The sequence below is a fragment of the Uloborus diversus genome, chromosome 10 (genome assembly GCF_026930045.1).
Source record: "Uloborus diversus isolate 005 chromosome 10, Udiv.v.3.1, whole genome shotgun sequence".
In the NCBI taxonomy this organism is placed as follows: domain Eukaryota; kingdom Metazoa; phylum Arthropoda; class Arachnida; order Araneae; family Uloboridae; genus Uloborus; species Uloborus diversus.
In genome coordinates this window covers 18,672,421-18,744,509 of record NC_072740.1, presented here as the reverse complement: position 1 = coordinate 18,744,509, position 72,089 = coordinate 18,672,421, and the positions used below count along the sequence as shown (strand labels likewise).

General features: G+C 33.0%; 1 protein-coding gene across 1 annotated transcript; it reads right to left on the bottom strand.

The window, feature by feature from the left end:
• Positions 1–19,918: 19,918 nt before the first annotated feature.
• Positions 19,919–55,460, bottom strand: LOC129231773 (U-scoloptoxin(11)-Ssd2a-like). The gene is made up of 5 exons (XM_054866138.1): positions 55,437–55,460; positions 25,732–25,824; positions 24,981–25,139; positions 21,896–22,114; positions 19,919–20,386 (listed from the first exon to the last, which is right to left on the bottom strand). Exons 2-5 carry the CDS (start codon positions 25,822–25,824, stop codon positions 20,204–20,206), a joined length of 654 nt encoding a protein of 217 aa, XP_054722113.1. The 5' UTR covers positions 55,437–55,460; the 3' UTR covers positions 19,919–20,203.
• Positions 55,461–72,089: the final 16,629 nt, after the last annotated feature.

Here is a 72,089-nt window from a genome sequence, read left to right as displayed (position 1 = left end):
TAAATTTCTAGCTACCTCCTTTTTGCCCCTCAATTGACAAAAGTGAGAGAAACTTTCTTTAACGTAATTAAAGCTCGGTTTCAATAGGTATGTTAAAGAAAAATTGTTGCATGGTGGATAGAAAGAGTTAATTTAACAAGAGATAGATACTAGAAAAACACGTTTGAAAAGTATTCCAAAAGGGCGAACTCAACAAAAACCTATTTAGGGTATTCTCGTTGTGGAATGTCTGATTTTTGGTTTATTACTTTATATTTTAAATAATGAACGTATGTGATTATGAATTTGTTTGAAATTCTCCAGAAAAACGAGGATTTAATTGATAATTTGCAATGCATTAATAAAGTCTGTATTGTGCAAACATACATAAATAAATTTTAAAACGATTTTGATAAAGAGTTGTTTCAAAGACTTATATCCAGTCATTATATTCAGGTTGGTTATCCTTTTTTTCCTCGTTGGGTTTAGAGCAGTAGAGTGACCGAGGGAGAACGTGAAAGATAGCGTGTCCCACTTTTTTTTTTTTTTAAACTCAAGCACCCCCACTATTTAACGCTAATTTTCATAAGCATTATGTTAGGATCGGTAAGAGTTTTCTCTTCTTTTTTCGCAAAACCACTCCATTGGTATTGGCGAAGTAGATGATTGATTGATCATTATTTTCCACCTTAGGTTGTAACCTTTGTTGACCAAGTTAATGAAATGTACGGAAAGACATATTTAATATCTGCATGAAAATCATAAAAACGCATTGGCGTAATTTTTGCCAGATTTTTGGGTCATAAAAACTTATTTTCCTTTTTGAGTTTTCACTGTAAATTTGACCCCTAAATTATAATTTGTGTGGATGCAGCTGTTTGTATTCTTTGTTGAATTCAAAAATAGCCCCATTCTTAAATTTGGCATCTAAGAACTGATATTTTGAAGAAAGAAGTAGGGTAATGGCACAAGTAACAGACATGCTTAAGACATCGCTCTCAGATTAACTCAATTTTCTGAGCCTTTTAATGCATTTAGTCTTTTTAAACTATTTTTCTCTCATGCAACTACATTTCATGTAACGTTTTGCTGCTTCTGGATCCTCTGAATTAGTTAATTCTAGTCTTATTTACTCAATTTCGAGAGAAGATCCGACCCCCGGAAACAGTAGGCATATAGGATGAGGAAAGGATGAGTAATGAACAACACTCCCTTTTTCTCTTCAAAATGTGCAAAAGTTCTTTATTTTTAGAACTAAAGCCTTATCAAACTCAAATAAAAGTTAAACAACATCTGACCTCATGGTAGCTGTTCATAACCTTCCACCACTGCCTTATAAATACTAACTGGCTCATAAAATTCACTCCGATAACACTAGAGGGTTGCACCATATTCATGGGCCACAGCAACACCAGTTTTACCCGCCTAAACGGCTTATTATTTAAATCCAAACTTATGAATATCTGTTACTGGTGCCGTTACTCTAGTTTGAAGCAAAATTTTGTGACTTGTACAATCTTGAATGGATTTTTCAGTTGACATTTTGAAATGAAGTCCTCATAATACCGCTTAAAATACACGCTAGTATGACAAACCTTTTTCTCCGTGTGCCCGAAATCCCAATTGCATGTAAGACCTACTACAGTGGTGGTAAAAAAAAATTCATCACACGCGCCGCAAATGAGAGGAATATCATCCCGACTGCATTCAACACACAGTCAAGCATCCCATCCCGTATCCCAGATGATTTGGGGATGTATTTCTGATCAAGGAGTTGGTGGGCTTCACTTAGTGCAAGGAACAGTAAATGCTCAGGTGTATATTGGCATTTTGGAGGAGAAATTGTTTTCTACTATCCGGGGTCACTTTACGTCAGTTCCAAACGTCATTTTCCAGGATGATTCTGCTCCGTGCCATAGGGAAAAACTGGTAAGTAACAATTTAAAAACCTTTACTCTGCCATTACACTTAAATTGACATGGGGTTAAGTAATTTTCTTTCTCTAAACTCGCACGCAGGTTCAGAAATGAAATGAGCATGGGGTCAGCAGTTTGCCTTGCCCCGGAAACAGCCCCGATCTACGTAAACAGTTATCGGATTCCTGCTGTTAAATGTTTATTTCATAAGTTTTGCAGAATTTCACACATTCATCGTTAATCGGTCGACCAAAACTTCTCACATAATTTCATTGTTGTGAAAATGCGAGGGTGATGCAATTTTTTTCTTCAAAAACGATAGATAAAGTCATTCACAGCCGTAACTCAACTATAAATTTAACCAGGCCCAGTTTCTTCACTATCACATACATTATGCATTGATGACAGCATATTTGAATAACGATATAAATCTTTCATTCGTAACTTTGGATACTTTTCTGAAAAAAATATGAACGAAGCATGGTTACACTGGATTTTACGTTTTGTTTTTGCGCCAACTTCAAAAATTATGTTTAAAAGCATTATCGATGGTGTTTAAAGAATAAAATTATTTTTCACTTTTTAGAGCAATTTTGAAGTCGGTTCTATTTTTTTTCAAAATTTTTTTATCTTAAAATCAGATTGACCGAAATATTTGTAATTGCAAATAAAATGTTTAATTAATTGTCTAGTTATATGAATTTCTAATAGATGGCGGGGTAAGTTAACTCTTCGAGAAGGCGCAGGCCGACAGAGTCAATAGCTACGCTATTGTTGGACTGTTGTGATCAGCGAACAGATTTTTGAATGCGGTTTTTTTTTTTCGATGTTTCAGGTACATAATTTGATTTTGTAGGATTTTTCTATTGTGTTTTGTTTTCCTCATTTCTTCAACGTTTGTTTTTGTTCTTATAATTGAAGATAGTTACTTATCTAAGTAAATAATTTCATTTGTCGTAATATTCCATTGTGATTGTTCTTTATAGCGTTTTTATTATAGGAGGTTTTTTACTAGGCAAAACATTTCAAATTCCAGAAAAAAAAAAAAAAACACTTCACTCTCTAAAGGGGAGGGTTACGGTAGCGTGGTTGCTTGGCGCGTTAAGCGATGAACTATACAGTTGAAGTATTATTTTGAGTTTCAAAGCTAATGTTAATCTTTTTACGTGTTTTGGCGAATATTTTCAAATTCCAAAGAGAATCTAATAGGTTTTTGAAAATGTGTGTATGCTTGAAGAAAAATGATCAGTTCATATGAACATTGAAGTTGAAGAAAAATGATCAGTTCACATCACAAGGGATGGAATGGATCGTGGATTTTTTTTTTTTTTTTTAATTCAACGGACTTCCTTTAAATTCTTAGCACGGGCATCACTGTGCGGGTACTGCTAGTTTACTATATTATAGTTAACTTTAAGCTGCAACTCACTGAATTATTGAATGAAAACGTATACATTATAAGATTAATACTTAGAGTTAGATTTTTGATTTTTCATTAAGATTTTCACATTCATCCTGTGTTGGCGTTTAGCAGTTTCTTATTTCTTAATCAACAAAAATATTCTATTGTTAGAAAATAGTTATCTTACGAAGCGTGTACTTTACCTTGAACTTTATTTTTTATAGTGTTTTTTACCTTTGTCTTTGCAAAAGTTTTATTCTGTTTTTCACAACTACAAGCAAAAGTGATAAAGATCTCCACATCGTGGTGCTTCACTGAAATATTTTCGCTCCAAAAAATAAGTTTAAAATATCATTACTCCATAAAATGAAGAATAGTAATGACGTAACCAGTATGTAAATGCGATTTTTCATGGAGTCAAGAAATATGTTACAAGACTGTTTTCTTGAAAAAAGCACGAAATCGTGGTTGAATTTCGAATTTATTGCTTGAAATGAGTACAGCTTTGCCGTTCTATTGTAATCATATGTTGTAACTCATAACAATCCAGTCGTAACTTTTTATTAGTACAACTCGCTTTTTATAAAAAAAATAACTAGATTCAACTATCATACAAATGTTAGCTTGGGAGAATATGAAATAAGTACAACTACCGTGCCAGAAAATTACAAACATTCTGTAATCTTTTATGGTTGTATTTCTTTTATACAAATAGAGAATTTCTACATGGAAACTTTTTGAGCTCGAATCGATTGCAATCCAATATTTGTACGTATCAGAAATATTTTCCTTTTTATTTCTCAGGGATTCAATCCAATATTGATATACTTTATGTTGCTTAACTTTTTTTAGCCTGGCAAAAGATCTTATACTCAACAACATATGAGGCAGTGAGAAGCAAAGGGATGTAAGTGGACATTTTCAAATTTTGAGCAAAACGCGTTTAAGGATAACGTCAGGCTTTCATTGATTATTTTTCTAAATCATGCTGTACAGCAGCACCTACCAGGCCTACTAGTACTATCTCTTGCTCCTAGGCAGAGGAGAGGTTCTCCTACTATTTGTACTGGTTATTTCCAAATTTTTAATTTTGCCACTTATATCCTTTTGCTTTTCACTGCCTAATATGCAGTCAGAAGATAGCTTGAAATATAGGATCTGGTTAAATGAGCTTTTAGGAATCTGTTCCGTGCAAATTTTGGAGAAATTCGTGTTTTAACAACAAACAACAGTTGTTTGAGCCTTGAATTCTTATAAATATGAAGAGTGTAATAATGAAAAAAGTAGAAAGGGTTCAGAGCCATTGTCAGACGCATTTTTGCGGCATTTCGAACCATTCACTGTGTGATACTAAAAAACCTGTGGAACGAACTGGATTACAGTTTTGATGTTTGTCATGTAACTGGAAAAAAAAAAGAAAGGAAATGAAAAAAAATCAATAAACACGATTATTTTTTCTTTACTTTCATACACAAATTATTTTATTATCTCTAATAGTTTTTAAACTATATTTCAGAAATCTTGTCATCATTTTGTGCTAGTCCCGTTTTTTAATGTCACCTAACCACGTGGATCATATCTTTCTGACCTCATGGTTTTGCGTGGGTGTGGTAAGGGGGGAGGGGGGATGCGACTAAATTTTTAGAAACTCTCGTTCCTTTTTATGTATGAGCATTTAATTTTTTTTTGCTTCTGCCGTGGTTTAACAGAATATTTTCTTGAAATTATTTTTAGTAGTAATACTGATTTCGCAATGTTTCCTTTTTGTTACTCGATTCTTGATTTTCAGCTTTATATCTGCTTCTCTCCTCAATATAACACTATTATATAGTTTCCTTTATGTTACTAAATTCTTGATTTTCACCTCCTTCTCCCCCCCCCCTGGCTAAAGTGAGGAAACTTAAAAGCAATGACCACAGCTATTTTAAAAACACTATTGAAATAAATCACTGTGATTTAATGATTTTGTTTTTCGAAAATCCTTTCAGTAAATGTTCTGATTGAAAGTTTTTACCCAAATAAATTTGAAAATGATCGGAATGTATTTTAGCAGAAAAGGAAAAAAAGAAAAAGAACGAAAAAAAGAAACACATAAATAATGCAATTTGAAACATTAAAATGGTTGTCAAGGAAAAAGCTATGAATATAATACCGAAATAAATACACACATTCAACAAAGTTCATTTACAACTAACACTAATTCGCACCAAATTAAGAATCTTACATTTTTCTTACCTGTAACTTTGATCACTATTTGAGCGTGAATAGCTTTTCTCAATTGCAACGCAGAATCAAAAGGATCTTTGGTTGTGAAGTATAGAGATGAAATATCTTCCCGTATTTTCAATTACGGGTTTCCCCGTAGTAGTCCTATTGTTGCTTAATTCACTTTCTCTGACCTTCATACCTTGCGCAAATTTTATCACGCCCAGACGTTCACTAACCACAAAAAGTTTAGCTCTGAAAATTATCTGGATGCATTTTGTTGCAATTAAATTCTTCTTGTTTCGTGAAATAACTGAATTTAAAATTCTAGTACCATAATTGTATTTCATAGCAGCACTAACATGGAATCTAATGTAGATAATATTTTCATTTCAACACTTATGGACCGTTCCACGAATTTAGTCCCGCACGTGACAAGCTAATCTTTATCTTTACTAATAATAAAGCTCAAAGTATCTCTGTCTGGAGGATGTCTGTAGGGTGTCTGGATCTCTGTGACGCGCATAGCTCCTAGACCGTTCGGCCGATTTTCATGAAATTTAGCACAAAGTTAGCTTGTAGCATGGGGTGTGCACCTCGAAGCGATTTTTCGAAAGTTCGATTTTGTTCTATTTCAATTTTAAGAACATTTTCCAGAGCAAAATTATCATAAGATGGACGAGTAAATTACAAAATTATCATGACGTGAAATGGGAGAGCGAATGAACATAGCCAATTGGCGAGAAATTAGTCATCCATTATTTGTAAATATACAGGCAAACCGAATGACCTTTTAATCTGGCAAAGCCGTGCGGGTACCACTAGTACAGAATAATTTTGAAAGATAAAACAAAAAAGTTATGCTTAATAAATCACACATATGTTTGTCATTTCTTAAGCAACAATTTTTAGTCATTATCTTTTTAACTTATTAGTTTTAATTAAATATGTTAGCTGTCACTACGGAAAAGATGGCCGTTTTTCCGTGCAATGGCGTTTATGTGTCTAATAAATCTAGCTAGCTCAAGTTTTTTGTATCGATTTCATTTCGTTTTAGCTTAGTAAAACTTAAAAATGATTTAATGCCTCTTTTTTGGTGCTTCGCTGTTAATTTGCTATCTCGATACATGCGAACGATCATAGAAGAGAGTTTTTGATAATGTTGAGACGTATGTAAGCTACCTTCTTCCCCCAGAATCTGCCTCACTTATCACATCTGCTGTCACTGAAAATGTAATTATTTCGTAGAGTTGAAGAAATTCTTATTCCAGAACATTTAAACTTTTTCCTTTTCCCAATATGTTAAAAATTACAGAAATATTCCGCATAAGGAATAATATTTTCAAATTACTCATAATTATTTGAAATGAAGCCTCTAAATTAAGCCTTCTCCTTAAAGATAGCAAACAGCATGATGAAATAACTGACAATATGGGTTTAAAAACTGCAGAACAATACTTCTAGTCTTCATAGGACTGATCTCGAATTTGTATCGAAATAGATGAAATTCTCTGAAATCAGGACACAAAATTTCCAGTTACTATCGAAATCACTAAGATCAGAGCAATAGGATTATTTCTTCACATCTTATTGATTATTTAAGGAAGTACGGGAATGGTAAAGAAAATTATGGCTAATTTTATTTTACCCTTCTTTATAAGCCAATTAATTTTTTTCTTCTTTTAAATTCCTTTTTAATTTTTAAATGTAGATTCAAGAAGAAAATTTAAGGTTTTCTATGCATACAATTTTGCAATGTTCTGTTTCACTGAGTATTCAGTCTCTTTTCTTTTTTTTTATGTTCTATGATTGCACGTTTAGAGCGATTTATTTACAACTTTTATACCGAGGCATTATTTTGATTGTTTATTAGACAAAGATTATGATTAGAAGGAAAACGTACTCTACAGAAATATTGTAGTATATTTTATCAAACAACTTAAATCGCAATTTTTATGTTTGAAAACTAATATTAAACTAAAATAAATAAAAAACTGTACTTGGGCAAACTCAAATATATGAATGAATGAATGATATTTTTAAAGGAAAAAAAGATAGACCAAAAGAAAAGGGAATTGAATTTTTATTCAAATTCTAAATATTCACTATCAACATATGAAAATCAATATCAGATACACGCAGCTTTGTAAGGAAGCATGATTAAAATCGGCTCTTTGTTGAGCATTGCATATACTATATAATATATTTTATTCCATTTTATGTTCAAAATAAGAGAAACATGTAACATACTACATGTAATAAAACTTGAAGTGATTAGTCAATAAGTTGCCCCCCTACGAATTATATAGTTGTAATTCATTACTACAAAATTGTATTTAAATCAAGAGCTTTTTAAATAATACGTCTACATATCTTTCCTGCAAAATGACACCAGTGTAGGGAAATAATCTACGTGTTGGGGGGAATTTATTTATTGTTGATTGGACTGAAATTTTCGTTACTTTTGCAAAATTCTGAAACACTGCTACTTCACTGTCAGTTATGAACGTGCAACAGAAAGGAAACTTATGTCGGACATTTTAACAGCAGGCTCAACTACTCAGAATGTAGATGTTATGTATGACCATTTAAAAACATTATCTTGTATTTTTCCGAAAATTTTTGGATCTTAAAAAATAACATATTTAAATTACATTTATTCTTTAACAGGAACTCCAACTGATGAGTTCTAGAATATTGAGGCCCTCTCTTTCGAAGCACTAAGAAAACATTCTGTGAGGCTAGAAAACACTCTAAATTTTAAAAACATTTAATGGAAGTTGAGAAATTCACGAGATACTTTAATCTTTTCGGCTTTTTATTAAAGCATTGAGAAAATGGCAGTGAACCAATCATTGTTGACAGAAGATGTCGTGATGATACTCAAGTTTTACCTCGATTGACAAACTAATTAATTGTCATCCAGATTTACAAGAACAAAAGCGAAAACTAATTGTGAATTCAAGTGGTTTTCAGCGAGAAAATCATATTTTAAACAGCTTTCAAGCATGTTGGAATATTTTTATTAATTTCTCTATTTTTACAAGGTTCTATTCTACTGGTTAATAGTAGGTAAACATTATATTATAATTAAGTTGACCATTTATTTTTTCTTCAAAACGAGACATCTACCAATTTTAGGTCTCTTCCCGAGTTATTTTTTCAGTGTTCCCCCTTCCCTTTTTATGCAGTTTTAGACAGACAGAACGATAAATGAACACTTAAAGTAGAAGAATTGATGAAATTTTTTAATGTGTAAAAAGTACGCTGCTTGAGTACATTTGCTGCTGACTTTAAATAAGAGTGAATTTTTTTGAAAGTTTCATAAAATTTACTTTTAAAATCAACATTGCTTTAAGAACTGCGATTTGCACAGTACTTGTTTGCTAGTCCACAAAATTAGTCATTAGAGAAAATGCCTTTTCGATGAGTGCTTTAGGCCAAGGAAAACATAAAATGCGTTAAATAATCATGCATAATTTAATTTATTGATCTGAAAATGTTTAAACAGCTCCACCCTGTGACTTAAGGTGGAAGCATTTAGTGTTCCGTTATGTCTCTTCAGAAAACGGGAAATTTCTGTATGTGTAGAATAACGGGACCTGAAAACTGGACTGTCCCGTTCAAAACGGGGCGCTTGGTCACCTTACTTATAATGCTTATTTGATTCTTTTTCTTATTCAGGTCTTGAATGGCTCAACTCTTCATCTAACGGTAACGCACTTGACTCGAACCAGAAGGTTCTATCAATAGGAAATACTTTCTAAAAACCAATGAAGAAGTAAAGAAAATAGGATTTTTCAATCCTAAAAGACACGCAACAAACTCTCTAAATAAAAAAATATTAAATAAAAACAAAAAACCCGACTGCGTAAAAACCAAAAAAACTAAAAAGAAAACTGTATAAGCCCAGTAGTTTAGAATGTTATTAAGTACTACTGAATAACTACACCGTTAAAATAGTTTTACAACCGTACACAGATAAGACATCATAAATTCAAAAGCAGAATAGAAGGATCAACAGTCGGGGCTCATTCAAATTTCACGGGGTTCCTTGAATCAGAAAGGAAAATTTTACGGGGTTCCTTGAATCAGAAAGGAAGGGGCCCCGACTGTTGATCCATCTATTCTGCTTTTGAATTTATGATTTGTCTTATCTGTGTACGGTTATAAAACTGTTTCAACGGTGTAGTTATTCAGTAGTACTTAATAACATTCTAAACTACTGGGCTTATCCATTTTTCTTTTTAGTTCTTTTGGTTTTTACGCAATCTGTTTTTTTTTGTTTTTATTTAATAATTTTTTATTTTACACTTTTTAGTTAATTTTTATTGACTTAGTTATTATGATTATGATACGGTACATTTCGCAATCTTGTCATTTCATTGAGAGAGTTTGTTTGTATTGTGAGGTCTATTAAGTAACTTGCGGTGGTCTAAACTACTAATAATTAGTCCCTCTAGGGACCTAACTCCGCTTAAAGCTACACGTGCTTCACCTTCGACAAAAATGCGCGAACTTAAGTCAACCACAGCACAGCTATATAAACAGCCTGTATAACTCATGATGACGCGAAATCGGAAACGTCGTCTACCAAATCTTTCTCACAAAACTAAAAAAGCCTGTCGAGAAAGTACACTTCGTGAACGCGAAACTCAGTTCCTTGAATCAAAGCAAAAACAAATACAACATATTAGAGATGAAAATCGAATTAGTAGACTTTCTTTCTTTTGGTGCTTATTGCACGGTTTTATTTTGATGAGGACTACAATCGAAGTGTCTTGCCTTCTTTACGCATAATATACTTTTAATTACAGTACAGAATACAAATAAAGAACACATGAAAGAATTTACATCAGAAAGAGGGGAAAGTACATAGGGAGCGAGGGTGTCTTGATCCACCGCCTCAAGTGGGAAAAGCAATCGCTTAGACCACTCAGCCACTGAGATCCCAATTAGTAGACTTAGTCAACAAAAAAATTCAGGCAGCGAAAACTACCTGCATTTGTCGCCGATCCCGAACTGATAAAATATGGCAACTGGTTGTTGATATGGTGAATTTTGATTACTGTCATGTGTTTAGTGACACTCCCAAGGTTAAGACAAATCGATTGACGTAAGAATTACCAAAATTGAACAAGGCGTTTAGCCCCTAGAACGCCTCATAGGAACAGACATACATACATACACTGACAAACACATTACCCTCCTTTACGTCGCGCACGCGCAGTCGAGTAAATACAAACCCAAAGGCAAATCTTGAGAGAAAAATAAGAAAATCACTCAACCATTAACTATTATTAACAATAATTGGGTGCAGTCTTCAAAATGAGGAAAGCTTCCCAAAAATTCAAAGGTAATGAGCATTTCTGCATAACTTTGCATGAACAAAATTTAGATTCGTATTCGGAACTCTAGTAATACTGCAATAATGGTCAAACAACGTTATAATTGTCAGTATGTAATACCGTGTCTAATCAGTTTGAAGCAATGGTGTTTTTGAAGTGCAAAGTATTCCGAGGGTACTCACCTATAATACGTATTTGATAAAGTCACATTCTCAAAAATACTAGTATGAAATTCGTGTTTACATATTTATTTAATTATTCTTAATAAAGTGATGAAAATATACCGATATTAGATCAATCTAATTTAGGAAACTAGAGTCAAGTTTTACTAGCAATTAAAAATAATTCAAGAGATTAATAATAGACAAGAAATAATTCAAATAATTCATTGATTATGCATATTTTAACTAGTTAAGTTTTAAGAGTTAATGTGATTTTTAAAAAAAAATCTCTTATCTACGAGCAGTTATGTTTCTAAAAACAAGTTTGCTTGTGTGGGTTTAAGTAAAGCGATATATCCTTGACATTGACTGAAAACAATGGAATCAAGAAAAACGATTCCAAGGATATTAAAGCTGGTTGAGCAACGAATTGTCATCCACCAACGTGAGTTTCGTCCTTTGAATTTTACCACAAACAATGGCGGAATGTGTACCCGTGATAATTATCAAGCATATATTTTGACTCTTATGAAATCCCTTGTGTTTGTATCATCAAAAGATTAAAAAACAGCAGACGTTTAAAAAATAGTCTGCCTTTACGATTTAATGCTTTTTTTTTTTAAATCCCTTTGTATGTGTGAGTGTGTTTATTCCAGACAAAATCATGCACACATTTTGGAAACATGTCATTCATTTTTTATACAAATCAAGTTTTTGTTAATATTTTCATGATATTATTAATGTTAACTTATACTTGTTTTAGAAAAATTGTAAAATTTGTTCAAAACGATATGGCACCAAACAATTTCACCCATATTATAAAACTGATACAGTAAAAGATGTAAAGTCGACCACCCATGTAAGTTGACCACTTGGCTAAGCTGACCGCTATTTTCAGGCACATAATTAGATCTACATCATATAATTCAACCTCTGTAAGTTGTCTACCTGTTTAAGTTGACCACGAAAGTAGGGCACCGCAAGTGGTCAACTTACACAGGTTTCACTGTATCTATGCAGATTTTTTTTTTTTTTTTTTTTTTGAGTACTTTTAGCACTAAATTCTCTTCAAATAGCTACCGGATTTAGAATGGAAAAGTACTAATAAGATATCATAAAAGTTTATAAATAAAGAAAAATGTAGCAGTAATGAGGATACGTACCAATAAAGAACATTCATGAGAAATAAAAAAGTTCTTGCTTTTAAGTACATGCAGGACGCAGCAGTCCCCCCCCCCTGAACTCTCAGAAGTTAACAGATTAATTAATTTTGTGTACATGACGAAGTTCATATTGTTACATAACTATATTAAGTAAAATGCAAACATAGAGGCACATTTTTACAGCTGGGACATACTTGAAATAAAACCTTTGCTCCAAAATTTTCAAGACTAAATTTAATAGTCAACATTCAAATTTTCATGCAAAGGTTGAAACAGACCAAATGCTTTAGTTTTCAGTCGATTTTAACAGTGGTAATGGAGTACCACTGTTTTATAAATTTGTTGCATAATCTGCTTGCGTTTATTCAGACAAATTATTTGTAGTGAAAGTAAACGTTTGGCGCTTGAGATTTTCAAAATCACCAAATTTTGGGCAATCATCCTTTTATTCTGGCCAAATCGTCAAGGCCTAAAATATTCAGTGCACAGAATGTATTGCTATTATTAGCATACTTCATACTATATTCAACCTGCACCTGCTGGAATCTGTTGATGTAGTTAGTATGGGGGGAACTGATGAACAGGAGCGGTGTGTAAGGTTGTAGCATTGGTGCAAGTGGAATTAGTTGATTTTTTTTCTGTACTAACGGTAAGCATATTTTTACAGTATTATAATTACATATAATGCATTGATTGCGGTGAATGAAACTGGTTGCAGTTTCCGGGGACTGGTGACCGAGCAGAGGGCGGTGGCTCCCTGTACATGAGGTAAACTTAAACATGCAGTACACAGATCCAAATCATAGCATTACGACGCTACCAGGATAGGTTTGCCGAACCATAGTTTATAATTAAAATCCTAATAAGCCATAAAAATGCAACTCGTATGAAAAATCAACACACTTAAACTCGGTTAACAGTGTTTTGTTCACTAACTTCACAAGTTAATTTTTATTAGTAAACTTGTTGCAGAAACTTAGTGATAACATTTTCATTCCTAGTTGAATTTCAAGTAGGATTTTACTTTCGTAATTCAAAATATGAATGTAAGAAATAAAACCAGACAAGAGCTCTGAAAATTATACAGAACAATGAATAAAATTTAAAGGAGAAAAAGCGTAAAAATATATTAGGAAAAAAAAAATAGATTTATTTACCTGGTGTCAAATCATTTTTTTTAGTGTCGGGGGGGGGGGGGTTCCACGGAGGTCTGAAGTGTGGGAATCACTGGCTTATGGGATATGAATGAAAACAACTGGAATAATAGTTGAAACCCTTTCCTTAAAATACATAGACTAGAGAAATATTTTAGTTACACGATGTTACTTCAGTATTGATAATTATTTCTATAAATTAGTGTTAGCAGTGTTTTTTTTTTTTTTTTTTTTTTTGGCTGTTCTAACACATTTCCTTTAGAGGTAAGTCTTACTTTGAGATGCTATTTTGTTAAAAATATGTACGATTTTTTTTAATTGTAACGTACTTTATATTTCATTAAAACGATCATATTCTGAGTGATTAAAAATAATAATATGATTGCACTAGTATTTAAATGATGGCTCATTTTAGTTGTATTGCTCAATTGATCTATTAATGGCCAATTACTAGAACATGAACTAATTTTTTGTTCAACGTTTTGCTACTTATTTCATGGTCTGCCTAAACTTTTGCGCCTTTTACTTCGAATGTTTTATCTAATTATAGGAACCAGTAATGAAAAACTGACCCATCATTGATACATTTGTGGTACATTTCTGATCTGCTGTACGAAGTTAAAGCACAGTATCTATAGAAATGAGTTTTTGAGATAGTCAAAGAAACACGTTTTAGATTCCTTACTAACAATAGGGAAATGTCGGAATTTGACGTTTTTTTCCGTGGTTTTTTTCAGCGGACCCCAATGAAGCAAACTTGTATAATAAAGTTAAAAGTACAACAGATGACAAGAATGAAAAAAAAATATAAATAAAAACTTGCAGATACTGTGCTTTACCTCCCCACGGCAGAGCTACACTTAGGGTTTATTACTAATTTTTAAAAAATGTTGATCACGTAAAAAAAGCGCTCAAACCTTTTTTAGATGAATATAATTGATTATTTAAATACAACAAGAAATTAAGCAGTTCTTTGGAATAAGCATGCATATTTAAGTATCCAAATTTAGGGGTCGATTCCTGACACGTCAATACCCGTTATTGGAGCATACAAAGAAGTTAAATGAATGAATTACCAACGTTTTAGTGCACAAAAGTTGCAAACTAATTTGCAATTTTCGTGCTTTAAAACGTTGGTAAGCACAAAGGTATTTATTCGTAACATAGAAAGAAGGTTTCGAGTTTTTATTCCTGTTAACTTAAGGTATACTTTTGACGATCTCATGTAAAAATAATGATACAAGAAGGTTTGAACTGCGACAAAATTCTTGAAAACTTCTGTTGTAATTTATTTAACCACCCAGAACTCGTGTCAAAATGAGTGACATGAGATCTCGTGAGTGAGAATTTCTCCCGCACTATAGATTTAATTCAAAAATAAATAAATAAATAAATGATAAATAAATAAATAAACTGTTAGAAATGTTTTTTGCTCAAAATATTTTATTTACTATTCGTTCTAAGCTCTAAGGTAAATAGTATTTGATGAAACTAATGAAATATTTGATGAAACAAAAAAAAAAACAAAAAAGTTTCATTTCTTTTTGTGAGCATTTTACTTTCGGCGAGAGTTCTGAACAGTTTACAGAAAGCTTTAAAATGTCAATATTTCCAGAACATCATTTACATGGTTGAACAAAAAACATTATTTTAAAAATTAATTTAAATTATATTTTTTTACTAAGGGTTTAAATTTAAACAGCAAAAGTTCTCTTAGTGCCTATATATACTAAAGTAGCCTATTTTTTTACAACGTTTCGCTATTTCAAATACTCTCGCTGCTTAAGAAATGATCACATTAAAAATATCAATTCATTTTTTTAACGTTTGCATTTTTAAAACTAAAGCTGAAAGCACTCCTTTCAGGTGAAAAACGGTTCTATTCTGTCAGAATATTGCTGCTCTCTTTTAAATATTTCCAATTAAAAAAGGAGTTTGGTACTTCGATACAATTCACGTGCAGAAGATTATCTCCAAAGTCTTTAAAGTCGGAAGTTAATAGCAAATGTGCATTGACTAATTAAATTAAAAGAAGATATTTTGCAAAGTTTTTTGTCGGCAAAAAGTCTAATTTACAGTCAAATTCAAAAATCTGTAGAAAGTATTGAAACTAATGACTGAAATTCCCCCCCCCCCCCCAAAAAATAAAGTTTCTATTCACTTTAATTCATATTTGCTTCCACGCAATAAAAACGGTAATGGCATGCATTGTTTTTCAGCTGCCAAAACTGAAACAAAAATTGTTTGAACTTTCATGCTCATATATGTCTCTACTACATGCTTTATAATTAAACATGATTACAGTTTTCTTTCTAATTTTTCGCATCTACAGTTTTTGTTGAAAATTCCATGTCCAAAAATGAAGTAGCGAAATATTTACGAGACGACCTGCCTTTCATGCAAAAATTACAAATTTCAATGAAGATACTTTTGGGATGAAATCGAAATAACTTTGTTAGAACCTATGTAGCACTAGATTTTTTTTTTCCAAAGTATTTCAGTTGTTTTATATCCCCGTATATTCGAGTGTCACCCATGACTGCCATCGATATTCTTTGCAAAACCTGACTGATAAAATTTCCAAAATCAAGGAAGAAAACCCAAGATCATGTAAATGAGAGTTCTTAATCACCTTTTTTTGTAAATGCTACTATTGTAGACTAACTACAATTTGTAGTTAGTCTATTATGAATCCTAAAACTGATAATAAATACTAATTGATCTCTCAAAAATTATTTCTTTGGAAAAATTGCTTAATAAACGATGTAAACACCGTCTACTGTAAAAAAAGGAAAAGAGGAAAGGAAAATGTTAATGTCTTGTCCCGGTGCAATTCTAATGATAGTACAAGACAGGCAGGAAAGTTGCGCAGCATAAGGAGAGAAATAACATCCTGAGCTAGATCTTTTTATTTATTTATTTATTTATTTTTTTTTTTTTTTGGTACCCTCGCAACTTTTTAAAAAGTTTTAAACGTGTTCATTCTAGATTGCTTCACGAACAAACTATATTTTAGTGAATACATTACGTTTTATCGGTAAAATATTTAATACATGTATATTTTCCATAAGTATACCCAAAACCCAAGAATTTTAATCAAAATCAAAATAACCCAAGGTATCTATTGAAAACTCAAGCCCTGGTTGAGACAAGCTTAAAATCGAAACAACATTTTGCATCTCCATGCATTGATGAAGGAGTTTCTTGTAATATCGGAACATATGTACGCAATTATTTTTCTTGATTTGGGTGTTGATAACGTTGTTTTCAGCATTTATTTTGTGGCTTTTTTTTTTTTTTTTGAATGTTTAAATTTTTTATATAATCAATTTCATATGCAAAAATACTTTCTCTGAGTGTTTCTGAGTTAATTCAACAGATTTCTTCTTTCTTCAAAACGTAAATTTCTTAAAATAAATCAGTTACCAATGTCTTTATTATTTTTTTTCTCGTTGAACTTCAAACTTTCTTTGAAAAAATCTTAATGTTTTTCTGTGCAATCGTAAAAAATAAATAAATAAATAAAATAAACAAATAAAATCAAAATGCGATACTCTTTACAAAAATTGCAAGTCTCTTTAAGCATACACTATAATATTACAAGCATTACTTTCTACTTTATCAGACACTAATTTGAGATATCTCTTAAATATTTAAGTAATTTTCATTACATTGGGAAATGCTAAATAGTAAATGCAGATAAGGAGTGATGTTTTGACCATCAACAGGTCTTTAACCGAGATTTTAAACTTCATTTTTCCCCCCTCCCAAAACATTTCTTTTACTTCAAGACGTAAACAATAAAAAAATCCTTTGTAAATCAAAACATATCAATTTGTTTTGTACGAAAAGCTGTGTATTAAAACCTCCACAAACCTGTCACTGAAACGATGAAATATTGCAAGAAATATCAGACAAAAAAATGACGCGACACTGACATTTTAAAAGTTACGTAAAGCATTTCTCTTTTATGGGCTCTTAGGAAAGAAAGAAGTTCTTTATTGCTTTTCGTGTTATAAATTAATGTTAAAAATTCTGAAAAAACGTGCAATACTGCACGAGTGAAGTAACAATTTTGCTGCAAAAAATTCCAATGCTGAAACAATACTGAAAAAGTCGCACTTTACTTCTGCATATAAAAATTAATGAGTTCTAGATTGAAAAAGATGTCGCATGCTATTAAACAGTTTATTTTAGAAACCAGTCAAGCGCCAAACTCTAAAACTTTTTAAAATCTTTTTAGCATCGTATTAAAAATATTCTAAACGGTATAGAATCTTTTACATATTTAGATACATATTTATAAGTGCATTTCTTTTAGTTACAAAACTTTTTAGTCTCAGTTGAACAGCTTAATATGACGATACCCTGTTCTGCATTGAAAATGCAACACCAAGAAAGCGTGGACAGAAATGTATGCTAATTTCAGGGTAGACGCATGTCACTGAGTTATGCAAATGATGTGAAATGCGCAACTCCCCAACGCACGCGAAGTAAGATATAAACGAAGGAACTTGTAGAAAGGGCAATATTCGTGTCGTTATTTTTGCCTGACGAATCATGGAAGAAATTTTATTTTTCTCTCGGAGGATACGTGTAATAGGAGAAAATGTCCGGCTGCCATTAACAGAGGTACTTCCAGCTCACAGACGATTTTACGAAGGGTATAGTGATCGGACTGAGAAGGGCAGGTTGGTCCTTACGTCAAATCACAGCGTCCACGGTGCATCAATTGTGACGAAGATGTTTGGAGCAAAGAAATATGGTAAGTTTGAGGGGTGCAGGTGCAGCCAGAGTGACGTCAGCACGCGTGGATCAAAGCATCCACCGACAAGCGGTGTCAGCCCCGCAAGCCACGAGTACCTCCATTCCGGGTGCAAGACACCCTGGATGTTCCCATATCAACCAGAACCATTTTGACCGTTTCCCATCGATTGGTTGCATGTGGCCTGCACTCACGGCGTCCGTTAAGAAGACTGCCATTGACCCCACAGCATAGACGTCAACGCTTGGAATGGTGCCGTACTAGAGCGACTTGGATGACGGAATGGCGGAACGACGTGTTCCCAGATGAGTCATGCTTCTGTTTTTCCAGTGATAGTCGCCGCATGCGAGTGTGGCGTCGACTTGGAAACAGGTCTAACCCGGCAGCAAATGTGGAGCGGCCCACCGCTTGACAACGTGGCATTATTTGGGGCGCAATTGCATATAATACCAAGTCACCTCTAGTTCGTATTCGGGGCGCTATGACGGCGGAACGGTGCGTGCAGAATGTGCTGCGGCCGGTGGCAATCCCTAACCTTCAGGGGTGCCCAATGCAATTTTTCAACGGGACAATGCCTAACCACACAGTACCCGCATCTCTCAACATGCTCTACAAGGTGTACAGGTAACCGTACTTTCCTGATCTGTCATCAATCGGACACGTGTGTAATGCCTCGTTCAGAAAATGAACTTTGGCAAATGGTTGACAGGGAATTGGAGGTGAGACGGGCTCAGCCCGGGCTCGGGTTCTAGAACCGAAAATAGGTTTCGGGCTCAGGCGGGCCCGGGTTCTCAAAAACGAGCCCGAATACATCGTTCGCGGGAGTCCTACATCCTACTGAGTCGACGCCGTCCTCGTTCTGTAATCTGAATATCGGTTCGAAATAAAGATCACTTATATTTCCTTGCTGTCTCTATCTGTTTGCCAAATTTCATCCTTTCCAGATCACTCCTTCTTGGTGTTGCATTTTCAATGTCGAGCAGAGTATAAACGTTTTCTTGAACATAAATATTTTAGAGTTTGGCTGGTTTCATAAACAAACGATTCCATTGTGAAACGATGTTCAATGGGAGCATAACATCATTACAAAAACTGCTTTCTTATTTTGTGACTTGGCAGAAGGGAAGGTTGAGTTTATTTTGTGTAATAATTGCTATCTTTTGAGCTTATGCGCAATGAAAAATTACTTCCTTTGAATGTTCAATTGCATGTATACACCAATTATGTACCAAAAGCTCATCATGACCCTAATGATGGAAAAAGCAACGTGATCAAAAATGCATCAAAAGTGTATCAGAGGAAAGATAAATAAAAGCGTGAAAAAAAAAAAGTCGAAGCTCTAATATCGAAAAAAAATCATATTCCTATTTCAAAAGCGCAAAAAACGACACGTAAAAAAGGTACAAAATGGCCACTATTAATCAAGAAAAAAAGGCACAAAATGACCACTAATTATCAAGGGGGGAAAAGCACAAAATTACCACTATTAATTTTAAAAGCATCACTAAGTCTGTTATTCTTGATACTTCAAATTACAGACTTTTTAATTGACTTAGTGTTCGAATAAAGTTCATCTTACGTAAGAAAAAAAAAAGAAAAAAAAATTTTTTTTGATTGGTAGAAAAGTTCATTGTGTACGAGGAAGTTTCACACCCAAAATAAGAAATTTATTTGAAAATTTCGCCTAAAATTTAATTTTAAAAAAATCTATTCTTTGAAATTTTTTTTGAACATATCTACAGCGCTACTACTTTTTCAAGAAAGCAATTTAACGAATCAACAGAAAACTCAGCCATTTTTATAAATGTCACATTACGCTCTATATTACCCTATTTTATTGGAAAGCTAAAAAGTACTGCTAGGGTTTTATACAAGGTATAACTTTAACAAAAGACAATGGCAAGTAGATACATAGTGATTTTCTAGTGCAGGATATTTAGTCACAAATAATGTTTATCTTTAATCACACCTTCTTTCGAATGAACGTCCCAAAATGTTCTCCAATATCTCCATCCATTCCTTGCCAAACTATTTCATTCACGTCTCCAACATGAGGTACGAATCTCGAAACATAATCCAGGAATTCACGAATTCCTGGGTTTAGTAACCATCATATGCACTTCATGACGTAATACGAGCCTTTGTCGAGATCAACTTTTTCTTTAGCCATTTCTAATGAAGATGGGCAGTAGTATCCTGGGGGGCAAATGCAGTGTCTTGTTACGAAAGATGTATCATCATAAAAGTTTTGCGTAATGGCGGCACAAATGTTGTCAAGTGAGCAAACTGGAGGCTGAAAAGATATAGAAAAATTTTGAAAGATAAAAACTGAATTTATATTTATGAGACTAAAAAGAAAGAATACGATACTAATATATTAGTAGCAACATAGTTTTAGTTCCAAAAACTATTCCATTTCTTTAACAGCAGCAATATTTTCTTCTTTGGAAAAGACTTCAGATGGAAAAAGAGCTCAGTTTAAGAGTCATCTTTTTAAAAGTTGGACACATTTGATAGTTAATATCTTCAAATGTCGTAGTATAATAAGGAAAAGTGAAGTTTCCTGTTTCTTAAATCTGATATGTTTGTCCCTGAGTAAAGGTCAAAGTTTAAGGTTCTTAATGTATGGTACTAAATGTCTGATCGTTTTGCTCCAAAAGCAATGTGTGATCCATGACAATAATACTAGTTACACGCTAGCATAAATAATTTGGTGGCTCACTTTTGGCTTCGAGGGGCAAAGGTCATTTGGAAATGCTATTTTCGTTACTTTCTTTGCTTTGTTTGTGTCCGGATATCTGTTAAAGGCTTGAGTGACCCTCAGAAATAAGTATAGGATGAATTACTTACCATAGTATACTACTCAGAAAAATAGAAAATGACATGGGCTTCTCTTTGCTTCAGTAGTTAAACGGTCTCAAAGTTGATGATTTTCAGAAAAAAGTAAAAGTTTCTGTGTCAATAACTCTGCGTGATGAGTCAATAACTTTGTGATACAGCTATAGTGATAGGCCATGTGGTTTAGTTTAAGGTCCAGGTTATAAACTCATGGCATCTTATCAACTTTTTAAATTACATGGCCTCAAAGTTGATAATTTGAAACAAAAAGAATCCAAGTTTTAGTTTAATTATTCTAAAAGGCCTGATTCAATAATTTTGAGCAAAAGCTGTAATTATACTTTGTGGTGTAGTTTTTAGTAGTGTCAGAAACCCATAGAATCTAATCAGCTTTCTTAATTTAACGGTCTAAAAAGTGATGATTTCAGTAAAAAAAAAAGCGTTTTTACGAGTTTACATGCGTGTTACATAGAATCTAATGAGCTCAAACTCACAAAAATAATAGAACGTATCAACAGCCAAATGTTCTTTAAGCTCCCAAAATTTCAGACTTCCAGTGTGATAAAATCTTCTGCAACCTTAACCGCAACACGGCAATTTGTCTCACAAAGCTGATACGCCAGTTTGGAGCACTATTTTTTGGAGATCCTAGATCCTCAGGATTCGGATCTTGGAAGCTGAAAAATTGCATAGGTTAGTTTCAAAGGCATCTTTACACTTCTATAAAATTTCATCCAATTCGAAGATGATCGTGCATAATGTCATATTAGAGTCAATCCACGTCAACTGACCTGATTTTTTTCAAATCGCCCCGCTCGATCCCCGCTTTTATCAAATGCTATTTTGAGAGAAACTCAGCAATATCAATAAACGAATTCAAAAGTTTTAACATTTTTAGGAGTTCCTTTCCGTAAAATGTCCGTCTTTCCTGCCTCACCCTTTACTTACCCCAAGATTAACTTACCGGCTTGCAGACATAACTAGTAGTGATTTTTGCTATGGCATTTTCAAGTGGATCAAAGTGGCTATCATTTCTGAGCAATAAGTAATTGTCAGGGCAACTACAATACAGATAGCCGCTGTTGGTCAAAGTTTCTTGAGTAAGGTAAGACATTTCTAGGTAGGAGGCATATGCTGTTTCTGTTGATGTGCAGGGAGGCAGTGGTCGCACCAGCTCACAAAACTATAATGCAAAGGAAAAAATATTAAAATATCAACTGTTAATCAATTCTTAATATGAAACATTTTAATGATAATTATGGATGCAGAGGTGACCATGCTTATAATAATATTAAATGTTTTAAAAAATTTAATGTTATCTTATAGTATTTGCGTTATTGTACATTGTAACTAGCGGAAAAATGAAATTTTTAATTTTAGCATTTCTTTCCTTCTTTTTTTTTTTCTCTGTAAGTCTTTTAAGAGTTTTTAAGCCGTTTTTAGGTTTACTGAAAGCAAAATTTGGAAAAAATAAAATGCGTTTTATTGTTACTCATTTTATCATCACTCAAACGATAAATTGATTTATGCGTGAAATAACTAAATTTCAAGCACTTGGAAGAGGAAAAAAAATATAGAGAATACAAGCGTAATTAACTTGTTTATAAGACATTATTTGCAAGAAATAGAAATACATAAATTTGAAATATTTTAGAGAAACATGAAATCTTTTGAGAAATATTCCCTCAGTAACTAGGGTAACGGCACCAGTAGCAGACATGCTGAAGACATTGCTCTCAGGTTAACTCTATTTTCTGAGACATTTAATGTATTTAGACTTTTTAAACTATTTTTCTCTCATGCAACTACACCTCATCTAACGTTTGGCTGCTTCTGGACCTCTGAATTAGTTAATTCTATTTCTATTTGCTCAATTTCGAAAAAAGGTCCGACCCTCAATAACAGACACCGAAAAATCTGATGATATCCCGTAACAGATAGGATGACGAAAGGATGAGTAATGGGAAAAATTCCCTTTTTCTCTTCAAGATGTGCAAACGTTCTTAATTTTCATTACTAAAACCTTATTAAATTCAAATGAACATGAAACACCATCTAACCTCTTGGTAGCTGTTCATAATCTTCCACCACTGCCTTGTATATACCAACTGGCTCATAAAATTCATTCTGATAGCACTAGATGTCGGCACCGTATTCATGGGCTATGCAGCACCAGTTTTACCCGCCCAAAAGGTTTATTATTTTAATCCAAACTTATGACTGTCTGTTACTGGACCCTTGTCTGTTACTGGTGCCGTTACTCTATGTGCATAAAAAAATCCTTTGTAGTTAACTTATTTTTCCTTTGAGAGCAATTTTGTAGGGAAAAGCTGAGCAAAACCTGGTCCCAAAATAGTTTTCCTTCCTTCAGTCAGTTACGTGATCAAAATTGCTTCAATTTGATCTGAATGATAAATTAGTTCTTTTGTTCAAAAGATAAATATTTTAATGGAAAGGGGCCTTGCATCTGATGTTCATGAGAATCCCCTCCTCCCTCCACTTTCGACATGCCATTTCATCACAAGCATAACACATCATCACGTTGTTTTACGCTGTTTATATTTTCTTATGTGTATTATAGAAGCCTATGAAGAAATATTTTCGTCAATATTCATCTATGCTTCAATATACACTTATTTTTATTCGTTCTCTTAGTGTCAAACAAAAATATCATCTCCAGCTTTGTTCCTTAGATGTTTAAATTGACAATTTCACAGATTAGGGCTCCAAATGCAAATAAAATTCTCCAAGAATACGTGACGGTTGGCAGAGCAGCTACCGCAACGTAATATTTACTCTATTTGTACAAGATGCAATATGTTTTTAATGGGATTCCATGCGCTAATTTGTAATGGAATGATACTGAATGACATTTAAATTAAGCAACAATCAACAAAAAATAACGAAAAGTAGTAGAAAAAGAAACATTTAAAAAAAAACCTTCACATTGATTTTGTTATACAGGGTTAGCATAAAAGAATATCCCGATTTTAAAAATTTATATTTCATAAACTATTATACTTACCACTATAAATGATACATAAAAATAAACTATCCAAGTTTTTTTGAACGTACGCAACTACTTAAACGTGCACGTTCCGCACCAGCGCAGCCAGAAGTACCTTCTGGAGGGGTTTTTTTGGTTACAACACTCCTTACACGTGTATTAACTACTGTATTAGAATTGGCAACAGTGTTAAAACCATGACTTCTGTGTGGGGGGGGGGGGGAGGTTACCCCTAAACCTACAAACTTGCGGAACGTCAGTGGCACACTTCGTTGTGTTCGTTCCGCAACACTGGATTGGTCGAGCAGGTGATGATGATGTACCCTTTATGTACCCCCAAACCCCCATGTGGTTTTTTTTTTAAATTAGGTTTCGTCAAAGACTTTATACACCACCATTGCCTGCGTTAAATTGACAGTGAAACACTCCAAAATGTCATTTATAGTGCTAAGTGTAATAGTTTATGAAATAAAAATTTCAAGAGCCGGGATACTATGTTAACCTTGTATATTACATTATATATGCATAAAAAATATTTATGGCAGGATTAGGGGTTTCGAAGGACCTGATTCATCTAAATATTTTTATCTTCGGAGACTGGAGGTTTTTTTTTTTTTTTTCATAAACATTGCACTTCCCCTGGACTGTGGTACAATTGAGCCACGGCGAGATGGTAGATGAAGTGGAATTGGAACCAGACCACTCCATTTTGTAATAGGTAGGATAAACTTTGATTATTTCGTTTAGCAATGACAAGTAAAATGTTACCAAAAAACTTTTTTAAGCTTCGCTATCGAAAATTTATAAAGTTGATAGTTTACCTTCTTAACTACAATTTTATTTTTTTAAAAAAGTAATAATATAAAAAGTAACTTCTAACGCGCTACATGAGTAAACGCATCCATTTTTGTTATTTTTGAAAAAGAAATGATATTGATTATAAATTCATAAACATTTAAAAAATATCTAAATTCAAGTATAATTTAACCAAATTAGTTTAAACAATCGTTCTTCTGATTATTTCATAAAGTGGAAGCTTTACCTTGTATTGATCGTTTCCGTGCGTTACTGTATATCCATCGTTTGAATTCCACTGTAAAGGACATGGAATATTATGTTGACACTTACAAATGGTTTGAACATTGATAGAATTCCCATTTAGTTGAAGGTAGCCACATATGCTGCGTCGTTCACAAGTAGGCTGAAACAAGAAGGAATTCTTAATCGTATTTAAGGTAAAGCACTAGTAGTGGCCAGTATTTCAGTAGCGGCCACTTCACACACACAAGTTTACTTATATACTTTGCAGAATGAACAATAATAATGTGCTTTATTGTTGGTACTTAATACATGAATATTTGACAGTTATTTAGATCGAAATATTTTCAGTTATTAATTTTTGACTCCGAAAGTAAGACTTGTAATCCATCCTTTGAATAAGGACCTATGTGAAACTTGAAACACAATACTCTCTAAGGACCCTATTTCCCCTATTCTCTAAGGACCCTAGGTATTTCAGAAAAAATCGGTAACACTTCGCTTCGAATTGACGTCATAAGTCTCCTCTCAAACCATCTGTACACATAAATTCCCCAACCGGAGATGGTTTAATTGAAAGATTAATGACGTCAATACGAAGTGAATGCAACGAATTTATCCTAAAACAGGACCATTACCTTAATTCTAAAAATATTAGTTATAAAAATGTGCGTGTCGGATAAAATTTATCTGAAATACTTCTCATATGAATCTGTAATAAGTTTCTTCAGCCAAAATTATTAATATGAACTTACCTCTATTTTGAAAATTTCTTGGTAGGTATTAGTTTGTACTGTAAAGTGAAGCGCTGATGCTAGCAGTACTGTAAAAAATGCCTCGTGCAACATCTAAAATAAAATAATTTTAGCTACAATAATTTCCTTCAAATATGTTAGTATTTAAATTTTAACAGTATAAGATGAGAATTTAAGTGTTTTACCTCTGAAATCAATTCTTGAACCAGTTTTAGATTCAATGCGATATACACTTTCTGCTATTCTAATTCAATAAAATTGCTCCATTTCATAAAACTAAGGATGGTTAAGTATTAATAAGCAAGATTACCAACGGAAGATATCTTTATTTGAATGAATACTAAGGTTTTTGTGTTATTTGAAACAGGTGTTTTTGACATGGAATTATTTTCATGCAATGCTTGTCATCACAACTCTAAAACCCATGAATTATAACTTCACTTCGTGTTTACCACAATGTATCTGAGACATTATTATCTCTGAGGCGTGGCTTCAGCTGTCAATTGAAGTTACAAGGTATTTGGGGTAATCTAATAATTTACACACAATTGACAAAAAGGACAGACAAAAAAGAGAAGTATTTTTGGCCAGTATATATGAAAACATTTCTTGCCTCAATCACGTGACCAATCAGTGAGTTGAAGGGTCATTCTTTCGGTAAAATTTCGCTCACTTATTTAGTTTAAACCGAAACAATTTCACTGTGATGGCATTAAAGGTGACAAATACAGACCTCTCAACATTTTTCTACCATGCGTATTGTAAAATGCATCTTTATCATTTTTTTAAATCTTTGGTATAGTACGGATGAAACCAGAACTTAAGAATGTTTACTTCTTCCTGAGAGTTCTGGGCAGAGTTGAGTTCGGTAGTAGTCAAAAGTCTGATAATGTTTCGCAGCCTAAATGATGAAAATAAAAGAAAAACATAAGGTAAACACACCAGTAGTGACCAGTGTTTAATAGTGCTTCAGTGGTGGCCACTTCAAGGTTTATAATTGAAAACATAGGATTCCAGGTTTCCCAATGAATTCATGCACATTTGATACACTTTTAAATCCATTGGGAGACCTGGAATACTATTTTTTCAAATATAAACCTTGAAGAGGCCACTACTGAAGCACTGGCCACTACATCTCTTGATGTTCAACTGCAGAAAATGTTTAGAAGGAACGTTACCCGAATGCGGACTCAGTACGAGTAACAGATACCTTCTCTGAAATTCAACATCAAGCACTGATGCTTGACTACCAGTGGGTTTCGAATGTATCGTACAGATTGTAGAAAAGTCTTAAGAGGTAAAAAAGAAAAATAGGGTACTGGAGGAAGTAATAAAAAAATTTTGAAAAAAAAAAAATAGAACCGACTTCAAAATTGCTCTAAAAAGTGAAAAATAATTTTATTCTTTAAACACCATCGATAATGCTTTTAAACATAATTTTTGAGGTTGGCGCAAAAACAAAACGTAAAATCCAGTGTAACCATGCTTTGTTCATATTTTTTTCAGAAAAGCATCCAAAGTTACGAACGAAACATTTATATCGTTATTCAAATATGTTGTCATCAATGCATAATTTATGTGATAGTGAAGAAACTGGGCCTGGTTAAATTTATACTTGTAGTTGAGTTATGACTGTGAATGATTTTATCTATCGTTTTTGCGCCAACTTCAAAAATTATGTTTAAAAGCATTATCGATGGTGTTTAAAGAATAAAATTATTTTTCACTTTTTAGAGCAATTTTGAAGTCGGTTCTATTTTTTTTTTTTTTCAAAATTTTTTTATTTCATTCTTTTTAGGGTAAATGTAGATATTTCAGTAAAAGTAAGAAGTTACCTAGTAAGAAGTTCGGCTCTATATCACTGTATTGCTTTAGAAAAGCCTTTATTCAAAATTATCATTACAATTACTATTAATGTTATATGGCACCAAACTTTTATAACAATGAGTTTCATATTGTCGCGTAGATGAAGATAGCGAAGACAATGTGAAAGCCAAATGAAGCGAATACTCGTTAGTCTCAACTCGAGATCTTTATTCAGAACCACGAATGCACGTTACATCTCCTTATATACAACTTGAGAAAGTGCTGGAACTTTCCAGACTTGGAAAGATACAGAAATTAATAGAACATTCGAGAAAATACGGGAAACAGTAGAAACGAAAATTTAGTAAAATTCACTTTGTCCTAGTCGGGATTTGAACCCGGGTCGCTCGTGTGGGAGGCGAGAATTCTACCACTGAGCCACCGTTATCCACGGATGAAAAGTGCGAACTTCGCTACAATATCATTTTAATTGCATAAAATTTACTGTTTTTTGCCCATAACTTTTTTTTTCTAAAGAACAAATATGGTCAAACAAAGTAATGGGATCTAAGTTGAGCCATCCCATATCCATTAAAACAAGAATCATCAAAATCGGTTCACTAGGTGAGACGCTATGAGTGGACAAACAAAAAAAAAACATACTTACGGTATGAACTGATAACCGCCTCCTTTTTGAAGTCGGTTAAAAATAGGGCAATGATGGGACTTAAAAGACACAGTGTAAACAAAAATTTTAACACAATGCAAGTATGAAACAGAGCTCACTTGTTTCTTTAGAACTAGCTGTAGTTGTTCATGGGGAAGGGAACAAAATAGCAAAACACTATTCCTTCCTCTGTTAGATTTTGCTAACCCGTATACGAGTATGATTAGCATACTATGTCTTACAGTTATTCAGGTTTTAGACAAGAAAGCTGCAAATTGCAATAAGCCTTCCCAGCATCACCGTGCAATAGATGCATAATACAGAGACACTTACGAAATTCTAACCCCTACTTAAGAAGTGGTAGTAGACCCAGGCAGCTTTGTAAAACAAAGTCGTTTTCCCCATCAGAAGCAGTAAGTATGGTGATCGCAAGCACACAGTAATAAGTCCTAGACGAACAATCATTTAGATGCGATAAGCGTATAGAAGAGGACAACACCAACTATTTTCTGAGAAATATCGTTGCTTTTGTTTTTCAAATAAACACCTTATTGTGATCAAGTAGAGCATGTTTCAATGCATTATATGACAAAAAAAAAAAAAAAAAAAAAAAAGAATCAAATAATTTTGTTCGGTTTTTGATACAAATACCCCTACGTCCGCTGATTTAACAGTCTAAATAACAACTACACGTTTTATAATTAAAAATCAAACAATGAATCTAGAAAAAACCAATGAAGAAATTTGAAATAAGACGCAAAATAATGTAGTTAAATCTGTCATAAAAATCATACAATTATGACAACAACGTAATTATAAAACCTATACAGCAAATAAAATATAAATAATTTTTAAACAGCAAATTTTACCATACCAATGTTTGTTGTACTCCTTTAACAAACATTTCACCTTCCTCCAGCGAAAAGATTTTTTTTTAATAACTTTTAAAAAGATGAAAATTGTACGCCTCAGTAGAGAAGCAACTTTTCGCTATCAAATTTTCCAGTCTTTGAAACTATCTTCAAAGCAAAATTTTAACTTTGTCGCAAAGTGCAATAAACCACTGCTCAGCGTTTTCCGGATTATTGATAAATCGGCAAATTTTCTTGATGTTGTTATAAATGTAAAATAATTTTCTCCACGGTGAAAGAACTATTTTTGAAACTCCAACATAAAATTCTCGCTATAAATTCGAGAAATTCTAATGCCAATCATCTCAAATAAATGCCATTAATCTCATCCGTAATTGTATGATTTTTATGATAGATTTCACTACATTATTTTGCATCTTATTTCAAATTTCTTCATTGTTTTTTCTAGATTCATGGTTTTATTTTTATTATTTTCAGAGTTATAAAAAAGTTGACATTAAATAGCTCTTAAAGCAAAACCAAACTACTATACCAGAAAATAAAAACAAGTTTTGGATTCGAATTTACGAGGAAACACCAGACCGTGTAAGCATCTATACTAAAATATTTACCCGATTTACACTCTATTTTGTGTTTGAGTTTACTAGTGACAGATTATAGCAAGTATTGATCAGTGGTAGATTATAGTATAGTTTCATTAGGTAAGGGAGATCTTTACTTAAAATGCTATTATTGTAGCTATTAGTGATCTAAAACAAAATCAATATGCTTCCCATTAAAATTTGATTGGAATAACTACAAAAGCAAAATTAAATATAATAATAAAATTATAATTTCAGAAATAATCATAATAGTAGGAATAATAACCATAGTAATCGTAATAATAACAGTAACACTAATAGTAGTATTAATAATAATAATAGAAATAAAAGTAATAATAGCAATAATAATAGCAATACTTAATAATAACAATAATAATAGTAATAGGGTTATTCGGGGTAAGTGGGAGCCTTTTTGAGAATAGTTCGTTTTTGAAGCCTTATACAAAAGTTTAGAAACAAAATAATTGAAATTTTTGTCTTATTTTATCTTGGAAATCATTAATAAACAAAAAATCATCATTATATTCTAAAATAATGCTTTAACTCTTCTTAACGATTATATTTTGTAGAAAATCGGATTGGTGTCCCACTTACCTCATAGTGAGGGGTAAGCGGATCCCCCCCCTTTTATTTAAATTTAAATAAAGCAGAGCTAAAAAAGAGGTTAGAGTTCTTACATGATAAAATATGTACATTTTTAGTGTAAATTATTTTTTTAAAGGCGTCCATTTATCGGATATTTGCTGTCTTTTAAATCTGTATCACGGAAAATATTTTAAAACACAAAACAAAACAATTTCATTTATGAAATTTATTGAAAGCATATACAGTGGATCCCAAAAGTGTTCGTACACCTTGAAATTTTGTAGTAAAACCAAAATAACGCAAAACTGAATTCGAATATTAAGTGCAATGTTTTTACACCATTCCTATGCCATTCTGAATAAAACCCAGTAGTTTTTTTTCAAAATATTGATAGATTTTATTTTTGAAATTTGTCAAAAAACGATGAGACAGAAAAAATATGCCACAAAAGTCATCGTACACTGCAGTGTTGGGCATCAACTAAAAAAATCAACTAAATTTGTAATTGATTGATTAGTTGACTAAAGTAATCTGACTCCCATTTAGTTCAGACTAATATTTTAAAAATTTAATTCAATTGCAGACGAAGATTAACGTCAGTTTAAACTAACTCGTTAGTTGATTAAAAAAACTAATTTAGTTCAGATTGATTTAGTTCCGATTAAATTAATCAAACTTAATTTAGTCAGATTAAAAGTAATCAGATTAAAAGTAATCAAATTGATTTGATTAAATTTTTAATTCAGATTAAATTCGTAAAATATAAATGTCACATGAACAGAGGCACATTTGTATTTCTACGTGTATGTACATATTTATGCAAGCATACACGAGTTAATACGTGTATATACGACTATGTGCGTGACAATACGTATATAAACGCGTTATCCCGCGTATGTTCGTGTACGGAGGTATATATGAATTTTTAAGTGAATATACATATTTATGTGTGCATATACGAGTAAATACGTGTATATACGAGTATGTAGGTGTATACAAGAGAATATGCATATGGATACGTGTAACCCCGAGTATACTCGTGTACAGAGGTAAATTTGCTTATACACATACTTTATACAATTGTATACTTTATTGCTCATACTTTATTGCTCATACAATTGTGTATACACATACTTATGCGTGCACACAAGCGAAAATACGTTAATATACGTGTATACATGAGAATATGCGTATAAATACGTGTTACCCCGAGTATACTCGTGTAAAGAGGTACATTTGAATTTCGACGTGTATATACATATTCAAACATGCATATACGAGAAAGTACGTGTACATACAAGTATGTTCGTGTACACACGAGAATATGCGTATAGATATGTGTTACCCCGAGTATACTCGTGTAAAAAGCTACATTTGTATTTGTACGTGTATATAGATATGTATGCGTGCATAAACGAGAAGGTACGTGTATATAAAAGTATGTTCATGTACACACGAGAATATATGTAAACATACGTGTTACCCCGAGTATACTCGTGCACAGAGGTAAATTTCTATTTAAACGTGTATATACACATTGATGCATGTATATACGAGAAAATACGTGTATATACGAGTAAGTACGTGTACACACGACAATAGGTATATAGATACTTGTTTAACCCGAGTATACTCGTGTACGATGGCACATTTGTATTTCTACGTGTATATGCATATTTATGCGTTTATAAACGAGTAAATACGTGTATATACGAGTATGTACGTGTACAGATGAGAATATGCGAATAGATACGTGTTACCCCAAGTATACTCGTGTAAAGAGGTACATTTCTATTTCGACGTGTTTATACATATTCAAGCATGCATATACGAGAAAGTACGTGTACATACAAGTATGTTCGTGTACACACGAGAATATATGTAAACATACGTGTTACCCCCGAGTATACTCGTGCGCAGAGGTAAATTTCTATTTAAACGTGTATGTACATACTGATGCATGCATATACGAGAAAATACGTGTATATACGAGTAAGTACGTGTACACACGACAATAGGTATATAGATACTTGTTTAGCCCGAGTATACTCGTGTACGATGGCACATTTGTATTTCTACGTGTATATGCATATTTATGCGTTTATATACGAGTAAATACGTGTATATACGAGTATGTACGTGTACACACGATAATATGCGTATAGATACGTGTTACCCCGAGTATACTCGTGTACAGAAGTAAATTTGCTTTTAATTGTGTATATACATACTTATGCGTGCACACAAGCAAAAATACGTGTATGCTCTTGTACACATGAGAAGATGTGTAAAGATACGTGTTACCCCGAGTATACTCGTGTAAAGAGGTACATTTGTATTTCTACGTGTTCATGCATATTTAAGCTTGCATATACGAGAAAGTATTTGTATATACAAGTATGTTCGTGTACACACGAGAATATGCATATAGATGCGTGTTAACCCGAGTATACTCGTGCAGAGAGTAGAATTTGTATTTAAGATTGTACATACACTTTTATGCGAGTATATACGAGAAAAGACAAGTATGTACGAGTATGTTCGTGTACACAAGAGAATATGCGAATGGATACGTGTAACCCGAGTATACTCGTGTACAGAGATACATTTGTATTTGTACGTTAATACGTTAAAATACATATTTATGCTCGCATACACTTGTATATACGAGTAAAAACATGTATAAACGAGTAGTTTTGTGCATATCCGTATATATACGTGTTATCCCGAATATTCGTGTATACTGGAAATTTTGTATTTCTACGTGTATATACCTATAAGTACGTGTAAACACAAGTAAATACGTGTATATACGAGTAGATAAGTGTAAACCCTTTTTTTTTTTTCATTTCTACCTGTTATCCCGAGTATATTCGTGGACGGAGGTATGTGTAATTTCTAAGTGTATGTACAAATTTATTTGTGCATACACGAGTAAATACGTGATTACACGGGTATGTACGTGTACACAAAAAAATATGCGTATGGATACGTGTTAATCCGAGTATACTCGTGCACAGAGGTAAATTTGTATTTAAACGTACATATATATATATATATATATGCATGCATATACGAGAAAATACGTGTATATTCGAGTAAGTTCGTGTACACACGAGAATAGACGTATATATTCCTTTTTAGCCCGAGTATACTCGTGTACAATGGTACATTTGAATTTCTATGTGTATATGCATATTTATGCGCTTATACATAGGTAAATGCATGTATATACGATTATGTATGTGAACACACGAGAGAATATGCGTATAGATACTTGCTACGCCGAGTATACTTGTGCACAGAGAAATTTGCTTTTAAACGTGTATATACATATTTATGTGTGCATATAAGAGAATACGAGTATGTACGTGTTCACACGAGAATATGCGTGTAGATAAATGTTACACCGAGTATACTCGTGTGTAGAGGTACATTTGTATTTAATATTGTACATACATTTTTATGCGTGCATACATGAGAAAATACAAGTACATACGGTGTAGATTTATTTCAATCTCTCTAGATTTAGTATTAAGTTTAATCTGACGAAGTTTAAGTTAAAAAGTCAACTAAAGTTAATCTGCTTACTTTAGTTGACTAAATCAATCTGATTAAATTAGTTTGACTTAATCAATCTGATTAAATTAGTCTGAACTAAATCAATCTGAACTAAATTAGTTTTTTTTCCTACAACTAACCAAGTTAGTTTAAACTAACGTTAATCGTCGTCTGCAATTGATCAGATTAAATATAATCTGAACTAAATGTGAGTCAGATTACTTTAGTCGTTTGAGGATTTAGTTGATTAATGCACAACACTGGTTTAAACGCATATTCTCGTGCGTACACGTACATACTCGTATATACTTGTCTTTTCTCTTACATGCACGCATAAAAGTGTATGTATAATCATAAATACAAAATTTCCTCTGTGCACGAGTATACTCGGGTTAACACGCATCTATACGCATATTCTCATGTGCACACGAACATATTTGTATATACACGTACTTTCTCGTATATGCACGCTTAAATACGTATATACACGTAGAAATACAAATGTAGCTCTTTACACGAGTATACTTGGGAAAACACGTATGCTTACATATATTCTCGCGTGTACATGAACATACTTGTATAAATACGTACCTTCTCTTTTATGCAAGCATAAATATCTATATACACGTACAAATACAAAGGTAGCTCTTTACACGAGTATACTCGGGGTAACACATATCTATACGCATATTCTAGTGTGTACACGAACATACTAGCATGTACACGTACTTTCTCGTATATGCATGCTTGAATATGTTATGTACATACACGTCGAAATACAAATGTACCTCTTTACACGAGTATACTCGGGGTAACACGTATCTATACGCATACTATCGTGTGTACTCGTACATAATCGTATATATATGTATTTACTCGTTTATAAACGCATAGATATGCATACACACGTAGAAATACAAATGTGCCTTCGTACACGAGTATACTCGGGTTAAACATTTATTTGTCGTGTGTACACGTACTTACTCGTATATACACGTATTTTCTCTTATATGCATGCATCTATATGTATATACACGTTTAAATAGAAATTTACCTCTGTACACGAGTATACTCGGGGTAACACGCATGTTTACATATATTCTCGTGTGTACATGAACGTACTTGTATATACACGTACCTTCTCCTATATGCACGCACAAATATGTATATACACGTACAAATACAAATGTACCTCTTTACACGAGTATATTCGGAGTAACAAATATCTATACGCATATTCTAGTGTGTACACGAACATACTTGTATATACACGTACTTTCTCGTATATGCACGCTTAAATATGCATGAACACGTAGAAATACAAATGTACCTCTTTACACGAGTATACTCGGGGTAAAACGTATCTATGCGCATATTCTCATGTGTACACGTACATACACGTTTTTTCGCTTGCGTGCACGCATAAGTATGTGTTTTCACAATTAAAAGCAAATTTACCTCTGTACACGAGTATACTCGGGGTAACACATATCCATATACATATTCTCTTGTGTACACGTACATACTCGTATATACACATATTTACTCGTGTATGCACACATAAATATGTATATTCACTTAAAAATTCAAATATACCTCCGTACACGAACATGCGCGGGATAACACGTTTATATACATATATTTACGCACATAGTCGTATATACACGTATTAACTCGTGTATGCTTGCGTAAATATGTACATACACGTAGAAATGCAAATGTGTCTCTGTTCATGTGACATTTATATTTTACGAATTTAATCTGAATTAAAAATTTAATCAAATCAATTTGATTACTTTTAATCTGATTACTTTTAATCTGACTAAATTCAATTTGATTAATTTAATCTGAACTAAATCAGTCTGAACTAAATTAGTATTTTTAATCAACTAACGAGTTAGTTTAAACTGACGTTAATCTTCGTCTGCAATTGAATTAAATTTTTAAAATATTAGTCTGAACTAAATGGGAGTCAGATTACTTTAGTCGATTGAGGATTTAGTTGATTAATGCCCAACACTGGCACACTGAAATATTTTTGAATTAATTCATGATTAAAATTATCATATGTGGTTTTTTATTATTTTTGCATTGTAATGTCACTGTAAAGTCATTTGCCTTTAATTTTTTGTTTATTTATTCCCTAATATTCTGCTTATTATTTTTAAATGGCAGGTATGCGTAGAAAACAACAAACACGATTCGAAATTTGAATTTTTTTTCCCTCACTGTAGCCATAAATTGGTTTGAAATGTCTCTAAATTAGTTAATTTATACCATTCTATAGTGAAGTGCTTGATAAAATGCTTTAAAGACAAGAGTCGGATCGAAAACAAGGTAAGAAAAGGTCAACTGGCAAAGTTAACAAAGCGTGATCGGAGGTTTACAGTTAAAAAAATTATGAAAAATACACATTTGAGCGCTGAAAAAGTTTCAGCAGAATTGAATGAAACATTTTACGTTTAATTTTCACCTAAAAATGTTCGCCGAGTTCTCTGATTAGATGAATTAAAGGGGACCTCTTCCCGCAGAAATTTTCTTGTTCGTGCAAAAAACAGTAAGCTTACGCTTTCCGTCGCAAAATCAATAATAAATAAGCTCAAACGTTTTGGAACAACGTCTTACTTATGGACGAAAATAAATTCAATATTTTGGGTTATATTGTTGTATAATTGTCAATAGAAGAAAAAATGAGGAATTCAATCTTAAGAACTTAGCTGGTGCAGTTAATCAGGACGGTGAAGGTGTTCTTGTGTGAGGGTGCATAACAGCGCAAGGACTTGGAAATTTGGAATTTTTTGATGAAATAATGAATCATGCTGTTCATTTAAATATTTCAAAAAACAATTTTAAATTATGTAAATAAAAATACCGAAAGCATACATTACAAAACAGTGAAACATCAATGGAAATTAAAAGGAATTATTTCGATTCAAATTTTAACTTTTCACCAGAATAATAAAAAAAAAGTGATTTTTAATTTTTTGCTTGAATGAATAACAATCATCGTTTAACAACATTTGTAAGGATATACGACCTTAACTATGCAAGTGATCCACTAAAGTATAAGTAATTACAACAATCCATTGCAAATCACAGTAAAGACCATCTGCTTTGCCTAGCGATTCAGCCAGAGAAATGGTGTAATACAGATCAATGTAAAACGTAATATTGATTAAGACATGTAGGTTAAATTCACGAAAACCCATTTCGTATCTTGCATTTCGAAACGGAAAAGGCATTCTGGTTTAGATGTCATTCAAATACGGGTAACATTGTTGGAGAGGTGCAAATGCTATGCTAGTGTTCATTGGACGTGAAGTTAAATTGTACTGACTTAAATAAGGCCTGAGATGAATTCTGGAGATCCATATGGAATCGAAATTTCGAGACATCGTCAATCGTTTCTTAGTTAATTTACCAGCTGAGTTGCACGGTTATTAAACGAAATTCAAGTTAAGTTTTCATTAAACGAAAGCAATGTCGAGTGACGCATGTTTAATACTCTGGCATAAATGAAAGGGGAACGATTTAGTGCAACAGTCGCCAATAATCCACAACCGTTGTTGCGCGGGCTACCTCGAATATTTGCTAAATTTCCTAGTTTAGAGGAAAAAGACCTCGTGCCACGGGACGAATGTTCAACATTCAGACCGAAATAAAAATTGAAAATATTTGAAATAATGAAAACAGTTCGTGAAAATTAATGCCCAGCGTTGCACAGGCTATCCCTAAAAATTCCCATTTGAATAAGGGCAAAAGTTCTTGAAACAAGTAAACATTTCTCTTAAAAACCCTGATGATCCACATTTGAATAAGAAAATTCTTCCACAAACATCTTTATTAACATAAGTAACATAGTCTCTAAAAAAATCCTTATCCTCATAAATATAATATGATCGAATAACGCTCCTGAAGTCATCAATAATGAAACTCGCGCCACGGCATGATAATTTGATAATATGTTTTGGTAATGTTTAAAATGCAGGGAAATGCTTTATTGTGGCAAGGCTGAACTGTATCTGGTTGCTTAACTGTTTTACTGATAAGACTGCGTCATTTCAGGGGAATGAAGAAACGAAAAAGTGGTCAACAATGAACGCTATCTAATGGAGTTTAAGATTAATCCATTGGAGTTAGGGTTAAAATTTCAACTGTCAAAATATCACCAAACAGGCAATTGCTTCGTTCAAATGTAAAAGCAATTTTCACCCGTCATATCTTGACGGGCGATTTTCTATAACATTAAAGTTTGATATTCATCCTAAAAATAAATTATTCTTTCATTGATTTGCTGCAGAAAAAAAAGAGATAAGAATCAAAGGTTAAATTTTAAAATCGCGTAATACTGGCAAAGCTTTTCTGAATGTGAATAATTAACAGAATTCTATTTGTTGGAAACCGAAAATAATCGGAAAAAAAATGGAAAAAAAAAGCAATATTCGAAGTAACGTAAACAGAAGCTCTAAAACTGCATCAAAATAGAGACATCAGAACTCGAATGCTTTCATTTGTACAAAGCAAATATTCTCCAAATTACCTCATTCTTCTTAAACCACAAAGCCTTTCTAAAAATTTAATGTAAAATTCTTAACGAAAAAGTTCTTGTAGGATTTGGATAGCAGCAAAAACTAACTTCTAGAAACAATTATCAAAATTTTGTTTGTGAACACATATGTAAAATGGCAACAATATTAAATATAAAAAAATAGTTGAAATAAAACAAAAAAGTCGTAAAAAAGGTTTAGGACTTGGATAGCAGCCAAAAAATTCTCTACTAAAAATAATTACCTCCCAAACCCCCAATATTCCTGAATGACGTAAAGTCTGTCTAAAATTGACGTTTTAGTTAATATCTCTGCTAATTAAAGTTGTACAAAGATAAGACCGGGCAGAATTAGTTCCTTGTAAAAATTTAAATTAATCAGTGCCTCGTTCGACTCGCTACTTCCAGTAGTTCTCGAGGAGATGTGGCTACAGAGACAGACGCGCACAGATTACAAAGCACATATTTTAATAGTTTAATAGCCACCAGGCCGGCGGCTCGTGCAGCTCGCTCGCAGCGAGTTTGTATACACCGCCTTCGACGGCGTACTTCTGGGGCTTCACCCTCTTATATGCATTGAATATAATAAAACAACTGAAATTCATGAAATAAAAAAATGATGTTTTCAAGATACAACAATTTTTAAGGTTTCAGAAAAATCCTTTCGTTTGACTTCATTCTGTAAAGATGTTTTTCAAAATGTGAAATTAAGGGACTGCGTGATATCTTTTTCTACTGATACTATTGATAAAATGTTCTGACTTCTCTTAATTCATGTTTAATATGATCGTACGTAACTCTTCTTTCGTTTCAATTATGAAAATGTTTTTTCCTGGTTGGCAAATATAATTGGCATCAGTACTAACGTGTTGAAGTGAATTTGCGTATGTACGCTCTTTTTAAAAAAGATGAAAATAAATAATAATTCAAGAACTTGGGATACAAAAGACATTAATAGGGATAAATTTTACGCATTGTTATTAATTCAAAAAATTTTTTTTTTTGGAAATATAAAAAGAAACTTTTTTTGTAACATTTTTGTTTTTTATACACTGTTTTTGAATATTATTGAAAACTCATCTTTCTAGCTTAGCAATTTTCATAATGCTAAATTAATTAATTGTTGTAAATTTTTTTGCACATTTAATGTAATGTGTCATCAAATTAACTTTCTTCTTATAAACCATTTTTATTTATAAATCTTCAATTATGTTGTCTTTGATATCCATCCGATGCTTTTGAAATTAATTTCTTTTTACCGTTTGAAATAATGATGTTTTATAAAGAAAAGAAAAATATTGTAGAATTTTTTTCCAATCTGACAAGATTTCTTCTCTGTTAGAATTCTTCCTTGCTCTTTTTGCTTAAAACATTTATGCAGTTTCAGGATCAATCATGCCATTAGAGCTGGCACGATCTATTACGAGTGCTGCCTAAATTAACTGTCCAGCTTGATTGAACTTACAGAGCACCTTGCAGCAACTTCCGCTGTTGAACGAACCATCTAATATTTCTCCGATTAAATAAATAATTTTATCAGCAAGATTTCGAATGAGTCCAAAACACCTTGTGTGACAAAGAGAAAATTAATCCTGGATTAAATTCCAACTATAAAATTAAGTATAATACGTAGCAAATAGCCAAGCATAAATTGCAACAAACGATTCAACATAGTTTATAGCATTGAAAACCAATAAAACGCAAAATTACAGTAAACAACACACACATGTATATATATATATATACTAGCTGACCCAGCCACGCGTTGCTGTGGCTGAGAATGAAAATAATTTTTTACTCATTCTTTTTGTGCGATCAAATTAATATTTTTAACAAAACTGGAAAAAGTACCGTTGATTTTAAATCCTAGGGAGTTGAGAATGGTCGTGTTTGACCGAAGTAGGAACTTATTAATTCTAGTAAGGACTAACTAAATTTTCTATAGTAAAACCGTTACTATCCATACTTACGTTTATTAAATTTAGTAAGTACACTGTAAAAACGATTCAGAAACGTTCCGGGAAAATAATGGGCAGCTAATATGCCCAATTTCTACCATTAAGATACCTTATATAAACCAGGAATGTTTTCCTGCTAAAATTAAGTAACATTCCTGAAATTATTCCGGAAGCCTCGTGAAAAATTCAGCCATCTTCCCGTTTAAAGTCAGTCATGTTTTCGGAAAATTAGAGAAAACTTAGGTAGGTATAATCGCTTGGCACCTTCCTGATTTAATTAGAAAGTTCCATCAGCAGTAGTGCAAACATGGCCGAAGTCACGCAAGAACTGCAGGCAAGTATCACGCATTGTACTCGCATACAATTCTTGCAAAGCAACGTCGTCAGTAGTCTTCTTGGTTAAAGGAAGTTATGATTCTGGCACCTTCAGCGAAGCCTAACGCAAGTTTTATATAATAGCCTAGAAATTTCCTGTTTTCTAAGAAAGTTCTCAACGCATTAATGCACGCTTTGCCAACGCGAAGACAGACTCTCAAGCAAGTAAGTCGAATGTAGTTCCTCTGCAGCTCTTGCAAAGCTTCTTGATCCAGATATCTTTTCGCACTCATTGGGTGTTAAGTCAATCTGGACGAACCGTAACCGCTCCGACACCGATACACCTATTAAATACGTTTAGTTAATCTTGATACTGGTGGAGAAAAATATTTTGAACAACGGTGTGAAATCTGCAATTTGTAGCAATTTAAGGAAACGTTTTGAAAAATATAGTTGTTTTTCTCAGGAAGAGAATAATAACCTGTAATATCCGAAAACGTTATATAGAAATTCTAAGCAACATTTCTGAGTTTTTTTATCATGATCTTTTAGCAGTAAGTCATACAATGTCACAGTTATATCGATTAATTAACTTACACCGCCATCTATTAAGAATTTTTAGAACTAAACAATTAATTCACACTATTATTGCATAATTAATATGAAATTTGCGGTAAAAAATTATAAAAACTATCCTATCTTTTAAGTTGGACCAAATGACACATAGATATGAAATTTGAGAAAAATCGGTTGAGTAGTTTCGGAGTTTACCCCGAACAAACATCGTGACACGAGATTTTTATATATATATATATATATATATATATATATATATATATATATATATATATATATATATATATATATATATATATATATATATATATATATATATATAATGTGTATACATAGTTCTTGTTGAAAAACTCTAAAAAAAGCAAAGCTGTGTAAGTAAAAAATAATAATATTTTTGTTTTTTGAAAAGCAAGATGAATCATACAACTCATATATTTTGAACAGGCGCGACCCGATTTGAAGTCACGGTAGGTCACTGTGACCTTCCATAAAGATACTTTATTCGGCAAATTCTGTCTGACGATTCGGCAAATTTTGGAGTTCTGTTCGGAAAAATTATCATTCGACGAAAGTAAAAGCTCCATTCGGCAAAATTTGGAGTTCCATTTGGCAAATTCCTGATTCGGCGAAATTTGAAGTTCTATGCGGCAAAATTATCTTCATTCGTCAAATTGAGAATTTCCGCCCTCCCAAAAATTTAAGTTCAGGACGCCGTACTAATTAATGTAAGGGTGTACACGGATAATCGAAAAACACTGATAATCCAAAAATGACCAAGCAGGCAGAAAAGTGTGTATTAGGAGGCTATAGGTAAAGTACACGGTGGTATATAAAATACTTCGGGTTTAATTACGATACTCAACTAATACAAAAAATAATACATTAGTACTGGTAATGAAATATGTAATAAAATTTTGCATTATTTTTAGCTTTAATTAATTTTAAATTTTTTTAATTTAAATTTTTTCTGCACGGAATCCACAAACTGGATAATCGAGAGTAAATACGTTAATGAAAATTATTTTTAATTCATATTGAAACTCATCACTCATTTTCTCAAAATTAACTTAACTGTTGCAATGCTGACAAATAACACACTTCGTGGTTTGCACTCTTCCTATTGAAGACTATGATAATCACTACTTTAAATGTGACCGTCTGTAACTTCCTGGTTTGCTAAGAAAGCGTCTCGCGTGTTGAAGTGGCGTGAGACGAAGAAGAGAACGTTGTCCTAAAAACCTAGCACAAGTAATTTATTGAATAAATAAAAGGCAGCTATATTTACAGATGCCTTGAACTTTTCACCTATGTTATTCAAAAGTAAGAGAATAGCTTTAAAAATAGTGAACCAGGAAATGAGTCAGAAATTTGCTATATGGGGAGAACATGTATTTAGTGATTTTAATGGATGTACCTATTCCGCTTTTTTAAGAAATAAATGTTTACAAAGCGCTTAATCTTTCGATCCTGGTATAACACTATGCTAGCTACTCTTTAAGAATCTTTTTTTTTTTCTTGTTGTAACATTGTTCTTTGAAATAAAGCCCCTATAAATATTTTTCTTCACAAATATGCAGAGGCGCACCGAACTTAAATTTTTGGGAGGGCGGAGACTCTTAATTTGCCAAATGATGATAATTTTGTCGAATCACAGACAAAACTTGCCGTATAAGTAAATTTCTGGAAGGAATTTTTTGTGGAAGAATAATTTTTACTTTTGTTGTCCCTCATTTTAACCTTTTTTGGGTTTATCCGCGGCACTTGTGCTACCCAACTCCGCCGATAATCGAGAGTTTACTATATATATATATATATATATATATATATATATATATATATATATATATATAATGTACTTGTTTGTAAATATTAATTGAAATGGGGATTTGATTCCGTTGTGAATTACTTTCATCGCCATAACTTATAGAACCCAATGAATATTTTTCTAATGAGTATGATTTTCTAATATCCTGCTAATTACTTTAATTATTTGAGACTAATTGTCAATAAAGGCTTTAAGCCTAATGATAGTTTTTCCACTAAAAGATTTAAAATATCATAAGCTAAATGCAGTTCTTAATTGATGGTAATTTGAAACAGTTTGCTTTAAACAACTTAAAATCTATTTGTAGCGATAAATAGCTTCGAGCTGGGATTTGGATTAAAAATAATTGATACAATTAATCGAACGCATTACTCTTTCAGAAACTTAAACTTAAAACCCCGTAAAATTCTGATCCAATTAGGAAAATACGTTAAAAACTTTCCTGTAAAATTAACAGTTTCAAAATGGTAGCTGAGTTTTATGCAAAAAAAACTAAGCAATAAGAAAATTTAGTAGATTTCTACAAATAAATCACTTTTGAAGAAAAAACTATCGAAAGAGGAACGAGAACCTCTACTTAGCAAAAGCTTATACTATTTTCTGTTGTTTTTCTCAAACTTCTTAGCTGCAATATCAAAGCGGTTGACTAATTTTAATGGATTTTTTTAGAAGGTGGGAAAGCGAGTAAATTCTGTTAAGCCTCGGATTCGAATTTTCTAAATACTATTCTCATAGTTTTTCTAAGGTTTGTAGAAGCTTCGAACCAATTTCTTCTATTGCATCAAAAAATTCCAAGCTTTCGAATGGCCTAATGCTTAAAAATGTGCATGAAGTATTTCACTCCTTTTTTCAATTTTATGGGAAGAATGAGCTTAAACTGGAAATCAAAAAGAACAAAATCGAATTTTCGGAAAAAACGCTTCGAGGCGCACACCCCCATGATACAAACTAATTATGCGCCAAACATCGTAAAAATCGAATGAACGGTCTTTGCCCTACGCACGCAAAACATTCTGCTTATAGCAGCTAAACCTGCAATTAGTTTTTTTTATATTTTTTTTATTGTGAGCTCCCTTTTGAATCCAATGTAAACAATTGATTGTCTGTTTTGGTTTTAAAATGGATGGTGAAATTGTTTTTTTTAAATTGCTTTTTGAAATGTGATGCAATAATTTTTTTTTATATATCAAACAGAAACAGCACTAAACACACACTAATTTCGTTCCACACATTATTTTTATTATTAGTACAAGCTGCGTCGCCCGGGTTTACTCGGTCTACCTGACCCTCGGTCAAATGACGCGTGTTCTATATTTAGACTTAAATAATAGGAAAAAAACCAAATACTTTACACTTTCCCGTCAAAAAAATGACTATAGTCCCTAAAATTCCCCATTAAAATTTGGACATCAGTTCCCCAAAATAAGGGTTTTGTTTTTAAATAACGTCAACTCTAAAAATATCTATCTGAATAAGTAAAATAGCTCCAAACACCCTTTTCAAAATAAGAAATTGTTTTTCAAATCAACATTCTTATTTTTTATAACCATTTTTAACTAACGTTAACTGCAAATCTTAAAGTCCCAATTAAATTAAATGCAACCCTCCATTAATACAACTAAAGTCCTTAATTATCTTCTGCTTGCAGTAAAAAAAAACGAGATAAATGGTCAAAAGATAATCAAAATGGGAAAATTTTCAATTTCTCCATTACAGGAGAAGCCTTAAAGCAAAAGCAAGAATTTGTTCACACTCGAGAAAAAAAATGGCAAAAAAAAATTATTTTATTCACGCTAATCGAAACTGAGCTCGTGGCAGACGATGAATTTTCAGTTTGAAATTGATTTTCTCTTACTTAAAAATGCTTATAAATTTTCTGTTGGTGATTTTAATGACTTGGTGGCTTTGAAATCCGAAGTAAAAAAATCTTCTTAAGAAGTATTCAAATGAGACAAAAATCGAACCTGTCGGATAATTATTTCGGGTAGAAAGAAGCATTTAATGCTCTTTTCGGGTCTTAATATTGAAAGGTTCGGTACTTTTTTGGCGTTTGAAAACTCCCTTATGTTCCTTCTCGTCTGCCCAAGTCTCCCTGCCAAATTTGGTCGAGATCCAACGCAAACTGTGGATTGTTGGGAAAATACACACTAGGGTGGTTCAAAAATACATGTAAAAAACAGTTTATTCTAGATTAACACACAGGGCACCCCTCAATATTTTTATACTTGTAGGTAATAATATACTGGAAGAATTTTAGCTTTCTTTTTCAACTGAAAGAGAGTGCTCAACCCCCTCCCCCAATCTTAATAAGTATGGGGAGGGGGTTAAAAAATACATTGAACTGAAAAAACAATGCTACAAATTATAATACACACTAGTAGTATGCATATAAATTGCAATAAAATATTTATTTACAAAGAAACAGCAGGTGAAATTAAATGTTTCTAAATTGGTGGTATTTTCTATGCGCTGCTAATGTTAAATTAAGGGGTTATTGAGCACCCTCTTAAAATTTGAGTAAAAAGCTAAAACTTTTACAGCATAATATTATTAATAAGTCTAAAAAAATAGGGGGTGTCCTGGACTCTAGCTGAAAAAAAGTTTTTTTGAACCACTCTAATACTTACATACACTGCTCAACATTGAAAACGCAATACCAAGAAGGAGTATTCAGTAAATTACCGCCCATTAGCCAGGGCTGAAGCAAAAATACGTGAAATACACCGCCAGCTCAGTCATTTCCAGCCGAGGACTGCAGTTTCGTGCTTATTAGCACTCATCAGCCCGGCATAGGAAAGTGACTGAGCTGGAGATGGAAAACTTCCATGATGGATGAGGTTTTCCATCTCCAGCTCAGTCACTTTCCTATGCCGGGCTGATGAGTGCTAATACGCACGAAACTGCAGTCCTCGGCTGGAAATGACTGAGCTGGCGGTGTAATTCAAGAAGGAGTGTTCAGAAATTTATGCAAATTTTAGAATAGACGTACATCACTGAGTTATGTAAATGGTGTGAAATGCGCAGCTCTCTGACGCACGTGAAAAAAGAAGAAAGGGAAGGAGCCTGCAGAATGGGCAACATTCGTGTCGTTATTTCTGACTGGAGAATTATCGAAGAAATTTTGTTTTTGTTTTGGAGGATACGTGTAACACGAGAGAATGCCAGGCCGCCGTCAACGAAGGCACTCCCAGCAGATAGGCGATTTTACGAGGGGTATGGTGATCAGACTGAGAAGGGGAGGTTGGTCCGTACGTCAAATCGCAGCTGATACCCGGCACGGCTGGATGCGAGCACGGTGCATCGGCTGTGCCGAAGATGATTGGAACAACGAAATGTTGCAAGATCGAGGGATGCAGGGGCAGCCAGAGTGACGTCAGAACGCGTGGATCGACGCATTCACCGACAAGCTGTAGCAGACCCACAAGTCACTTGTTCCTCGATTCTGCAGCAGGTGCAAGATACCCTGAATGTTCCCGTGTCAACCAGAACCATTTCCCGTCGTTTGGTCGCACGTGGTCTGCAATCACGGCGTCCGCTAAGAAGACTGCCATTGAACCCACAACATAGACAGCAACGTTTAGTATGGTGCCAGACTAGAGCGACGTGGCTGACAGTATGGCGAAATGTCGTGTTCTCAGATGAATCCTGCTTCTGTTTATCCAGTGATAGTCGCCCCATACGTGTGTAGAGATCTAATGCGGCAGTAACTGTGGAACGTCCCACCGCACGACAACGTGGCATAATGGTTTGGGGCGCAATTGCGTACAATTACATATTACCTCTAGTTCGAATTCAGGGCACTATGACGGCCCGACGATACTTGGATAATGCGCTGCGGCCGGTGGCAATCCCATACCTTCATGGGCTACCTAATGCAATTTTTCAGCAGGATAACGCCCGACCACACAGTGCTCGCATCTGCCAACATGCTCTCCAAGGCACACAGATGCTTCCCTGGCCACCATACTCTCCTGACCTGTCACCAATCGAACATGTGTGGACAGTGGCGGCTCGTGCCTTGAAAAAGTGAGGGGGCCAGATCATGGTCACTCGCTCCCCAAACAATTCAACTCCCCCCCCCCCGGGTTTTTGAATTTTTTTTAATTTAATCTTTCTTAACTTAAATAATTCATTTTAAAAACAGGACAAGCTACAAAGTATTTAAACAACTATAAGTAAATCAGGATAGATATTGATCTCATGCTTATATCCATGATTGCCAGCAGCGTGGTGCACTTTCACCCCCTGATTTCCTCAAATAAAACTTAATTAATCAGATAGGGAAAACCTACAAAATACATCACGAAAATTAATAATCTCACGTTTATATCCAGTACGCTTTCCGGCGCTACAGCACGCCACCTTGCAGCACCGGTAAGAGGCTGCAAAGGAAGCCCTTTCACCCCCTGGCTTTTCAAAATAAATAAATAAATTTCTAAAATCAATATTAATCTAATATTTTCAATAGTAACATTGATTTTAATATTTTAATAACAGAAAAATTTGAATGAGTAAAATTAATTTTATTTTAAGAAAGACCAAACTACAAAAGTGCAAAAATATTGTAATTAGAGAGATTTGTAAAAATTATAAGTCAATTAACTTTATCAAAGATAAAAATACATCTCAGTATTCGCTTTAAAATAAATAAAATGAAAATAGATAAGACTAAATTTAAAAATTTGTAAAAAAAAATCTCAACGATTTACATGCGGGTGTACCCATCTGCATATGACTCTGCCGGCGCCCATGGGCCAGATTCAGAATTTTTATGCAACAAAAAAAAAAAAAAAAAAAAATCAACTAGAAAATAATTTTTAAGGGGGCGGGGCATAGTAGGAAAAAAATTTCATTTAGTTGATTGATTTGATTTGCTCATCAAATCTCTCAATTTTGAAACTCGTAGTTTAAAAACGCAATTTTAGACGGTCTTTTTGGTGATGTTAGGGGAAGAGAACGGTACAAAAGAATTTGTTGAAATTGAAGCCTTAAACTGCGGTTTATAAGCCACGTTTATTGACGTTAAGGTAAGGGATGGGGCTCCGGGACTGTCACCGATCGTTTTTTTTTTTTTTTTTCTTCTTTCTTTTTTTTTTTTTGAAAAATAAAAAGAAATCAATTCCTCCTCCCCCATCCAATCTCTCGAAATTGCAGTTCCAAAAACGCAATTTTAGACAAACTTTGAAGATTTTTACGGGAAGGGGTTCTGGAGCTTTCCCCTGGAATTTTTTTCAAAATTGTTTTTTCTAAAATCACAATTTTAAGCTATTTTTGAACACAATTTTAAGTAATGTTGCAAGGTATTCGTAGACTTTACCTGGAAATTTTGCGAAATTGAAGTTCTGCAAATGACAGTTGATGCTCCGTAATATTTTTGGCGGGAGAGAGGGATTAGAAGGAGAGACTCTTTTATTTTCAGACGAACTTGGAGAATGGAGGAACAAATAGGACGAGGCCGGGACGGGGGGAGGGGGAACTAACTGACAAATTAACTGTAACTATTGAAAATTTTAATTTCAAAGATATCTTTTTGAAAGAAATTAAGATTTACCCTAGCATCATTTTTTTTTTCGAATTAAAATCTTTTCTACCCTGTCGTACTTCTTAAATACGTTTTGATTTAACATACAATTATAGCAACTAAATTAAAAACGTGAAGAAATAATAACTTTTAAGGTACATTCAAAAAAAAAAAATCTAAAAATAATGACATTTTCTCTAAATTGTCATTATAATACGCTAATTGCTTGAAGACAAAAAGTCAAAAAAGGAACAAATGGTCTATTGTGCAAATGAAGGCTTCTTCCTTTACTGTATGTTGTTTATTTTACTTGGCCTGAATTCCGTAAGAAGAGCATTCAAAATATGCAAATAAACAATATACAGGCAGGGTAACGATGGCGAAGCCTGCTGTAAATATTGAGGCTCAAAGCGTTGGTGTTGAGAAAAAAAAAAAAAAAAAACAGACAATCCTCGGCAGCGTATATAATCCGCACCTCATTAATTTTACACTATTTTAACAGATAATCCAAAGATGATAGGCAAGAAAATTCGGTACAATTCTTTTTTTTTTTTAGCACGTACGCACGAAAAAAAAAGAAAGGAAAATAAATAAAAAGTTATAAATTATTGTCTAAAAAAATGAGGGGGCCTAGGGCCCCTCCGCCCCTTCCCCCCACGAGCCGCCACTGTGTGTGGGATGTGATTGGACGCCGTTTGCAGACTCTGTCTCTGCTTCGTTCAGAAGACGAACTGTGGCAAATGGTTGAAAGGGAATGGAGAGCCATCCCTCTGGACACCATCCGCACCCTTATTGACTCCGCGGTGGTCCCTACATCGTTACTGAGCCGACGCCGTTCTCGCTCTGTATTTTGCTTATCATTTTGAAACTAAGATCATTTATTATTCCTTGCTGTCTGTCTTTTTCTCAAATTTCATCACTTTCTAACCCCTCCTTCTTGGTGTTGCATTTTCAATGTCGAGCAGTGTATATACATACATATATGTTCTCTGTTTTATTTATATAGATTATTATTATTTCTCTCTTTCGCAAACTCTCTCAGAATTTCATACAAAACACCGACAGTCCGGTTATGCAGTTTCGCTCCTGTTAGGTTTACTTCGTTTGCTTATTTTTAATGGCGCAAGAGCCCTTGAGGGCAATACTGCGCCAGCCCCTGTTTGGAATTTATCAGTCTGGAATAGTCGATAACCGAGCTGGACTCAGATATTCTCTCATTGAAGCATGAAGCTTACCGACAAACAGTATCAGCATCATCCATGGCGCAATAGCCCAGAGTGGGTCAAGGCCTTCTGTACCCGCCATTTCTAGCTTATTCGCGGCTAAGCTCTTCCAGTTCTTGGACATAAGAACATCAATCCTCTTCCACAGCATCCATTCGCAGCTTTGGCCTTCCGTGTCTTCCAGTACAATATGGTTAGTACATGAAAACTCTCTTTTGAATGCTGCTAATTAAAAGGTGGATAACGTGGCAGAAACAATTTAGACGGCTAATCTTAATAGTGGGGACAACAGCTGGGTACTTAAATAAATTGCACGGTTCAAAAATGTGCCACCACACCAGATGCTACACCAAACTCCATTTTCCCAAAACCCTACAAGGATGCTTCTTAGGATTCTGCACTCAAAGGTACCCAAACAGTCTTTTCTTTCTCATAGTCATGGTCCAAGTCTCTGAGATGCAAGTTCAAACGGAACGTATAATAGTCTTGTAGAGAGATAACTTTGTTTTCCGAGTTAAATCAACTGAACTTAACAGTACACCTAACAGTATAGCGAAATGTAAACAGTACACCAAAAACTAACTAGTATATAAATTCAGCTCACCAGTGAAAGTCCGCATGCAATGGTGCGGTTTAAATTAGAAAATGGAGGTAAAAGCATAGGTAAAAAGCAAAGCAAATAATGATTAAATAAGCAAATAAATTTGGTAAAATGCAGTTGAATGCATTTCGATTTCAGTAGATCATAGATATTGCGAAATGTTTCTACATTAAAAAAAAAAGCGTTGATAAACCAACCTAAGTATAACAAATATTGCTCTATAGAACTGAATTAAACATTTAGTCGAAATAATACCTAATTGCACCAGCTTGATATATTGATCAACCCAACGCTGTTTAGCGTAGGGTTCGCAAACATGGAAATAAAAGTTATGCGAAGTGCAATTTTTGAAGAAGTGTGCCGTTTTTTGCAATAACTAGGTAGTTTACAAAGTAGAAAGCATTTAATATTGTTAATTTAAAAAAAATATATGTTCATAAAAAAGGACACGCTTTTTTAAAATAACTTATTTAGAGAAATTTAGATAAAATTTGTATTGTAGGATGCTTGCATTGTTTCATCATTTGAAGTCATGATATTTTAACTTAATTTCACTGAATTTCTTTAGAAATTCATTGCTGAACTTCTCTATGTTTTTTCATAAACCATTAAATATTCATAAAAGTTTCTTCAGTTTTTCATGTTAAAGCAAATTAGTTCACGATGAAGATAATGTTTGTCAGCGTAGAAATATCATTTGGAAGGGAAAAGGCTGAAAAAACATCCCAATTAGTAGAAATGGGGGAATGTGGAGCAAAGTGCAATCGTTTATTAAAAATTTAATAAAGGGTCATTCCATAGAAATGTCAACCTCAACCTCAGAATTTTTTTTTCTACAAAGCCTTAATTGTGACCGACCTAGTTTACAAAGTTGTACCTAGTTTACAAAGTAGAAAGCATTTAATATTGTTAATTTAAAAAAAATATATGTTCATAAAAAAGGACACGCTTTTTTAAAATAACTTATTTAGAGAAATTTAGATAAAATTTGTATTGTAGGATGCTTGTATTGTTTCATCATTTGAAGTCATGATATTTTAACTTAATTTCACTGAATTTCTTTAGAAATTCTTTGCTGAACTTCTCTATGTTTTTTCATTAATCATTAAATATTCATAAAAGTTTCTTCAGTTTTTCATGTTAAAGCAAATTAGTTCACGATGAAGATAATGTTTGTCAGCGTAGAAATATCATTTGAAAGGGAAAAGGCTGAAAAAACATCCCAATTTGTAGAAATGTGGGAATGTGGAGCAAAGTGCAATCGTTTATTAAAAATTTAATAAAGGGTCATTCCATAGAAATGTCAACCTCAACCTCAGAATTTTTTTTTTCCACAAAGCCTTAATTGTGACCTATCATTTCATTCAACATACTTTCTAGTACATAAATCCGTTTATTTCGTAACATAAGCATTGTTTCTCAGGGTTGCAAAAATGTTACTTTAGTCACGATGCCTTTTTTGGTGAAAAAACACCTGCTAGCGTTTATTTTGCTTCAAATTCTTGGTAGAAATAAAAAATAGTCACCTTGTAAATTTTAGATCTGTATATTAAACCAAAACACATTTATTTTTACTCCCGGTGTAAGTAAAAAGAGTTTGAAAATCAGCTGCGAATGTTACGTTAGTCACTATGGAATGACCCTAAATGATTGAATAAGTAAGCGAAATGAGCTATTTCACTTTGCCCCATCCACTTTGCCCCGCATAAACTTGACTAAAAAATATTTAAAATAAAAATAAGCTTAAAAATAAATAAATAAATACTGAAACGAATATTAATGGGTTTCAGGTAATATTTAAAATTTTAATAAAGAGAGCTTTATCATTTTTTGAAACAAAAATAATTTTTGACTTACTGTAAAATGTTACAAAATGAGTATCAATTAGGGCTGGGCGATATACCGATATACCGTCATATATCGATAAATATCTACTACCGCAATAACGATATTTAGATTTCTATCCGTCTGACATATCGTTTGAAAAGAAAATACGGGACTTAATTACGGAGAAATTAAAATACTAACTTTCTTTCTATAATAAATAATGACAATCTTTCTTAGCTCTGTGTGATGGGTGAGTGTTTGAAATTTCATGATATTTTATGCATTCTTCAAACTCTTATTTAATTTTTAATTATAGTAAAAGGGAAAAATTCACAAGGCCGCCGAAGGGAAATGTGGGCTCCTTTGTCAGTTTGGTCTCCGGATCCCCTCCCCCTATAAAGTTTTAAAAACTTATACTACTACTATTCAGAGCGGGGTCTTTCCAAGGACCACCGCTCTCTTTCTGACAAAGCTGACATGGCCTCTCGTGGGCCCATAAAAGTGAACGTGTATTGGTTAAGAAAGCATCCTAATGCAACAATTAAAAATTAACCAATTGAGGTATCAACACGATTCATAGTTCAAATTCAACATAAACCATTGATAATGAGCTGAATAAAATGTTTGAGAAAAATACTGAACAGAATTATTTTTATTTAAAAAAAAAAAATCCCAATAAGAATACTTATGTCGCACATTTATCGCACTAGAGGGAGCGCAACTCATCTTTTTCAGTTCTGAACGAATATAATTTTAATTCCGAAATTAAGAGGGAAAATATTAACGCCCTTCATAACACACGGCACCATTGAAACGATCTGACGAAATTTCGCTTCGCTGGCAACCCCGAATAGGACAAAACTGAAACTTCTTAGTTTCATCAAACAAGCGGCTCATACGAGTTGACGGAACTTCTGAGATGAATGCGCAAAAATAGGGTTTTTATGTAAGTTCTACGCATTCACGGATTTAAAAGACGTAATTATTATAGCAAAGCGAATCCGAGCATACTTATGGTTTTACGTTACGTCGGTAGTTCATTGCAGCTCTTTTGTTTGGTATTTTTTGACAGTTTAAGAGTCTTTATCAAATACCGGAATTGAAAAAGTGAAGAAATTTTCTTATTCGTTTATCAGTTAAATTGCTTGACAAATAATGACATTGATGAGATAATTGATTTACCTAATAATATGGATTTTGGATTGGATCTGTTGAAGAAAAATTAATTGCATTTTTAAAAACAATATTAAAATATGTGTGTATCGTTAAAAAACAATAGTTTTAAATGTATTATATATTTTAATTCACCAAATAATGATTTTATTAATGCAAATTCATAGTTTACGTCAGATTTTTGCCAAACATGGCAGAGAGGTCCTTTGATGCTAAAGAAATCACTTAGGGTAGTTTTCGTTTGCAATGGGGGCCATCCTCCCTCCCACAGAGCATTTCTTTATACAAATCCACAGTTTTCGTCGGATCTTTGCCAAATTTAGCTCAGTGGTTCTTGGATGGTCAGGAATTGTCATAGGGATTTTCACCTAACCGTGAGGAAAGGGGGGGAGGGTGCGAATACACCCCACAAGGGGTTTTCCTTAAGCAAATCGAGTTTTCGTTGGATTTTTTTCCAAACATGGCGCAGCGGGGTCCTTTGATCTCAAGAATTCACATAAGTTTTTTTTTCATCAAAATGGGGTGTATGCGGACTACCTTGGGGGGTTTCACCAGAAAATCCGGAATGATTACGAAAAAATCCAATGATGTCTAAATTTAAATTTTGAGTCATAAAATTGTGTTTTCTACATATTGATGGGAAATGTTTGTGCTATTTTTTCCCCTTCTTTTTAAAACCTGATTGTTAAACATGTGCCACTAGACGAAACTTTTATTTTCGAGCTAGACCGTGCAACGTCGGGTAATGCAGCTAGTGACACATAAATTAAAGGTATATTTCATTGTTCTGTGTGCTTAATGGGTGTATGGTGTGATAGTTTCAAAAATTTATAGCTGCATTCTTTAAAGATTTATTACTAGTATTGTATTTAATGTTACGCAACTAAGAAGTAAAAAGTCTTAAAGCAAGAGCTATTAAATGACAAAAAAAAAACTATTTAAGACGGCAATACGAAATGTAGTTCAAAGTACATTCAAATTATTGAGACTGCTCAAATTGAAAGATTTAAACAAAATATTTAATTGAATGTTTAAAACTTTTTCCTTGCGGAAGCACTTTTTTCATGCATTGAGCAATACCATTTACACGCCCTCCTCCCCCCCCCTCCAAGAAAGTTTTGAATTAGAGAAATAATTGTATTTATTATATTTGGAAATGTGTTTTGATTTTTTCGACATAATATGTTTTGAACTATAACCTTTGCACCCCCCCCCCCCCCCAAGAACGTATCGATATATCGAAAATATATTTGGAGAGCGATATATCGCGGTATTAAAATTCTGATAACGCCCAGTCCTAGTATCAATTCTTTAAAATGTTTGCATTATCATATACTAGATCTTCACAGTTAACTTTTTTCTGACAAAAATAGACTGAATGAGGTACTACGTGATTAAAATATTAAAAGATAGGTGGTAAAAACAGAGCAAATATTTCACCATTTCACTTTGCCCCACATTCCCCTACTTTCTCCATTTTTTAAATTTCGTCACTTTTACCCCTTTGCTTCTGGGTATTTCATATCCGCAATTATTTGTTTTATTCTGTTTGTTATTTGTCACACATTTCTTTAAAAGTTTTCACGGTTAGCAGAAAAGCATCTGAAAAATACTAAGAAAATTTGCTAGTTACTAGTTCAAAGCCTATTTCACTGTTTGATTAATGTTTAAACCAGCGTTAACAGAATTTAAGCAAGACATGAATTACGAAGTTTAAACAAATCCCAAAATCAGGATTGGTTGTATCTTTGCATTAGTTTTCCCCCAAGAGTTTTGGAAATTTTCAAATTATCATTTAAGTATTTTTATTACAGATAGTAAAATTAATGGTACTAAAAAAAATTATATTAATACTAAGCCGTGATTAATTGGAAGTGACTTAATTAAAAAGGCAATAAATAAGTAAATAAATAAAGTTAATGGTATTTCATGAATAGAAAGTGCCTATTTTTTAATTGACAAATTTTACTTTTCATTTTATACTATATGATTATGTTAAGAAAATGTAAGTTAAAATTAAGAAATTTCTATATAAATTTCTCCTTACCGCTAAGTTGGATTTTGCGTCGGAACGTTCTCTCCGAAAGTGGGACTTGATCGTGTGGGGGTGCTCAGAGACCACGGAAGGAACTTATGATTGGAGGATTTAATTTCTGACGTCATATGCTCTCTCAGTGCGACTTTGCTATTGTCGCTCTTTCAAAGAAATCAATACAACTCGATTTTTTATGTGTAGGACATAATTAGAGAAAAAGTTAACAAAACTTAGTTGGAAAATAAATGTAAATATTCTAAATAAATAAAACCAATAGTATTTGTGTTTGTATAATTGTATGTATACTCCTTATACAAATCGACATTTTAGGTTGGCTTCTTAAAAACACGGCCCAGGAGATACTTAGGTAGCAGGAAATTCTGGTACGTTTTTTTTCTTTAAATTTTTACCAGTTTCAAGCCGTAAAAACCGAGTTTTAATTTTAGAATCTTAACATTGCTAATATCTGTATGAATAAATTTCTGACTTTGTATTTCAATTTTTTTTTTTGCGGGGCATAAAAACTCTTAAAAAAACTTGACAAGGATGTTGGGAACTTGTACAACAATTAGGGCAACTGGAATAACTGTTTTTAAAGAAACAAAATCCAAAGTTACCCTGAAGCAGTGCCTTTCCCCGAAATCAATGGGGGGGGGGGGGTATATTGTCATTGCAACAAAAGAAGTCAATTTTTCAGTTTTACATTACCACTTGGAAAAGACTAAAGCTTACGCTAATAATATTTGCTTTATTGAAATTTCTTCAAGGATTGATGTCAGTTTAATCAAGTTTAAAAATTTTAAAAATAAATACAATTCAAGAAAAATGAGAAACATACTATGAATAATAAAATTTCTGTTTACCAGTATCAGTTAAATTAATCTTTGAAAAAAATCAAAATCAATAACTTATGGAAAATAGGATCACAGTTAGATTCCGGTTTACACACAAACATATAATGCATATGCTGTTCCATATTTTTGCTTCATTTGACGTTAGTTGCATATAATTCCACAAAATTAGGGGGGGGGGGTATGCTTATTTTTCAGGTTGTTTTAGATTTTTTAACTGAAGAAAATGTTGCTAATTTTTTTTTATAATTATCATAAGTAAAGAAAAATCGTGCAACACATGTGGAAAACCATTTCGTGGAAATGAATGCTTCCCTTCAGGAAGTCCACAAGGGAAAAAAAGATTCATTCCGAGATCCAGAATTTGAGTTTAAGACGCGTTTAGTAAGTCTGAGCAACTGAGATTTTTGCGTTGCAAAACTATAATGCCTTTCTTTACAATAGTTACTCAATTTTCACTATAAATGCGTTTGAAATAGTAAAAGTATAGCTTTGAAAAGTTGTTTTTTTAAAAAGATTTGACACAAGGTGGAATTATAACTTAATATGCGAAAGAAGAGAAAAAAATAAGGATGCAGGACAAAGTGAAATTCTTCACGCACTTTCCAATAACATCTGTAGAAGTTGAAAGAATATCTTTATTTTTAGAAACGATATTTAGGGATAAAAGGCACATGATTTATTGTAATAAATGTAACTATTGAACATATCATTTTCTGTGTAAATAGCTTATATAATATATTTACATATCTTTTTGGCTTTTAGTGCATATTTGCATGAAAATTTTAATGATTTTTAATTCGAGCTATAAGTAAACTAAAAAAAAAAATCCTGAACAATTTCAATTTTGAGAACAAATCATGGGGATTGCATATGCCCTTTTGCACCCTCCCCCCTCTGGGTGCGTCAATGTTCCCAAGAATACCGAGAATTTTTCAAAAAAATGAACATGAAAAATGAACTGAACGTAAAATATTTTCACAATTAATAAAATGACTTTTTCTTTTATTCGTTTGATTTCAATGAATGTATAAGGTGAATAAATAATACAAAATGTATCACTAAAGCTTTGGAAAGTTTGTTCTGAACATTAAAAAAAATTCTAAGTATTCAGAACCCTAGATCTCTTCAAACATTCAAGATATTCTATAGCCGAATTAGATTTTATAATCTTATGATTTCACTTTAAAAAAAAATCTTTTACCTTACTTTTTCATCAAGTTAGCAAATTGGATTATTTTTCAATGAAAGTTTATTGGATTTTGGAATTCTGGATTAGGAAAAAAAACCCCCATATGGGGAGGTAGTGAGAAGCAAAGGGATGTAAGTGGATATTTTCAAGTTTTGTGTAAAGCGCATTTAAAGATAAGACCCTAGGTAGACTTTCATTGGAAAGTTTTCCGAAATCCTGCTGTATAACAGCACCTACCAGGGCTACTAGTACTATCTCTTGCCCCAAGACAGAGGAGAGGTTCACTTACCATTTGTACTGGTTATTTCCAAAGTTTTAATCTTGCCGCTTACATCCCTTTGCTTCTCACTGCCTCATATGTATTTACTTGTATTTATGCGTATGAATTTTGATGTTTTTTAAATATACATAGAGTATATATCCGTCCATTGCCATCCTAAAAAATATTGAAATCGTTAAAAATATTATATTCATTACGATCAGGCAAAAAGGAAAAAAAAAATGACGATCTGGCGAAGCATTTATTGCAACTATAACAACCGAATAGAAAAAGAATAAGGTGTAGAATCACAGTGCCTGATACTATCATGTACATTATACAATAGGGGCTATGCTAGGCATTTGCTTATTCTTTATTTACCTCTTCCCAAGCGAAGTTTCACGACTAGAAAATACAAAGCAGTAATTCATTCGTTTCCTTCCGTAAAAGTAACAGACATGAAGGAGACATAATTGTTCACAATTAATTCGCGCTAATACAATTAGTACGCACAATCTTCCATGTCTATCGTTTAAATGCTTATTAACGGTAAACTAAATATGTGTTGATGATTCATAAAATGCGACAGTAGCTTCATTCTAATGACTCATATTTGCTGAAGCTGTTTCCGAAAACGACCTTTTTTTTTCCGTAAGGGTTTAGTTAATTTAAGCATTAAAGTAGTTGCAATTTTTTTCTTTAACCGAAAATCTCAGTATGCTTTAGCTTTAAAAATCAGAAGCTCACATTTTGAAATAATTTCGTGTAGCCGTTTACTATTATTTTCGGAAATTATGTCAGTTGGCTCTCTGCTCAACGACTTTCAAGGAACCACAAAAAATCGTCCTTAAATAGAAAGCGTCCTTAAGGAGAATGCTTTTAAAACTATAAAGGACCATCTGGGACCGTGAAAAGCCGTTTTTAAATAGAGAAAGTTGTTAAATAGAGCGTTCTTAAACAGAGAGCCTATTTGTAGGGAAATTTGAGGCAAAGTGAAATACTTGAAATTTCTTACTTTTTTAAAATTTGTTCCAGCACGTCCAGAGATGTTGAATTGAAATGGAAGCTTGGAGGACTTTGAGGTCATGACAGATTTGACGTGCACCAGTCACGATTAGCGTAGTTCAGTAAGTAAAGCAAAATGTGAAATAACGCTTCAAAAATAAATAAAATTACATAAATTGATATAAGAATAATAACAACAATCCTCAAAAATCCCCTTGGAAAATAATGTTTGAAAAAAAAAAGAAAGGAAAAAAACAAAGCGAATCGAAATTTTACTTATTTAAAGCACTAATGATTTCATTTAAACCTTCTAACTGCATATTAACACACGTAGTTGAATCCCTATTTGTTAAAAAGGCGTAAGTCAACTTCGGTCGTACATTGACTTACGCCTTTTCAACAAAACCTGATTCAACTAACGTTTTACAAAAAGAAAGAAAAAGGTTGCAGAAAAAATTATCGTCTGCAAAAAAATAAAGAATCAATAAGATGCGAAAAGATTTTATCGTTTGCAAATATGTACATAGAACGAAAAAAGGAAAAAAAAAAAGAACAAGTGGCCAAAAATGAAAAAGATGCTTCTGCGGTAAGTAAAAACAAATAATATACTTTTAAAAAACACATAAAGCAATGCTCGGTTACACATAAAGCACGACTCGGTATCTACCTATGGCAACACGAAAGCGCTGGACCTAATGTCTACTCTTCCTATATATATCACCGACACGTTATTTACCAATTACAGAGCCAGTACAGTGAGAAACGTTAAGGGGAAATCAATAAACAATGTTATTTACTCAATAATATCGGTTTTAGGAGAAATAAGAAACTGAAACACATCAAACGTGAAATTTTAATGTTTACCTATATTTTTAAGTAACAGTTTTAACAAACAAGTTTTGCATCAAAATGTCTTTGTTCCAAAATCATCTAAAAACATTTAGAAACGAGCTAATGTGTGCATCACATGACTTCCTTTTACTCCAATTTTAATGTCATTTTCCCATTATTGACATTTTTAACGTGATTCAATAGTTTACTGTCTAAATATCACCAACAGTGGCCAAACTGAAACAAGATTTAAAAAATAAAAAAAATTGCCAAATTTGTCGCCACGTTGGCGACTAAAAGACTGGCGATAGATCGCCAAGTATCCGCCAAATTATAACACCACTTGAGTATACATCGAAATCAACAATGATTTCCCCCCAAAAAGGGGCAAAAGACCCCTTTAGAAACACCCGACTGCAACCAAAAGGGGAGGTGCGCAACTAGATCCCACTAGGAGTCTACGTACCAAATTTCAACTTTCTAGGACTTACCGTTCTTGAGTTATGCGATATATATACGCACATCCGCACATACGTACATACATACGTACATACGGATGTCACGAGAAAAGTCGTTGTAATTAACTCGGGGAATGGCAAAATGGATATTTCGGGTGTTTATACGTTCTTAGGCACTTATACGCGTGTGGTCTGGTTGAAATAAAAACTCAACATTAATTTGGGGGTGAAAGCAAAATGAAAATTAAGGCCGAATTTTGAGTAAAAAATTTTCGCGAGTACAATACTTCCTTTTTTGTAAAAAGGAAGTAAAAAGATTCTAAACATAACTTGTCATTTTTTCTGTAAGAATTATTACTTAATATGAAATTGAGGAAGAGACTTTTTTAATCAAAAATTGCTGTTTTAAAATTAGGGGATGTTTGCTCAAAAAATTCTTTGTGCGTGATTTGTTCATGATTTTTCGGTACATAGTGTATTTTTGAAATTTTTGTTTATAATACTTAGTGATCATTTCTCCTTTTTAAAGTTTTACCTATAACAAGAAGATATGGAGGGAAGATAAAATCCTCTTTGGAACTGATATCCCAAATCCTTCAATAATAACGAGATCCTATCAGAGATGACTTCGGGTCCAATCAGCTTTAAAGTTCTTTTGCAATGAAGTTAAAGAAATATCTGGATTCGAATTGAGTTTCTCTGTTAAAAAATAGTGCTTTCAAGAAAAAATAATTCCGCCAATTTTCTGAAAGCTGAAAATTTTGAGTTACAGTCGACTCCCGCTACAATGCGATTCGACTTACGCGAAATGGCTGTAACGCGATTTTTTTCACCTGTAAAGAATTTTGGGCCAAACGCGAATTTCTTGCCAGCAACACGAAAATTTTCGGAAGGGAATCGCGGTGCGTAAGTATCGACTTAGTTATTGACTGCAAAAAATATTTTTTTCGCAAATGGACCTTCACCCCTTTAGCATCTTTGACAGCGGAAGTTTCCACAGCGTACAAGTACAAGAAAACACCACTTTGTTAGTACATACAAATAACTACTTCTCACTTTCCATTTATTTTTTTCGTTCTAAATGCGAAAATTGATGAAATATAATGACACCTAAGAGCGCTGTTTCGTCTAAAGTAAGGTATCACGATAATTAGGTGTGAGTGAATCTTCCATACGCACGCATATTTATAAGTCAAGAAAAGGAAATCCGTAAAAGTTCGCCGAGTAATGTCTAAGCAAAACGCAAAAATGATGAAAATGGAAGTTGCTTTTGTGTCGTGAATTAAAGAAACCAGGAAGAGCGGTGTTGCCGTAGATGTGGAAACGTTATAGAAAAAACTTGCGAAGCAACTGTTTTTAAAAATATATTAGAATAACGATTTGATCATGTAGCATAAATCATCATCATCTTTTTTTTTTCCCTTAAAGTTACAAATATCATTACTGGATCCACAGTACAGTACAATTATAGTGCATTATTTTATTAGTATACTGTGCGTACCGTACTAGTTTATTTTATGTCCCTCTCTCCCATTGATCATTGATTTTGCATCGTAACAGTATTTTATGTGGAATAAAACAGATTAAAAAAAAAAAATAGTAATAAAAATTCCATTCTTGGTGCAAGAAATGGTAATGTATTGTTAGGGAATAGTTTAAAACAGTTTGAGGTGGGGGTTTATAAGTGTTTAAAATAATTTGGTATATTTGTAAAAGTTTTTACGCATACCCTTTTCTACAACGCGAAATTTCGACTTACGCGAGGCGTCTTGGAACACATCCCTCGCGTAAGTCGGGAATCGACTGTACTGAAAACATTGATCATTTAGACGTACACGGAAGTCGAGTAGTGCCACATCAGATTTATTTTCAATGTTAAGTAATCAGGTTTATACAGTTTATTGATAGTTCTAAAATACATGATGTTCTTGAGTTTCTTTAACCGTACAAGTTGGCCCATTATTCTTAACTTCAAAATGTAAGGATTTAGCTAGGCAATTCCATGAAAAAGCCACCATATTGTCCCTTACGTGATAACTCATATACTATTTCACTAAAAAGTAATCATTTTAAAAGGAAATAAACAAAATTTTGTTCATTAGCCTTTTGATTTTTTTTTTAAATTTATAAGCTATCACGTGCGAGACAAAATGTGCATTTTTCTGTGGAATGGCCCATTATATAATCTTGTACTAAGGGTCCACTGACTTCGAAATTTACTCGTTTTTAAGACGCTATTGTTAGTCTAAGAACATGAAAAAGAGTGAAAAAGTGAAACGTAAAAAAATTCTAAAGAAAAAAATACGTTGATGTTTTTTCTCGAAATTCATTTTGTTCCACCTTTTGCAGATACTATATAATAAATAAAACTATGTAAAGACTAATTGAAAATGGTCATGTGTACTGTTAGATACACTGTTATAACCAGGGGTTCCAGACGAGTGAAGGTGATGAAAGCATGGTGCCCCTCTAAGATGAAAGCATGGTGCCCAAGGGTGCCATGCTGGCCAGGAAATAGAGCAGAGGAGCCAAAACAGCAGGCAATCGCAGAATGACTCGTTGCGCATGCGCTTTGGCCTCAAACGTACATTCAACCACTTCAGTATGGCGGACAAATGATAGGATGCATCTATGTGACTTTCACATTGAATGAATACACTATTGGATTAAAACACAACTTTTCACGGATTAATCTCGAAAATAACAAGTAAGTACAGCTTTTGATCACTTAGTAGCTTTTAGGACTTTCAAACATAGTTAACAGTGTTTAAAAGTATATTTATTGCTTTTTAGTTACCGTTACTGTCGTTTAGTTTCAGTTTACTGTTACTGTCGTGGAATTTCCATCATTCAAAACGCTACTAAACATATCTATCATTATTTTCTTGAGTACTCGATTATCAATAATCAACAAGTGGGAACCTTAATAAAAATGATTCTTGTACTTCGTAGATTATAACAGAATAGGCTAGCGGGAAAAAAAACTCTCTCAGTCTAACATCTTTTTTTTTTTTTTTGCTTTTTCATTGAAGTGTTTGAATCATTTCCTGTTAACGGTTAATGTCTCGATAGCGTTAGAAATTTCTATTGGTTTTTAAACTGTTTCAAGAGTGATAATAAGTGAGTAAGTTTAATACGTTTCAAGAGTGATGGCGCACCTACCAAGTACTACAAAATCAACCAACAACAACAATCCCCCCCCCCAAAAAAAAGGAAAACAAAGAAAACCCTCTAAATCCCCCCCCCCCCCCCTCTGAAAATTTCAATGGCGGCATGATAGACACCCCTGATGTGCTACTTCTAAATACTAAGCATCCAAGAACGAGAAACTCTCCAAAAAAAAAAAATACTCCTATAAACATCTCCCTTAAAAACTTCAGCTGCTAAGTTTGTGCCATGGTGGACATCCACGGGTTAGTAATTAAGAGCAATGTTTTCTGAACTTACCTTTTTCGGTACTAAAGAAGATATTCTCAAATGTTCATAAAATACTTCTCAGACGTTTTATTGCACTTAGATTAATATAATTTACTAAAAGCAACGCTACTACTTCAACTAGAAAATGTTCACATCGGTTTTAAAAGTTTACGATTTAATTACGGGTTGTCTGAGCTTGAAAAGCAATAAAATGAAGAACACAGGGAAGATTGACGAAATATCAATTATTCCAGTGTACAATGCGCAGTGCTTCTACGTTTTTCTTATTTACCAAAAAAAAAAAGCTAATTACACATAGTTCTCGCTTTGCAAATTTGCATCCTGAAGGTCTTTCTAAGATCTTTTTAACTTATATTACACATTTCGCCTTTCTAATGGAAATTATGAAAATTATCAATGATTTATTTATTTGTATAGAATACATATGTCATATATATAATGAATGTTGTGCTAGTTTTTCTTTATGTGCTGTTCGGTTATTATACTGTTAGTTTTATTTTTTAAATATTTTTTCCAGTAAACAAACATTTTGGAGGTAGATCTCGACACATTTGTTGACAGATAAATGATCTTATTGACAGCAAATTGGACGCTCCGTAATGAGTGCGGTAATAAATGATTACAAACAAAAAATGCACAAAAAAGGAAAATTATATTTTAATCCTGAGGAAAAGCGTTGATGTTTTTCGAAGCAATATGCATTGAGCGTAAGCCCATTGTCCCCTTCTGGAAAAGTTTGAAATGACGGATCTGAATGAAGAACTCTTTGAAACTCTGTTATCGTACGTATCTGCATTTTCCATTGAAAATGTGTGCTGAATAATGCTAGATTTATCAATGTATGTTGCCAGAGCAAAATGTAATAATTCAAGTTAAATTTACTTTTAAATAGTTGTGTGAGCAATATTACACCACAAAAATCAGTATAAAAGCGCATGCAGTCATAAAAGTCGAATTTACATAAAGCACCAACTCCAAATGTGTGTGTGTCCGGGGTGAACTCGCAAATTTGTTCCGATTTCGTTGAAATTACCGCAGTTTGCGTTGGTTAGTGCTGGTAAGGTTTACAGACACATTCGAAAAATATTCGATGAATAGTTCTTTTTTTATTCGAATTAGACCCAAAAATGGCTCCTTTCTACTCATTTGTTTTGTCTGTTGTATTTGTCTGTTTCCAAACCGAGATATTTTTTCTGTTTCTATCATAAAAATTTGCAAACTTAGAGAAAAATAAAAAAAATTCTGGCTGTTAGCAATTGTAAAATCACAATAAACCCGTTTCCATAGAAATCACCATCCGTTATAAATTGTAGAGTGAGCTTTTCTCGTGACGACAAGCAGTATTCCAAGTTCATTTGTTTTTCATCCTTGTCTGAAAGAATACTAATGAAAGGAAATCGTTTTTTAATCGGAAAAAATATGTTGTTTCTAATGTTATTAATGAAAAGACGATTGAAGATAAAAAACTTCAATGGCTACAGCGCATTGAAAACAGGCAATTTTTCATTTTAAGGATTTTGATGGCCAGTTTAGAAGACAATATTTTTTACAAAATCAATATATAGGTTCTGCAACTGTGGTACATCAAAAACAAAAAATTTGATAACGAAGTATGAGCTTTTGAATTATTATTGTTCTGATTTGATGACATCCTAAAATCCAGTAAAAAATTTCCCCACCGTACTTTGTCAAGAGCTTACATGCGTGCTACACAAAAACTAAAGCTCAAAAAAATACTAGAACGTATTGACAACATCAAAAGTACTTTAAGCTCCCAAAATTTTAAGCTTACAGCGTCTTAAAATTTTCTGAATCCTTAGCAGTATTTCAAGCGATTTTTTTTCATCCTTATATGATAGAACACCATCAAAGTAAAAGCTAATTTTGATAGGGAAAAATACGTTTTTTCTAATGATACTAACGAAAAGGCAGTTAAAGCTGACAAACTTGAGCGGTAGCTCACTACACCACAAGCTCATTCAAAACAGGCTATTTTTCTTGTGAAGGGTTTTGATAGCTACGCACATTGGATGACAATATCATTTACAAAATCAATATTTAAGCTCTGCAACTGTCACCCATTAAAAACAAGTATGTTGACAATCGAATTACGAAGTGTACACATCCTACTCAACGAGCTTTTGAATTATTTTAGTTCGGAATTTATGACATCCAAAAATCCAGGGACAAATTTCTTCATGGTGCTTTGTCAAGAGTTTATACGCGTGCTACCCAAAAACTAATGAACTCAAACTCACAAAAATACTAGAACATATTAAAAGTACTATAAGTACTTTAAGCTCCAAACCAAAAGTATTTTAAGCTCCGAAAATTTTAGGCCTCCAACGTGAAAAAATGTTTTCAACCTGAGCCTTCACATATAAATTCATTTCCCAAAGCTGATACGACATTTTGCAGCACTCGGGGGGGGGGGGGAGGCCTAGATCCTTAGAATATAAATCTTGGATGCTGAAAATGTGCATAGGATAGTTTATAAAATTTCATCCAAATCAGAGATGGTTGGGTGGGGATCACTTGACCTGGAATGACTCTAGAAAATATATATATATATATATATATTTTTGCATTGTTAGTTTCTTAAAAAAACAGTTTTAAATTTCTTCTGTAGGCGTCAATGTTAAAACTTTTAAACTGCTCAAAAATAACCTTAGAAGAAAAAAAATCAGTTTTTTTTTTGTACATATTCTTTGGCAAAAACTCTTTTTAATAAAGATTGTTTGAAGCAAAGCCACCTTTTAGTTTGAAAATTATGTATCTTATCAGCCTGTAAGCGCTGAGCGAAAACATTTTGTAACTGTTCAAAAGTGAACGAAAAGTTGATCTAAGCAAAAAGTGAAAAAAGGTGAGTTATAGTGGCCCAGATCTTTCTAATGGGAAAAAATTGTTTGAATACAACAATTTTCTCAAAAGTTATTACGTGGGATCAACAGATGATACACTGACCGACGGACAAACCGACAAGCACATTTTCTGATATCAATACCCTACTTTAAAATTTTTGTTTTCCTGTATTTATTTACTTAATAAATTTCTTTTTTGCTGACTTTTTTTCTTTTTTCTTTTAGCGATATTTTTAGAGCATACTAAACTATCTTTTACGTCTATATTCTTCTTTAAAAAAGAATTATAGGAAAGTACTCTGAGAAATTGTCGGAATTTAAAAGACTTCAAGAAACACTACACTAGACATTTCCTCTAGCTTAAATGTTGTTTCTGATGTATTAATCCTTTGTCTTAGTGAGTCCTTAGTGCTATTATTCTGTCTGTGTTTGTGTTTTAAGAGGCCCCTCACTCTGATCATAATAATTTACTGTGTGATGTAATATTGATATTTCCTCCTAGCTCTGCATTGCGTAAGGGGTGTAATTCTCCCAGGTATGACAAAGTGGCAGGTCTGACGTTAGGTCAAATGTGGAATTTTCTCCCTCTAGTTTGGGGACTAAATGATGAAATGAGGAGGTTAAGAAGGCTGCGATGTAGCAAGATTACAAATGATAACCTGAATCATAAGATATGATAAAAGAAACTGGTATTTTTGTGTAACAATGTGCGAAGCTAATCTGTAAACAGATGTTCAACATGTTTTTGAACAAAATTGTCACCAACAGATACTTACAATAACTGCAGCAGAAGTTTAGGGATAAAAAAATTATATCTTGCATTATTTACGTACTATAAAACTGATAGTATTATTAAACTGCTTATCTTTTTAAACCTGTAGTGTGTAAATGATTTTGCAATTTAGGATTTAAAGAGACATAAATAATTATCTTTTTATTTCTTTTCACCCCCCCCTCCCCTTTTTTTTCTCGAAAAAGAAAAACCCAATGCTTGTAAAGAAATTACAATCTTCAACGTTTCGTGTGAATAGTCCCCTACATCAAATAGTACTACCGCGAGACATTAACTCACACTTGAGTCTATCACTTCATAATGTACCAATTACTCTATTGACGTGCGCAGTGCACGCATATATTAAGGGTAGAGTTGGGAGGAATGGGACAACGGAATTTATGGGTCAATCTTCAGAATGCAACTTTTGAACGAAAAAAATTTTCAATTTCAAAACCTTTCGTTTTCTTTTTCCTTTTTTCGTTCTTACATGAAAGTTGTACCTACTAGAAGTAGCCATAAACAATGGCCCAGCTAAATTCCAAATATTTTACTCATAAATAAAAAAAAATACAAAAATACATTGTTTACGGAAAAAAAAAAAAAAAAAAAAGAAAAACCTTTACTGTTGGAAAATAGAAGCCAATTTAATATCAAAGAAGTAATTTTGTTGATTGTAAAAACAATGAGCTATTTTAATGATTAGTGGGGATCTAATATTAAGATCTCTTAATTAAAGTACCGCTTAAATTTTAGTTATCCTTTTTATTCAAATCTGTGTTAAAAATATTATAGTATTAATATATTTCCAAATTAGTAAATTTGTGAAGGAACTGCTAATTTATAATTTTGGTAGACTGTTTAAAATAGATGTATTTCCAATCCATCATTTATTCTTACCTCAGAAACAATGACATTGATAAGGTCAACATATACTTTGAAAACAGTTTTGGTTTCTAAGTTGTTTTATTTCATATATGTGTAAGTTCTACATGTTAATTTAAAAATTCTCCCTAGATTTCTGCCAAATTTTACAAGTCGATTATGAATGCTTTTTCATTAGCCAACTTACCCCATAATGGGGTAAGTGTGCGAACTGTTCAAAAGTTTACAAAAAAATGTGTAACCAACACACAAAGCATAGCAGGATCAAAAAAATATGTACAACTTAACTGCTGAAACTACACAGACCATCCAGACAGTAGACGAATGTTGTTATGCTCCCTTTACATCTTCTAAAAAATAATGTTTAAAAAATTCGGCAACATGCCCCTGGTCTCCATTACTTTTAAGGCATTTTCTGTTTTTAACCCAAATACTGTAGTGAATGCAGTAATTTGAATCAAGTAAGAGTCAAAAGCTACTGCATAAAATGGAAAAACTGGAGATAAACTTTAATAAACCATTCAGATACAAGGGTCATTTTCTGTGTAACTTTTCTGTCCTTTTACAGTAAAAACTTTAAGGAAAAATTCATTTAACAATGTTTTTTAATATCATCAAAAATATATCTATTTAAACCTGCCAACAATTTTCAAATAATAATTGTCAACGGTCACTGTCACGGAGGTCAGGAATTTTCCATTAATGTAGGCATAATGGATACATTTTTCAAGGAAAGCATTTTTTTTTCGTTGCAACAATCTGCATATGTTAAGCATAGGAAAACATGTGCACACATGTGCAGGACCATTGCGAGGTCAAAAAAGGAAATTGATGGCCCTTTAATTAGTTCAAACGTATCTGAAACACAGGGAAAGATAATGGGTTTTCAGTTTTTCGGTTTAATACAATAAGAACGTAATCTTGAGTATAATATTCACTCCATGGTAGGGGGAGGGTCCGGGGGTTTCTCCCCTCCCCCCACCAGAAAATGTTCTGATTTGTAGTTCAAAAAATAAATTTTGAATGAGCTTTGATAATGTTAGGGGGAGAAGAGGTTCGAGGAGAGTCACCCGGAATTGTTTTGAAATTGTAGCTCTTAAAACACATTTTTAGAAATATTTTGGTGATGTTACGGAAATGAGAGGTTCGAGGGCTCTCCCCCGGAAATTTTTCAATCTATCGTCTTAAAAAGGCGTTTTGAACTATCTCTAGTCCAGAGAATGTTAGAGATTGAAGAGGTTCGGGGGCCCATATGGGAGAATTTTCGAAATTGAACTCTGAAAATTGTGGTTTTAGGCCATCTTTTAAAACGTTGAGAGGACTGATAATTTTTCGAAATAGAAACTAAATATGGAGTTAAAACAACTCTTTAAAAATCCGAGACAAAATACCTTAAAATTAAAATAGATCAAATATAATTTAAAATGTTGTAGAAAAAATTTAGAACTAAAAGTATTGGTGTATTTTTCATAAACTCTTACATCAAATTTGGCATCAGCCCCCCTCCAGAGGGTATCTCCCCGCGAAAGCACCGCCATCCCCGCGTGGTGATGCAAATGCGTTTGATAGAGAAAATATAATTAAAATATTGGGGGAAACTCTCTGAAATAAAGTATTTGTAATTTTCAAAAACTTACAATTCCACTTTGGGTGTTAGCCCCCAGACGGGTAACACCCGAGGCGGACCGTCCCCTCCGTCCCCGGTAGCGACGCCACTGATATAGCATTAATATATATTTATTTTTCTGGATTTTGCATAGAGTTTTCGTTTCAATTCATGTAATTTTATGTTGCTAGGCAACAAATTAAAATTATTTTTGAAAAATTATATTCATACTCTTTTTATTTGTAAATTTCCTACATTAAAAAGAAACACAAGAAATTTTTATTCACAAAAAAGCGTAAAACTTATATCAAAAATAGTTCATTCAGAAACAAATTTTTAAATCAACATTTACCAAAAAATAAAAAAAATGCATGCATGTTAAGTCTAGTTTGTTTGTTCTACGAAACCTAATGAAAGTAAAGCAGCACCACATTTATTATATTTTTTATTAAAAATAGCTTTGTGAGTTTTTATAGCTAAAGTATGACAATCTGTTAACTGTAAACAAATTTTTCAGTGTTGAAAATATTCATTTGCTGTTATGAAAATCCTCATTACTCCATAAAATAGTTCAAATTTATAAAAGAAAATTAAAATTGAACTCATTGAAAACTACTACGTATTGTGCGCATATTTTCATGGGAAAATTCTATTAATAAAAAGAGATGTTTTATTTATTTATTTATTTATTTATTTTGCGCCAGATAAAAACTGAGTCACATACATCCATAAATTTATATATCATCAGACTAAGGTGTGCTGATCATTTTAAAACTAATTTATTTCTTAGAAATAAAGTCATTTATTTCTTAGAAATAAAGTCAAGGACGGAGGAAGATGGACTTACAAATTAAATTGAAGAGATTATTTTCTTTGAAATTTCTTGTCCCTGGTCCGTATTACGCGCATTAAGCCCCCTAGGCCCTGGCCTAGGGGGCTTAATGCGCGTGGGGCAAACCGAAAAGGGCCTATATCTCAGAGGGAAAAAAATAATAAAGAGCTCGTTTAAAAGAAAAAAACAGGAACACAAGTATATGGAGCAGAAAAATTAAACTAAATCGGATTGCAATCTGCCCGCTTAGCAGAGAAAAGAAGCTTTTGAAGGGAAGGGGGCGTAATGCTTGACTCGAGGTAATCCCTTTTCTGGACAACGAGGATAATTTTCAGTATCTTTGATTTGAACAATCATTTCTTAAAAGTATGGCTTAGCGAAAGTAAAAAAACTTGTTTGAGGTAAACGGGAAAATTAGTAAAAGCCATGATATAGAAAATGCTCAGTTATAAAACTTTATTATGAAACCTTTTTTCTCTTGATCTTTTAAAATCATGTTAGTAAGTATGTGTTTTGCAATTAATAATTTATCAATTAATATTTATTTATGACTGACAATCATCAGGGGTGCCCAAAGTTTAACTTTTTTGAGTAGGAGAAACTATCAATTTTCCGAATGAAACTTTAATATTGTAATGTTGTCTCCGAATTTGCCAAACTGTCAGACGTTATTTGCCAAAAAAGGAAATTTTTAAGAGGTCACAGTGTACTTCCGTGAACTCCCATTAGACATCCACACACATGTATTGCATACAAGTTCCTAATAAATTATTTTTACAGTTTAATTTATAATTATGTCTATTCTTTTTCTTTCCTTAAAACATCATATTTTTCTGAATATTTTAATTCAAAGTATAATCTCGATGATCACAAAAAAGTGAAAACAAAAATACATGGGATAACCCGAAATATGTTTTAAAAAGAAGAAAAATTAAAATCGAAAGAGACATTTAGAATATTGTAAGGAAGGAGACACCAGCAATTCTAAATATTTCTAAGGTAAAAAATAAAAGGAAAACAAAACAGTGTCATGAAATGAAGAGCCTCGACATTAAAATTTAAATAAAGAGGAAAAACTACTTTAAATGTCACTACTAAATATCAACTCAGTTAAAAACGTTAAAAGTTTTTTTTTTCTCTGGGGGCAAAAACGTTTGTTTTTCAAACAAATAAAAACTCGAGGGGGAAAGTTGAAACTTTGCCTATGGAAAAACCAAAACATTTAAATGTTTTGGGAAAAAAAACTGGGCAAGATGTTTTAAACATATTTTAGAAAATAAGTAAAAGATTAGGGACGTAGCAAAAGGAGGGATAGGGAGGCGTTTCCTGAGCATAATCCCATCTTACTACGTCACTACAGGTAGCTTTAAGTTTCGTTTTTATAACTTTAATTACAGAAGAATTCCAGGGGAGACTCCCTAAATCCGTTTTCACTAATAACTCAAAATATTTCTGAGTCTTGCTTCTTATGAAACCTCAATGTCAAAAAATTTCCGAGTGAGACTCGACGAACCCCATACCCTCTCATAAACGTCATCAAAGATTATCTTCAATTGCGCATGCAGGTAAAATGTCCAAAACCTCTTTCCCCAACATCATCAAAGATGCCCACCAATTTCGCTTATAAGACCTCAAAGCATTTGTGCAGGGTCGTGCTCCCCCCTCCCCTTCCCAA

Bases quoted from the DNA above. Each gene is read 5' to 3' on its own strand.
- LOC129231773 (XM_054866138.1), bottom strand. From the start codon at position 25,824: ATGTTGCACGAGGCATTTTTTACAGTACTGCTAGCATCAGCGCTTCAC. The intron at 25,140-25,731 runs GTAAGTTCATAT...TTCTTGTTTCAG, and splicing joins AAGAAATTTTCAAAATAGAG to CCTACTTGTGAACGACGCAG. The intron at 22,115-24,980 runs GTAAAGCTTCCA...TTTGCATTATAG, and splicing joins ACGGAAACGATCAATACAAG to TTTTGTGAGCTGGTGCGACC.